At 43.8% G+C, this 66,296-nt stretch overlaps 1 protein-coding gene and 1 pseudogene across 1 annotated transcript; both read right to left on the reverse strand.

Moving 5' to 3' along the window:
- Positions 1-13,253: 13,253 nt before the first annotated feature.
- On the reverse strand, positions 13,254-40,277 carry LOC136488964 (uncharacterized; annotated as a pseudogene).
- A 13,151-nt stretch (positions 40,278-53,428) lies between these two features.
- LOC136486820 (uncharacterized) lies at positions 53,429-54,203 on the reverse strand. Its single transcript, XM_066483847.1, has 2 exons — positions 54,067-54,203; positions 53,429-53,932 (listed from the first exon to the last, which is right to left on the reverse strand). The coding sequence occupies exons 1-2, from the start codon at positions 54,178-54,180 to the stop codon at positions 53,654-53,656; spliced, it is 393 nt and encodes a 130-aa protein (XP_066339944.1). The 5' UTR covers positions 54,181-54,203; the 3' UTR covers positions 53,429-53,653.
- Positions 54,204-66,296: the final 12,093 nt, after the last annotated feature.

Raw genomic sequence — 66,296 nt, forward strand, 5'->3', positions numbered from 1 at the left:
GCAATCGCAATCAATGCCGGGAGTCACCATTAGCCCCGTTGGTCAGATGAAAAGCAGTTGTGCTTCCACGGGCTGCTAGTTATTCAAGGTGACGCTAGGTTGCGCTTCCCTATTGATGACATTACCGAGCCTATAACAACATGTGAGCTACACATTCCAGATGGTAATAATGCATCAATCATGGTGGCTGTCGGGGTTGTATCTCCAATAGACCGAACGAAGACACCAAGAATTCATATGTCAGTTATTCAACCTAGATATGCTAGTGTCTCGGTCGATAGAGTGCTCAAAGGTTACAGCAATGTTGCTCTTGACATTGAAGGTGGTGATAGGGAGAAGACACTAGGAGAAGCAGAGAAGACATTTATTCAATGGCGCAAACGCTTCATCATCATTTCTGGGGCGCCATCGCTTCCCCTACCTCACACTAGGTACGAATGAAAGTGAATGAAATATTATTTTCCATTAATTTTATATTGGCTTCAAAAATAATTGACCCACAACTTGTTTTTGTAGCAGGGTCTCCCCCCAGTCTAGCCCAATCATTCATTCCCCATCTCATCACAGCGTCGCGGGGGGCGAGACGACTTCATCCCCATGGCGATCTCCAACTCCTACACCGGCCCCATCGCCTCCACAACGATCTCCAACTCCTACACCGGCCCCACCGCCTCCACAACGATCTCCAACGCCTCCACGTCGGACTCCAACACCAGCCTCATCACCTCCACGCCAGTCTCCAACACCGCCCCACCCCCTCCACAGCGACACACTACAAAGACGTCTAAGGTCCCAGTGGCAAAGAAGTCCCCAAAAAAGAGTTATTTCTCAAGAAATACTTCTTGAAAAGACTGATGAGCAAATAGTAGCTGAAGAAGACAAAAAAGTGAAATATTTTTTTATAGATATCTAAAAGCAGAGACAAGTGAAGCTTAAGGAGAAGTCATACTTTTACATACCATGAGATCAGCTGAGGCAGAAGGTCGAAGCTCACAAGAAAAAAAGATGCTTGAAGTTCGTAAGCCTCTGCCACTATCAGACTATGACCGCTCCCTCGTGAAGTCACATGATGCACATAAGAAAAGGAAAAGAGCATCAGGGAAGGATGTCCCACAGCTCAGACAATAGAAGCAACCAATGCAAAATCTTATTGTTGCTAATGAATATGGTTCCAACATAGAAGTCTATCGACCAGACAACTCTGGAGAAGTGTCGGTTCAAGACCTTAATGCTTTTTTTTGAATAAACCGGTTTAACCTTGGATCAATTAACGGGCAAAGCTCCAATCCAGAACCTAGAAGTTGATACCTGAAAGACTTATATATTTGGCAAAAGTCTGTACAACCCTGCGGCTCTGAATGAATTGGGTACGCAAATGTACTTGCTCAACAAGTGGTACATGCAGGCGTGTGGCAGGGGTGAGCAGTGGATCTTTGTCAGATTTAGAGACCATCATTACTTTCGTGGCGATGACATCTTACATATTAGTTTTTAAGAATTGGATCAACTATACCACTTGGACGCTCTGGACAAATCAATTATTAGTTCCTTTTGTTTGTAAGTGATTCTTACTTTTATTTAATAAACTCACTTCCATGCGTACGTGTATATAATTATCCTCACATGTAACTTATATTTATATACAGATTCCAGATGTCAGAGCTCCAAAGAATACAAGACACCAGTGTTGGCTTCATTGATCCTTATATCATATTCAAAACCGATATTATTGTCAAGAAGCATTGGGTATCTGAAGCATAGACAAATATCATAAAGTTCTTCGTGAAGCAGCACGATAAGATAACAATACTTTTCCCGTACAACTTTGAGTAAGTGTTAATAATAATATAGTCTACACATTTTATGTAATATCAATACAACTTATATGCATGTACGTGTGTGTATAAACCAATGCAGGTTTCACTGGATACTCATTGTCATTGAGTTAAACTCAAGTCGGTTAGTAATCTTGGACTCATTGAGAAAAGAGCGGGCACTATACCAAGATATGATAGACATTATCTAGGGGTAATTTCGATCTCTCGCGCACAACTATTATTGAATAGACTTTGCCATAATTTATTAACGATCGTACATTATTGGTCGCACAGGGTTTGGAAAGAGTTTATTCGGCAACACCGCAAGGATTGCAAGACACCACTTAATGTAATTGAAATACCAGTAAGTTGTACTATATATACTTCCCTACGTGTTTAATTACTATATCATACTTCAATTTACGTGTGAGATGATGAGAATAATCTTCTTCTCGTACAGTGGTGTTTGTGGCAGCAACCAGGTAATAACTTGTGTGGATACTACATTTGTGAATTTATCACCACACACATAAGAAGAACTCCTGAAGATGTCCTCAGAGTATGTATATATTAATTTTTTATTTATTTTTAAATGAATATATATATATATGTATTAATACTTTTTCTTTTATTTCAAATGCAAGACTGAATGGTTGAAATGAAGGGTCATGCAAAAAGACCATCTGAAAGCAGTTCAAGAGTCAATAGCAGTATATCTTCTAGAAAAAGTGCTAAATTCCAACGGCGAGTTCTACTTTGATCCAAAGGAACTAATGATATAAATTAAATGTTTATTGATATCGTTATTTTCGAGAACAAGATTATGAAAGTGTTGTATATATACATATATATATCTATAATATATATAGTTTCATACTTTATTCGAATATAATAATGCTCGAGATGAGAATTAGATGTAATTATATGCGTGCATATATTTATATTAGCAGCGTAGAATACATACATAAAAACATATTATATATTAAACAAATAAGTGTAACTGAACTGAAAACAAATTCAACAAAAAAAAAGAAAAAGAAAAGGAACCTTTAGTCCCGGGTGGGGTTACCAACCGAGACTAAAGGGTACGGCCACGTATGCTCGGCTGGAGGGCCTTTAGTCCTGGTTGGTAATATACCAACCGGGACTAAAGGTCCCTCTTTAGTCCCGGCTCGATGACCCAGGACTGAAGGTTTCACTTTTAGTCCCGGGATCATTGTCCCGGCGCGGTAACCGGGACTAAAGGCTATTACCGCTCGGGACAACAAGTCGTCCCTTACCAACTCCACCAGCAAGACGCTGGTGTCTATTAGGGATATTCGTCGTCTTTATTTTTTATTCATCTGATTTTTTAAATGAGTATTTGGGATCCTAAACGAATTCAAATGAAAGGTATCAACTAAAGTTTTTTAACTTTTCAAGATCTAGAACTTTGGTTTTTGTCATTTCTCCATCCGAGGTCGTTTGAAGAATTAGAATTTCAAATATGAGAAAAATTCAATCATAATTTTACTTGGATAGATGATTTCAAATTAAAATATTATCAACTACAAAATTGCATAAATTTTTGAGATCTACAAGTTTTATTTTGGCTGTTTCTCCATCCGAGGTCATTTAAAAAATTAAATTTTAAATCTAAGAAATTCAAACGTAATTTTTTATATAGATTATTTCAAATAAAAAATTTTCAACTACAAAATTGCATAATTTTTCAAGATATACAATTTTTATATTAGTCATTTCTCCATCCGAGATCATTCCCTACCACTACACACTAACTTATACTCTAAAGCATATGGATTTCTTCGGTATGAACTATATAAAATCTTGTAAATCAAATATTTCGGCATCAAAACTATTTCAAATAAAAATATTGTGAATTACAAAGTTTCATATCTTCTCAAGACCTAAAACTTTTCTTTTGGTCGTTTCTCCATCCGAGATAATTCGCTACCACTACACACTCACTTGTGACTATATATCTATATAGCATATGGATTCCTTTGGTATTAACTCCAAAAAATCTTGTGGTAGATATTTATGCATAAAAATGATCTCAAATTAAAAAAATTAACTATAAAGTTGTAGATCTCATCGAATACTACAACTTTGGTGTAAAGTTCATTTTCATTGGACCTCAAATGAGAAAGTTATGAAGGTTTTTGTGCAGTCTATCACTGTCAGGCCATTTCCCGAACCGACAGTGAGCCAAGAACTGATAGTGATGACCCAATATCACTGCTGGTTCAAGCTAAAAAGCGACAGTGATAGAAATCGGCAGTTATGCACGGGCAGCCACGGTTTGTAAGAAACCGATGGTGATGAGTCGACAGTGAGTATCAGTTCTCTAGTAGTGGATGCACTTACACCGAGTGCTGGGTCAATGATGACAAACGAGGTGGGGTTGCATTTGTCCGGCCGGGTGTAGCCGATCAAGTCATAGATATTGGTTCGGAAGTTTGAGAAGTCGCACAATAGCTGCCGCTGATGGTCCGCTGAGTTTGCGCACGTTGTTGTGATATCCTATGGATGGAAAATTAATTAAATCACATGATATATGTTGGTAATGTGCAATCCTAATTTGAATTATTGTTTTGTTTGGAAAATTCCGTGCATGTCTCGACGATTAAAATACATGTTGGGGTTGATGAACCATTGTTTGTAGTTGCACGGCTGGTTGCGTGGTAATGCATGCTGTGGTCTGTAATAATAACGTCTTCAAAAGATTCTCTATATCCTTCCTAAATGGTAGGAATAGAGATTTTGGTAAAATACTACTCTCCAATAGCTTCTCCAAATGATCATCTAAATATAGTCATCTTGTATTTCGGATTTTTCATTAGCCAAAAATAGAAGACAAGAATAGGAGTGCGTATGAGATATAGAAAAAAAAATATTAGAGAGTGAAAAGATATAGAAAGTGATTTTTATGTAAATGACTCTCCAAATGATGATTTAAATAGTGAAATTTAGAAAGGCACTTGGAGATACTCTAGATGCTCTAAGGAGTTTTCCTTGCATCCACTATTTTATATTTAGACCTAGTTTTAGATTTAGGAGATCATATAAAATTTGAATAATTCTAAGCTAGGAAATTTAATAAAGTATGATTTTAGAAAAAAAAATATGAAGCTAATTTCATATTTTTTGGAGCTAAAGCACATTTTATATATATGAATTTTCAAGAGTAAATCATATTTATGTTTTAAATGCATATTTTTTCCAAAGGCTATTTTGATATATTTTTTTGAAAATTTATTTGTATAATTTTTCAATAAAGTCTAATTATTGACCCCTGAACTAGCAACATATAGTCCAATTTACCTCCCTTGTGACATAGCACCACGTAGGATGGTAGACATTTTTTTTCCCACAATGGTAGAGACTGAATTTCACAAGTCACATAACGAAGTTACAAATTCATAGGTTCAAAGACATCCCCTCCTGTAGACAGCATTTCAATTTTCAACCAAAGCTACAGAGCACCAAGGGGTTGGAGAGGTTGGTGATAACCAAGGTAAACCTACAGCAGCAAGACCCACTGTGTATACAAGTTCCCCATTGGGTAAATTTAATTTGATCCAAGTTCAGTATTGCTCAAAATTAGATGGTCTACAATGAACTCTTATAGCAAAAGCAATCATACTCCAAACATATATTTGGCTGCTGTGCATTAAAAATCGATGATCCATTGTTTCTTTTTTTCTTTTTCTTTTTTGCAAAAGCACTACTAGAGAACAGACTTTAGAACGATGTCTTAATTTGACATTAGCCTCGGCATTTTTTGCCCCCGGGACTAAAGGATCCTTTAGTCCTGGTTGGTAATACCAACCAGGACTAAAGGTTCCTGCCCAACGGTCGTCCGCGGGGCAGGGATCTTTAGTCCCGGCTGGTATTACCAACCGGGACTAAAGCTTTTAGTCCCGGTTTGGGTGATGCCCCGGGAATAAGGATTAATCTTTAGTCCCGGTTTGGCCCCATAACCGGGACTAATTATCCTGGCCTATAGACCAACTTATTTCTTCCTCCCCGAACATGATCGGAGGCCCCTGCCTCGCCAGCCTGTAGGATCAAAAGGCAAGGCAACGAAGCAGGTGACATCCAAGAAGCGCAAGTACCCCAACGTAGAGACATCGAGAGCAGCAGCTGTTGCAGAGGCTGTAGAGCGTGCCGAGAGAGGAGGCGCTCGTAGTGGTGTTGTCATAGCAGATCCACAGCTCACACCAGCACAGAGGGCAGCAGTTGAGGAGGCTGAGTGTCGTCATGGTGGTCCACCTAGGACTATCATGATGGCAGGACGTCGACTGGCTATTGAGGAGGCTTGACCTCAGGGGGAGTCCTAGCAGGAGGCACAGCAGCAGCCCCCACCAGCAGAGCCTCAGCCAGCTCAGGAGACTCAGGAGGGCCAGCAGGCAGAGGAGACCAAGCCGGCACCCCAGCTACGCCGCTCTGGTCGTACCAGTGCTGTAGTTCCAGCGAGGCTAGCTACACAGCGCAGGGGTTCACCCACCGCCCAGACCACAGGGTCCGCCTCCAGTGGTACACCTTGACTTGAGGGCCGCCACTGCCAGACAGGTTTGCCAGCTAAGGTTTGTTGAGTTCGATGCGTGATTCCCTCCGAGGAGGGATGAGAGAGCAGCTGAGGGTTTCTATACACCGCTCCAGGAAGACTTCTACAACGCATATCTAAACAGTGGGGCAGTATTTAGATCTCAGAGAGTCTACAGTTTAGAGTCTATTGTGGCAGCAGCCAGAGAGCACATCCGCCCCTACTTGTCATATTTGCCGAGGCTCGCAGATCTGATTGGCTGGACAGGAGTATATGTATCATCTTGGGTCTAGCAGTTTTATGCTTCACTCTACGTTGATCCGCATCACAACTTCATTCACTTTGTATTCAACGACAGAGATTACAGGGTGATGAGTTTCAAGGCCCGGGAGATACTGAGGCTACAGGATCAGCCTGTCAAATTGCGTGAGGTATGTTATGGACAGCAGGAGCCTCCCAGGCGTCCTCATGGAGGGTTGGTGCCCCCTATAGATCTGGTGCGACATTGCTTCAAGGAGCCCTTTAGTGAGGGGTCGAGCAGGAACCCTAGTGACCTGACTCCTACAGCTCGTGTGCTAGAGGCCATTATCAGGAGGACACTACTTCCTAGGTTGGGATATAGAGAGAGTCTGACTCGCCTACAGCTCTGGCTCCTTAATGCCCTGATGCAGCAGACCGTGTTCGACATTTGGGACCTCCTTCTATCAGAGATGGAGGATACTATTGCTGAGGGCTTCAAGGGTCGCAGACAGCTTCCTTATGCACATTGGGTCACATTCTTGATGCTCAAGTGTGTGCAGGTTAGGACCCCTGAGTTGGTTGTAGAGTACAAGGCTGCCACCACAGAGTTTCCCGCATATAACATGGCACAGAGGATCAGGCATAGCACTCCATAGGCACCCGCTCAGCCCAATCGTCATCCAGATATTCCAGAGTCAGCAGCTCAGCAGGCCAAGATCATTAAAGGTATAGCCGCTATAGAGGAGGAGCAGCTTGAGGCATAGCAGGGGATGCCCGAGTCCAGTGATAGTTCGAATGATGACTATCTGTCGATTCCTCAGATGCCTCCATGCAAACATGATGCAGAGGCCGGCAGTTCTAGCTTAGCTCCACCAGCACCGTAGATGGACCCCGCATTGATTGCCATTCTTGAGCGGATGCAGCAGGATCAGGCACGGCATGCACAGGAGACTGTTGCCAACTTCGCACAGTTTTAGGCTTGTTAGGACAAGTTCCAGCGGCAGCAGCAGCTCCTCCAGCAGCAGCAGCAGATGCATCAGCAGCAGTTACTCATGCAGCAACATCTTATGGGATTTATGCAGCATGTAGTGACAACACTTGGGGCCCCACTACCATAGCCTTTGCCCTAGCTTGCTCAGCCTACCACCACTTCGACGACTCCAGCTATACAGCCCAGTGGGCCTTAGAGTCAGGGACAACCTCCAGCTCAGTTTGCTTCACCTACAGTTCAGGTGTCCCAATGGTTGTCCTCACCAGTGGTTGCCCCGCAGTTCACTCCATATCACACGGCTTTCTCACCGGAGCAGTCACCCTCGCTTTTTGTGCCTGACATGTCAGTCTCCAAGAGTCTTGGAGCATCCTTTAGCGAGTTGACCAGCATGCCTACACCGCCTCATATGCATACCGCCGGTCTTTCTACAGCAGCCCTAATTGCAGTGACTACTCAGAGGCTCCCCTTGTCTATCGCCTCTTCAGATCCTACGACAGACGTACTAGCAGCTTCATAGGCAGCACCTGCCCCAGCTCAGACCCAGACCGCTTCAGCGACACTTCCTGCTATAGAGGGTCAGTCTATTCAGAGTTCAGGGTCAGATGATGATGGTGCCTAGTTCCAGCTTGCTCCACGTACTTCATCGCCCGACTCATCCGCTGCAGCCCCGTCGACCGACCCTTAGGTTTTGGTGTTTGACGCCAAAGGGGGAGAGGGTTCGAGTATGTAGACTCAGGGGGAGCGATTTTCAGGGGGAGCTAGTTATCTAGTATTAGCTTATATACATTTGGAGTTTTATTTGTGTGATACACTATTACTTATGCATTTGTGTGTTTACTTTCATGCATATTATTATATCTATGTGATAGTGCTATCTAACGTGATTGTGATATATGACATGTGTGCTCGCAACTTTACATTATGTATATGTCATATCACTTGTGTTATGCTCATTTGCCTTTGCTTCCGCATTTATACTCCGATGCAAATGAGCTTTGTTACTTGTACTTATGCTTAATTCATATCCTTTGAGTACATAGTGTTGGCTTAGGTCATATAAGCTTGCCTAACACTTTTGTTCTTATCGACAAAAGCTTATATGAACCAAGCCCGTCAAAAACCTCACTCTTTCACATACTCGAGGTGGTATTGTCATCAATCACCAAAAAGGGGGAGATTGAAAGCATCTAGGCCCCTAGTTGGGTTTCGGTGATTAATGACAATACAAGATTACTATGACTAACGTGTGTTTTGCAGATGCAATAAAGTTAGGTCATGGTAATGGAGATCGATTGGGCAATCAAGGTTGTCATGCCCCTACGATGGAAATCATTTTAGTTTTCAAAGAATGGACGACAAGGTTAAGGATGACTAGTTCTAAGTATCGATTGGAGTTGGAGTGACACTTAGAGTAGTTTAGGACTTTGTTTTTCCTTTAGCCGTACTATTAAGGGGGGTATAGATGGGTAGCTTGACCTAGTTGAGTCTAGTGAGTTAGGTGTGGTGCACACTTGTTAAAACTAGCTCTAGATAGCTCCTATGAATGCCTAAGATCCTTTGGAGCAAACTTCATTCACATATGATCGAGAGTTGGAAGTGAATGGAGGGTCAAATGCTGACCGGACGCTGGCCACAGGGTTCGGTCAGTTCATTTGATCAACAGTCTGCGTTCTGTGCGACCGGACGCTGGAGAGGTCAAGTGACCGGATGCTGAAAGGCAGCGTCTAGTCACTCCAGTAAGGTTCCAGAGAAGGGAATCTATGACCGGACGCATCCGGTCAGTACTGACCGGACCCTGAGGGTTCAGCATCTGGTCGAGTTCAGTAAGGTTCCAGTAAGGGTTTAATGCGACCGGACGCGTTCGGTCAGTAGTGACTGGACCCTGCTAGCGTCTGGTCAACACATTTTCACTGGTTCGCGAGTTGAACTGACCGGAGCGTCCGGTCAACATGACCGGAGCGTCCGGTCACCCTGCAGAAGCTCATAACGGTTCGTTTTTCAGGCTGCCTTATAAATAGAAGCTCCACTCGTGTGTGGAGTCACTTTTGCTCATTCCAACAGCTGAGAAACACGTTTGTGAGTGCCAAGAAGAGCAAGGTCCTAGTGAGGTGATTGAGATTTGAGAATCCAAGAGAGTAGCCTCATTAGTGAATCAAGAGTAGCAAAGTGTGCATCCATCTTCTTATTAGGCTTCGCGTGGTCAAGTGAGAGTTCGTGCTTGTTACTCTTGGTGATCGCCATCACCTAGACAGCTTGGTGGTGGTTGGGAGCTTGGTGATCACCCGGCGGAGCTTGTGGGTGACCCAACTCAAGTTGTGAGTGGCTTTGGGTGATTCGCCGTGATGGAGTGTCGAAGAATCAACCCGTAGAGAGCACTTGATCCTTGCGCGGATCAAGGGGGAGCTACACCCTTGCGTGGGTGCTCCAACGAGGACTAGTGGGGAGTGGCGACTCTCCGATATCTCGGCAAAACATCGCCGCGTTCCTCTCTCTCTCTTTACTTTGAGCATTTACTTTGAGCATTTACTTTGAGCAATTCAATACTTGTCTTTACATTCATAGAATTGCCATGCTAGAGTAAGTTTGGAACATAGGTTGCAAGTCCGTTGTGCGTTAGTTTGATAGAAACACTTTTCTAGGCACAAGGGGTTAATTGAGCTATCCGTAGGATTTGATTATTGCAAGAAAATTTAGAATTAGCCCAATTCACCCCCTCTCCTCTTGGGCATCTTGATCCTTTCACCTACCACTACACACTAACTTATACTCTAAAGCATATGAATTTCTTCGGTATGAACTATATAAAATCTTGTAAATCAAATATTTCAGCATCAAAACTATTTCAAATAAAAATATTGTGAATTACAAAGTTTCATATCTTCTCAAGACCTAAAACTTTTCTTTTGGTCGTTTCTCCATCCGAGATAATTCGCTACCACTACACACTCACTTGTGACTATATATCTATATAGCATATGGATTCCTTTGCTATTAACTCCAAAAAATCTTGTGTAGATATTTATGCATAAAAACGATCTCAAATTAAAAAAAAAATTAACTATAAAGTTGTAGATCTCATCGAATACTACAACTTTGGTGTAAAGTTCATTTTCATTGGACATCAAATGAGAAAGTTATGAATGTTTTTGTGCAGTCTATCACTGTCAGGCCATTTCCCGAACCGACAGTGAGCCAAGAACTGATAGTGATGACCCAATATCACTGCTGGTTCAAGCTAAAAAGCGACAGTGATAGGAATCGGCAGTTATGCGCGGGCAGCCACGGTTTGTAAGAAACCGATGGTGATGAGTCGACAATGAGTATCAGTTCTCTAGTAGTGGATGCACTTACACCGAGTGCTGGGTCAATGATGACAAACGAGGAGGGGTTGCATTTGTCCGGCCGGGTGTAGCCGATCAAGTCATAGATATTGGTTCGGAAATTTGAGAAGTCGCACAATAGCTACCACTGATGGTCCGCTGAGTTTGCGCACGTTGTTGTGATGTCCTATGGATGGAAAATTAATTAAATCACATGATATATGTTGGTAATGTGCAATCCTAATTTGAATTATTGTTTTGTTTGGAAAATTCCGTGCATGTCTCGACGATTAAAATACATGTTAGGGTTGATGAACCATTGTTTGTAGTTGCACGGCTGGTTGCGTGGTAATGCATGCTGCGGTCTGTAATAATAACGTCTTCAAAAAACTCTCTATATCCTTCCTAAATGGCAGGAATAGAGATTTTGGGAAAATACTACTCTCCAATAGCTTCTCCAAATGATCATCTAAATATAGTCATCTTGTATTTCGGATTTTTCATTAGCTAAAAATAGAAGACAAGAATTAGCCAAAAATAGAAGACAAGAATAGGAGTGCGTATGAGATATAGAAAAAAATGTTAGAGAGTGAAAAGATATAGAAAGTGAGTATGTAAATGACTCTCCAAATGATTATTTAGATAGTAAAATTTAGAAAGGCACTTGGAGATACTCTAGATGCTCTAAGGAGTTTTCCTTGCATCCACTATTTTATATTTAGACCTAGTTTTAGATTTAGGAGATCATATAAAATTTGAATAATTCTAAGCTAGGAAATTTAATAAAGTATGATTTTAGAAAAAAAAATATGAAGCTAATTTCATATTTTTTGGAGCTAAAGCACATTTTATATATATGAATTTTCAAGAGTAAATCATATTTATGTTTTAAATGCATATTTTTTCCAAAGGCTATTTTGATAATTTTTTTTGAAAATTTATTTGTATAATTTTTCAATAAAGCCTAATTATTGACCCCTGAACTAGCAACATATAGTCCAATTTACCTCCCTTGTGACATAGCACCACGTAGGATGGTAGACATTTTTTTCGCACAATGGTAGAGACTGAATTTCACAAGTCACATAATGAAGTTACAAATTCATAGGTTCAAAGACATCCCCTCCTGTAGACAGCATTTCAATTTTCAACCAAAGCTACAGAGCACCAAGGGGTTGGAGAGGTTGGTGATAACCAAGGTAAACCTACAGCAGCAAGACCCACTGTGTATACAAGTTCCCCATTGGGTAAATTTAATTTGATCCAAGTTCAGTATTGCTCAAAATTAGATGGTCTACAATGAACTCTTATAGCAAAAGCAATCATACTCCAAACATATATTTGGCTGCTGTGCATTAAAAATCGATGATCCATTGTTTCTTTTTTTCTTTTTCTTTTTTGCAAAAGGCACGGTTCTCGTTACCCTTCTAATTTACGTTTGAAAGGTTATCTTTCATGAGAATAGCATTATGGAAAAGTAGCCACATGTAGGATGATAGTTATGGTCATATCAGTTAAAGGAACCACTCGTGAAGGTAAATTGGATGGTTTCATAAGTTAGGAGTCTAAAAATCTAGTTTTCTATCTAAGAGAGACGACCTCTTTTGTTTTCTGTGGAAGTTGGCTGGGATCTAAAGGAGCCACATGTAGAAATGAGATGGTCTTTTTCCTTTGCAAATCCATGTGGGGAGACTCGCTTCCACAGTTCCATGCTTCAGTTTTCTGTGGAAGTTGGCTGGGACGTTGGGTCCATGACAAACTGACATGCCAACAACCTATTGGCCCGGTTCCAGTAGACTAATGACTCAGGCAAAAGCACTCTCACTCGGTTCTTGAGCCGTGGGACTAGGCTTCACTAAGGGCAGCTTCAACAATTGACGTTTAATAAGTATTTTTCTTATATTTTAATAGAAGAGAGAAAAAACTAGTTCTTATCAAGAGTTAAGCTCTTGCACACATTTTAAAGTTATATGAGAGTTTTTTTGTAGGGCTATCCATGTTAAAAGTTATGTGATAAAAGTTAGTATTATTGAAGAAGTTGGCTTAGGGGTAGTAACCAGCTCTAACCATTGCGGGTGTCCTAACCACTAGGTTTATATCCTCAGAAAAAAAAATTGGACTCTCGTGTGTATAGTACGTCACGATCGGATTTGCGACGTATCCACAATCTAGGGATCCATCCAAAACAAAAAAAGGTACATGTCGGTCCCATACCAAAAATGTCAAATAGTGTATTGAAAACCGAATCCTCCATGCATCCATAGCATTGCCCAAAGTCCAAAGGACGTGCGGTGGGTGCATTAAAAGTTTTTTTTGACAACAAACAACTTTATTAATTAGCAGCAACGCATTGCAAGGAGTGTTACAACATTCAAGTCTACATATTGTAGAGCTTGAGATAGAGGGCAATGCAATACATGGTGCTCATAAGAGCATGAGTGTTCTAAGATGTTGCTCCGAGTGGACAATTGTTGTAGAGCTTGGCGTGCTAGAGCATCTGTTGTTGTGTTTAGGCTTCTGATGATTTTGAAAATCTTGGATTCCCTAGATCTTGCATGGTTGGAGAATATTTGAGTGAAATGTTTGATTGTCCAATCCGGGGGGTTTGAGTGATCATCCTGATTGAAGAAGTGAACCAACTGTTCACAATCCGACAGGAAGGTGGTGGTGCCTAAATTCAGCTTGTCAATGAGAGTGGAAGCCAAAGCTAGGCTTGCTGCTTCGGCCATAAGGACTAAAGTGCATGCAGCCAGCAAGCTTTGATTTGACATAGATCCCTAGGGTGGTTGTACCTGCATGTTAAGTATGAATGCCCCGAGACCAGCTTGTCTAGGGGGCATTGAGTGTTGGTCCGACAAGGTAGATGCGTCCACATAGCACCTGTTGCCTTGGAGCTGAGCCGGCATAGTGACTGTGTACCTTTGGTTCGAAGGTTGTTGTTGCATTTGTGGTGGCTGACCTGTTTGTGGCAGTGTTGGCCGTGGTCGGCCTGTTGTTGGTGGTAGAAGGTCGGCTTCAGTACTAGGTGTTGGCTCATTGAGTGCAACAGTCCCTTGATGATTGGTGGCAATATGGGCCACCACCGCATGATGTACCTGCCAAGGATTCCAATTTTGCCTCTAGAAGCGAGCATCATTCCTTGCTTTCCATAGATACCATAAGGTGATAAGAATTTTGTGGAAAACTAGGTTTGGGGTGGAGCTAGAAATGATTGCCTGAAGGATGAGTTGAACACCATCTTCCTCCTGAGGAAGATTATCAGTTCAAAGAGGTGGATCGGAAGAAAACCATACCACACGAGGAAGATGACAATGGAAGAAGAGGTGTGCGTCATCTTCCACTGCTCTACAAGCTGCACAATGTTTGTCAATGTTAGTGGAGTACCTTGCTGCTCTTTTAGTTGTGGCAAGTGCCCTGTGTATTAGTCGCCAGGTGAAGGTTTTGATCAGCGGCGATAATTCGTTGCTTTTCCACACCCTCTGTAGTATCTGATTTGCGTGTGGTTGTATACTCCTGGAATCTTGTTGTGGAAGCTGGACGACCGACTAGGAGCTGAGATGCCTGTAAATAGATTTAGTAGAGCATTGTCCATTCTTTGATGGAATCCACCTTAGTGTGTCCTGCTGTTCATTGTTGATAGGGTTAATATTGGTGATGGCCTGGAGAGCCTGATCATCAAAAATATTTGCAATAAGATCAACATTTCAGGATCTAGACTCAAGATTCCAAAGTTGGGAGACAATTACAGGGAGAGGTAGATCAGTAACTAACAAGTGAATGTGGTCGTGAATAGATTCCCAAAGAGAGCACCAAGGGGTTTACCAAATGGAGGTATTACCTGCATGAAGTTGGTAAGTAGAATTGGTGCATAGTTCCTTTTTTGACCTGCAAAACAGAAGACCAGAAAACCAAGCGAGGTCCATTTGTTTTGGTAGTCCAAAAAGAAATGTCATGGTAATACTTGGCTTTAAGCACAGGAGAGAAAAGAGGATTCTTATTAGTGACAATATTCCAAGCGGCTTGGGTGAGAAGACTTTTATTAATAGTGTAAAGATCCCTAATGCCTAGGCCGCCGTTGTCCTTAGTTTGGCAAATATCTTCCCAAGATCGGAAATCAATAGGGGATGTAGGGTTGTCTTCCTGAACACCTATCCACCAAAATCTTCTGATGATAGCATTGATTCTATGGAGAAAAGTCTTGAAAAAAGAACAGTTGACATATAGTACATAGGGATAGAGGAAAGAACATACTGAATGTATGTGAGTCTACCATAATGATTAAGCTTATTAGCCTTGACAGTGGTAAGCTTAGCCTTGAACTTGTTAATAATAAATTCATAAGCTTTGTTTCTATCGTTGTGATTAAAAATGATTGGATGACCAAGGTGCATAGTATTAGGTAGAAGGTTAGGTACAAGAAAGATGTTCTTAATTGCAGCTATAGTAGTGTTGTTGACATTCCTGCTAAACATAATCTATGACTTCTGTAGGTTGGGTACCTGGTCAGACCGATGGCAGAATTCCTGAAGTATAGTATGAATGTTGGTAGCTTCCTGCTCCTTTGCGGCTCCATAGAGAATGAGATCATCTGCAAAAAGAAGAGAGTGGATAGGAGGGTAGCCGGGTCCAAGAGAGACTCCCATTAGGTTAGAAGTAGGCAATTCATGTTGTAAAGGAATGGAAAGCTCATTGATGGCAACCGCAAAGAGGTAAGGCGACAGGGGGCACCCCTGCCGAATACCACGCTAAGAGGGGAAAGCATTAGTGTGCTCACCATTGACGAGAATAGAGAAGGTGAGAGTAGAGATGCAGGCATGAATAAGGCAAATGAAGTGACTTTGAAGCCTGAGTCGTCGAAGGGTTGTAGCAATGAAGTTCCATTTAAGGCGGTCAAAAGCCTTAGCAAGGTCAAGTTTAAGCAGGAAAGCCTGCTGCTTCCAATTCTTAAGAGTGAAGGAGTGGATAATTTCCTGAGTGATGATGATGTTGGAAGAGATTGTCAATGTTTGACCACCGATAGCCTGCCACGGGGGTACCTGAGGCAGTATGTTCGGGCTTCAGCGTATGCGGAACTCGACGGTTAACGCAAGAGACAGTCGATTTATCCTGGTTCGGGCCCTTGACCGTGATCGAGTAATAGCTCTACGTCCAGTCGGCGTTAGCCTTTGCGTTGGATTGTTTGTAAAGTGTTGTGTTGTAAAGTCCCGTCTCTAGGAACCCTGCCCTCCTTTATATAGTAAGGAGGTCAGAATCCTAGTCGGTTTACAATGAGAGAACCCTAGTAGAATTACAGAATAATACTACTACTAAGATTACATAGGAGGAATCCTAGTTAGACTAGATCTTCTCCCTTCCTTGCGTGGTATCCCATAGGTCCCGCACCGACAAGCCCCCGAGCACTTCATGGTTGAACTCTGGAAGCCTCGTCTTATTCCTTCAGGTCTTGTCGAGTAGGAACAAGCGTCGTCCGAGTGCTTTCTTGAGCGAAACCGTGTAGCGCTTCGTGAGATCTTCGCGTGGTGTGTATCTTTTTAAAGAAAAAAGTACTCCCATTTGGGTGTAGCCCCCGAGCCTCTTGCTGTTTGGCACAAGGAGCTGGAGGGTCTTCTCTTTAATTTGCTCTGATTCTTCATCGAAGGGCTCCTGAGCATATACCCGGGTTCTTTATTAAAAAGAGCTTGGATATAGCTATGTCCGGGTTCTTTTTGTCGTGTGGCCTTGAAGTGGTCTGTATTGAAGAAGTCTTCTGAGTGATGTGCGTTTTTTGAAGGAAAAAGTGCACTCACTGAGTGTAGCCCCCGAGCCTCTTGCTATTTGGAACAAAAAGTTGGAGGGTCTTGAATCTTATGTTGTTTGAAAAACTACAGTCTTGAGGAAGTCTTCTGTGTGATGTGCTCTTTTTGAAGGAAAAAATGCACTCACTGAGTTTAGCCCTCGAGCCTCTTGCTGGGTTCTTTTGTCCAAAAAGAACTTGGATACAGATTCTTGGCATGTTCTCTGGTAGTCTGCTATTGTTAGATGTAGTTGTATGGTGGTTGGTGATAGTAAATGTTGTTTGTTCACAAGTTGTGCAGTGTTGGTATATTCTTCCGAATATGCTCATTCTTGAGTACTGCTCCTTCACGCCTGAGTCCGCTTTTATTGAATTCTATCTTTTCACTGTGACCTTTGTTAGGTTTGTTCCGTTGGTGCTCCTGGTCCATGTGCACCGCTTCTTTGGCCTATAAATATCCTCCTTGTGTGCTATTTTGATTCATCGAGCATTCTATTGCGTGGTGTGAAATCTCTGTAGTCATGAATATGGTAGTTTGTGAAGTTGAGCAGCATCCGGGCGTATTTTGCAGTTCTTTTGTATCTTACCATAGCTGGAGTGAGTCTTGTGATAGGGATTAGAGGTAGGCTAATTCCGTAGCAGCATTGTACTTGGAAGTACATGGCGGTAGTCGGAGGGAGTCTTGTGATGTGGGATGTGTTCCTCCATCTGGCAGTTCTAGGTTGATCGTCGTCGCCTGCCCTGAGACTGTCCGATGCAAATCAACACCATATCCAACATCACATTGGACTTGGGTAGATAGATGCCTGCCGGCCTTCTCTGCCCCATGTTGTCCCGCCGTGCTGCTGATTTCCGCCTTGGATGCATTGCGTCCGTCCTTTGAAGAAAACAGTGTAGCCGAGGGCGGTTTGTTCTACCGAGTAGCAATTTGGAACACGTAGTCGTTCTAGAGCCTAGCCGTGTCCGGGTTCCTCTTTGTTACCTTGTTTGTCGTAGTACCAAGTTCGTTGGGTCTTGTGAGATGTGTAATCTTCTATTTTTTGAAACCATTTAAAATGGAAAGAATCCTGTCTTCTGAGCTGTCATTCTTTATTCTGCTAATGTCCTAGTTGTTTTATGAGAGTCTCGAGTTCTTTCTATAAGGACTGGGTTGTTGCATTCCTTGGGAGGTAACCCTTTGTTGCTTTAGGTTGATGAGTTCTTTTTGTAGCAATATGATAACTCCGCCGTGGTGCTGGATGGATAAGTCTGAGATCTGCCCGTTGAACTGTACTGTTGTGTGGATTTGTGTCGTCCATCATTTTAGCTGCGTCGGTAAATGGACCGTTGCGTCCTCATGCCATGTTAGAACGGGCCTGGTGGGCCACATTTTTACTGGTGTAAAATCTATTTAAAGGTCTTTCTCCTCCTTTTCTTTGGTACCCTGCCTTTGCCTTGAAACCCTAGCCTTCAAAACTCCGTCGTCACCATTGCCGCCGTTATCTGAGCGCTACCATCTGAGCCTTCTCGATTCTTAGTGCCCCATTGCCTTTGCTAGTATATGGGTAGGAAGAAGTCGGCGAGTAAGTCCCAGGCGACCTTTGTCGACGAGGAAGCATCGCTCTCCGTTATTGAAAATGAAGAGTTCATGGCCATGAGGGCTGCTTAGAAGATCTGGCGGCTCCAATAATGACTGAAGATTAGCTTCGCGAGCTTGTTAGCGATGGTCTGATTCAGAGCAAGGATATTGCTGATTGGAGAGCTCCAGGCGAGCATCGGGTCCCTGCTCCAAGTTCTGGTGAGATTATTCTTTTCGTCTCCTTTATCCGTGCCAGTCTCTGCCTTCCTGCTTCTGATTTCTTCACTAATTTCTCAACTATTTTGGGATTAGCCTAAACCATCTTGCTCCAAATGTTGTCCTTCATCTTTCTGTTTTCGTTCATCTTTGTGAAACTTTCCTTGGAATTCCTCCTTCTCTTTCTCTCTTTCGTTACTTCTTTCACCTGAAGCCACAACCTCGCCGCGATGACACCAATGTTCTTGGTGGCTGCGGGATTCAGTTTTGCTAGGGTCTTAAGAGCAAATTGTTTGACTATGACCTAGTTGATTCTATGAGGGATTGGCGTACTGACTGGTTTTATGCCACCAACTTGATTCCTCCTCTTTCCGTTCATTCTAGATCTAATCCCTTGGTTAATGACCGATGGCAAAAGAACCCTGTGACGACGGCTAAGGTCCAGGCGATCAAGCCGTTTCTTGAGAGGATTTGTACTCTGAAACAGCAAGGCTTGACCGACTTCGGGATTATTTCTAGTTTTCTTCGCCGCTGAGTTCAACCTCTAAAGGAGCGAGAAAACTATGGTTTTGAGTACTCTGGGGCGGAGGTCCCTTCTTGTATGGTCCCTACCCTTGAGTTGACAGATAGATGAGGAGGTGCTCGAGCATCTTCAGAAGATGTTGAAAGGAGTGAGCATCGTCCCGCTTGTTGTCCTTGAGTACAGTGCTAACAACCTGCCCCCTGCTGTGAGTTGTTATTTTCTTATGCGGGCACTTTTGAATGTCTTTTGTTGTATCCACTTTTTGCTTAATCTTCCTTGTCTTGTTGTTTTACTCTTTTATAGGAATTGGGGCATAATTTCGCTGATCCAATTCCCCTTGATGAGTTCTCTGCAAATATGGAGGCCGGGGGTAGTCTTGCTGGGGCGTCCTTGACCAGTAAGTTTCAGACCACCACAATATTTCCTAGCGTTTCTTTCATGAATCTTGATGTATATGTAGAGTATGTTCCTCATCCAGTTCCTTGAGCTCCTCGTACTTTTGGAAAGAGGGGGCGAGTGGATAGTTCTTCTTCTGCTCCATCTGCTGCCAAGAAGTCTCGCCAGTCAAGTACTCGTCCAGGTACTCCAGTTGTTGCTAGCATACTCTTAGGTGAGCATATTAATACGCTTTGCCCTTTTGTTGTTTGTTTTTATCTTTAACTGAGTACTTTTGTCCTTTTTCAGCTGGTGCTATGGTGGCCTTGGTCGAGAGTGTGGAAGAAGAGGATGATGATGCCACCCTCGTTACTTGTCGGTGAGTTCTTTTCTTGTTTTCCTATTGTTGAACCCCTCTTTTTGTTTTGACTTTGGTCTTGTTCTCTTGTAGTAAGTGGTCATCGGGTTCAAGTTCTTCTAGGGCTCTAGTGCCGGCCGCACCGCTCCCATCGTAGGGTGGCGGTGATGTTTTTGCCACTGTGGTTCCCCCTACGAGGTCTTCTTTTGGTTTTATGAAGAAGAAGATAGATGCGTGAGTGAATTCTAGCTTTATTTCTTTTGCTTCTGTTCTCCTTTTTTTCTTATTCTTATTGGCGAGTTTCCTTGTCAACTTTTAGGCCTTCGTCTTCCCTGAACCCCTAGTCGACTTCTTGTCAGACCTCTGGTGCGCCCTTGTGTACTGAGTCTCAGGACTCGGAACCCATGGTCGTCGAGGCGGCTGTGAGGGGGACAGAGTATGCAGCCGCTGATTTGCTGACTCCTGAGGTGACTATGGCCATGGCGGCAGATTCATTAGAGGGGTTGGCCGTGGCTTCCCAGGAGATTGCCCTAGTCGTGCCTTCTTTGCATTAGCTGGCTTCTCCCTCTCCTCTTCTTGCTTCTGGTGGTCCGTCTTTGGCTGATGATGTGGTGCAGCAATTTGATGCCACTCATTGATTGTTAGAGTTAACCGTCGCCTGGGGAAGCTTGTCGACCCTTGCGACTTCTTTTGGGGAAAAGCTCTAGGTAAGTTTTTCTGAAGTTCTTTCTTTGAATATTCGTTTTTCTTCTATCCTTATGTCTTATTTTTCTCTCTCTTTTTGCTCAGTCTTTTTCTCATGATCATACCGGCTTCTTTTTCTCGTCTAAAACCGAGAAAAAGTTGTCTTCTGAGGTGAGTACCCTAAAGGCAGAGCTTGACCTCTATCGGGCCAAGTTGGAGACCAAGCGTCAGACGCATCAGAAGGAGGAGAAGGCTCTCCATGCCTAGGTAGTTGAGGTAGAAAAGCAGAGGGATGCAGCTGCCCAGGAGGCCTTGAAAAACGTGGAGGCCATGAAGAAAGAGTGCCATGGTATTGCAAGTTCTTTTCATTTCCTTTTGTATTTAAATTTGCCTTTCTGCTGACTTGTCTTTTGTTGCCTGGTCTAGCTCTCTAAGTTGAAAAGCAGAAGCTCTCGGAGGGTATCAAGAAGATGAAGACACTTGTTCGTACTAACCACAATAAGGCTAAGGAGGTAATTACTCGAGCTGAAGAAGAACTCGTGCTTGCTAAGTTGATTAGGCGTGGAGCTGATAGGGATCTTGTGTAGGCCCAAAAAACCATTGAAGACTTGTCTGGCAAGTGTGGATGTCATTAAAGATCCAAGGCCATGCCGATTTGTAGAATGCTACATTAAGTCCATCAGGTCCAGGGGAGGCATTGCTTCTCATATTTTTGACAATGCTGTGAAGTTCTTCTATCTGTGGCACTAAGTTGGTGTAGCGTAGTGCGTCTTCACCAGCATTTGCATGTTCTGCAATAGAATGATCATCGGTAGAACCTATGTCATTTGAAATCTGATGGTTAGGTTCAGAGCTAAAAATATTTCAGAAATAAGTTTGAAGGGTGTGAGCTAATTGATCAGGGGTGGTGGCATGAGTTCCATCGGTGTTCTGCAAATAAGAAATCATGTTTTTTCTATTTCTCTTGGTGATGGAGAGGTGAAAGAATGACGTGTTGCGGTCACCGAGAGTGGCCCAATTCTTCTTGGCTCTCTGTAGGTGGAATTCCTCGTTCTTGAGTAGTAGTTGGTGATGCTGCTGTGTGAGGTGATTTTGTAGATCAAAGTCTTGAAGTTCGGGGGGTATGGATTGTTGTTGTTGAAGTTGATCCTCAGCTGTAGCCAGCTGATCTAATATTTTAGGTTTCTTTTTTCTCCACTTATGAAGGTCAGCGGCCAGGTACATGGTCTTTTGTTGTAGGATATATGGTATGCCTAGAGGGAGGGGTGAATAGGCCTGTAAAAATTCAACTCAAACTAAAGTCATATTCACCCACGGTACTGCCGCTCCGTAAGCGCGACACTGCTGCACTTGCAGGAGAGATTAGTTCATAGTTCAAAATCTACCCAACGAAATTTAGATCGGATAAATTTCTTAGCTTACTGCAGGGTAGTAGAACACAGATCGATAGCTAAAAATGGTGGGAACACCACACACAAGTAGATCGGCCTCAATCCTAGAAATCACCTCAACTACAATATGTCATGTAAGTAATAAATCAAGCATAAGTGACACAATGATTTATCCCATGGTTCGGCTCGCCACCAAGGCTTGCCTACCTCCATGTTGTTGAGGTTAGCCACTAAGGCTTAGAGCTTTCTAGCCCTTCCTCGTTCTCAAGCCAAGAGACTTAACTCTCGAGATGAGGGGTGAGTTTACTAGCTTCAAGAGATGGTTACAAACCTCCCGGGGCTGCTATAAACTTGGTAAGCTCGTCGGGCGATGCTCTAGCCAGCTAGGAGCCAAGCTCCAAGAGTAACAAACACAACCACAGGCTAAAACATGAACCAAGTGCTCTTTAGAGTTTATGAATCAATGGAGTTGCTCTCTAATTGAGTTATGAACCATTTTTCCTCAAGAATTGATGGGGAAATCAATGAAATTTCTTAGGGGCTTGAGGTCAACAATGGAGTGAGAGAGAGAGAGCTCCTGCTCTATTTTGGGCATGCTAAAGAGAGAAGACAAGAGCAGGTTAGTTACCGTTGGGAAGGAAGTGGAAAGGTATACATACCCCCTAGCCCGTAACGGCCACTTAAATCATAGATAACCGTTTGGGACAAAAGGGAAAGGTATATATACCCCCAGCCCTCAATGGACACTGCACCCAAGAGGTCGAGCAAGATGAGGCCCGTGGCCTCGAGGTCAGGTGAGACGAGGATGTAGCCAAAGGGTCGAGAGAGCCAGAGCCCGCGACCTTGGGGTCAGGCGAGACGGAGCCCAGGACCTTGGGGCCGGGCAAACCGGAGCCCATGACCTTGGGGTCGGGCGAGACGGAGCCCGCAACCAATGGGTCAGGCAAATCGGAGCCTGCACCCAAGTGGTTAGGAGAGTCGGAGCCCACACCCAAGGGGTCGGGCAAGTCAGAGCTCGCACCCAAAGGGTCGGGGCGAGTCAGAGCTCGCACCCTGCAAGACAGCAAGCGTAATAGTGAAGTGTAGACTATCTTGGCTATGAATCTGAGGATGCTTGTAGTTGTTTGAGCACTTGGTAGCACATATTAGCTTAAGCATTATGCCACCCTTTATAGTATGGCTTTTCCTATACTCAAATTTAATATATAAAAGAATTTAACCTCCTTTGAGTTTGAAGTCATCTAAATTTGTAATTGGGGCTCCACCGATTCGTGTAGCATCATCGAATATAAATTTCCTGCTTGTCATCTCGATAAATCTCATTAGTTCTCTAATTACATGGTCATTATCACCAAAACCCACAATTATGACTTAATTGCGCTTTCATTTGTACAAAGGATCGTGAGGCTGAGCGAGTCTAGCTCTGTTGCGCCATCGTTTGATAGTCCTGTTCCATGAGCCACCAGTTTTTAAAATGGAAAGGTTTGTTAGTGCGGTGGTGAGTAGAGTTGAGAGGAGTAAGAATTGGTGCATGATCACTACAGAGTATAGGAAGGTGGTAGACAGTTGTTGCCGGGTAGGCCAAACACCATTCTGCATTAGCAACAGAGCAGTCGAGTCGTTGAAACATTGGCGTGGTACTGAATCTTTTGTTTGTCTAGGTGTATGCTGGGCCACTGTAACCCAAATCGATGAAGCCACACTACTTGACATGGTCATAGAAAGCATTAATACGCCTTAGATCAGGCCTACCGGGATCTGATTTTTCACTAACATGCATAATATTGTTCATGTCACCCATACATAGCATAGGCAAGTTGATGTTAGTTACAACAAAATCTAGCACTTGCGACCATATGGCATTGGTAGTACAGTCGTGAGGATCACCATAAATACAAACTAGGCTAAACTATTGGGAGCTAAGATTATTATTACATAAAGCAAATATATTGGTAGAGTGGTCTACAACCGTGATGCTGATGGAGGAGGGTAGGTCAGCAGCAAATGAATGGGAGGCAATAAGGCAAGGCAGGGGCACCCGCTAGGCGCTAGTGCTAGGCCTCACATAAATGGGTAGCCTAGCCAGCCTAGCAAAGGAGGGTAGCCTCGCTTGGATGGACGAAGATGGTCGACCCCCCTGCATCTAAAGGGTCGTGACCAAAGGGTTGGGCGAGCCAGAGCCCGTGACCTTGGGGTTGGGCGAGATGAAGTCTGTGACCATAGGGTTGGCCGAACCAGAGCCCGCACCCAAGGGGTCAGGCGAGTCGGTGCTCGCACCCAAGGTGTCGGGAGAGTCGAAGCTCGCACCCCGCAAGACAGCAAGGGTAATAGTGAAGTATAGACTATCTTGGCTATGAATCTGAGGATGCTTGTAGTTGTTTGAGCACTTGGTAGCATATATTAGCTTAAGCATTGTGCCCCCTTTATAGTATGGCTTTTCCTATACTCAAATTCAATATATAAAAGAATTAAACCACCTTTGAGTTTGAAGCCATCTACATTTGTAATTGGAGGCTCCTCTGATTCGTGTAGCATCCTCGAATATAAAATTCCCTGCTTGTCATCTCGATAAATCTCATTAGTTCTCTAATTGCATGGTCATTATCACCGAAACCCACAATTAAGGCTTCATTGTACTTTCAATCTCTCCCTTTTTGGTGATTGATGACAACCCAATTAGAGCTTACAAAAGATATGAAATAAATATTGAGACTTTTCTAGCCATGAGTTTAGAGCCTCCCCCTAAGTATGTGAATAGAGAATTGAATTCTCAAATTGGTATAAAAAGCCAAGATTCATATTTTAGTGAAAGTGATGGAGCTCCCCCTACATCCATGCTCCTGTGGGGTGCTGCATACTATGTCAGGTATGTAAAACATGATGCAAATGATAGTTTATGGACACATGTGCTTGCTACTGTGCGGCAGTGCCACACCTGACTATACGAGCAAGACAGAGTCAAGCACCACATAGCTAGCTCAAACAAAAAAGATATGCTACCTAGCACAATAAGATGACTTCTAATCCACACAACGATACATGTCCATACCGATACACAAAGAGTCAAATAGTAGCATTATTTCATAATTTAGAGTTTTGAGCGACTCTCAAACTTTCCACCTAGCGAAGACTAACACTCATCGAATAGGACATGAAGCGCAGCTGAAAAGTTGTTGACCCTTCTAATTTTCCTAATTTTCTCCCCCTTTGGCATAAAGTACCAAAAAGAGAAGAAAAGAAGAAAGATCAACACCTACTCATCATCTCTCAAGATGTCCGTCAAATAAATATCATCGCCACCTAGCACCTCCTGTAGCAGTCCTGGCACCACCATCACCATCATCATCATCGAAGTCAATACGTGCACGGCCCTAACGGTGAGTAGTGGTGGTGTAGCGAGTGGAACGAGTCGAACACCTCGACTCCTGTCTCTAATGGTATCCCTCTAGGGTCTCATCCCAATCTGCTGCATGTCCCTGCTGCTCATCATCATCATCATCCTCATCATCTAAAACTATGTCGGAGAGACTCAGAAGGTCATATTGTGGAGGAGGTGGAGTAGGAGGAAGTGGTGGAAGGTCCTGTCCACACTGCTGACTCTGCTCAAGCTATGTCTCACATGCTCTGTCAGCTGCATAGGTGCACTTGCCAAAGATTGCCTTCAACCACTTGCCAAACTTCTTCATCTTGCCTCCTCTATGAGACCTAGAGTGGGAAGACTCAGGGATATCTACATGAACATGAGAGCTCCCCACTCCCTAAGTAGCTATAGCTGGCTGGGTCTTCTCAATTTTGTAGATGGAGTGCATCCCATCCTTCAAAAAATAAAATCCAGTGACCCTCTCAATCATGAACATGAGGTAAGGGGCATAGGGCAGCCCTCTCCTCCCATCCTCCACTGCAAATCTCAACTTAGTCCATATGAATCTAGGGACATTGAACCTATCCCCACCTAGAGCAAATCTAGCCAACACATTTCTCACATAGCCATTGATATCTGAGGTTGCTTCATCCTTTGGGTTGATGGTGTTCCTGATGAGGTTGTTGAGGATGTAATAGAAGCTGTGTAGACCACTCCTCTTGCCACCTACAATCCTTCTATCTCTCTACATGTAACTAATGTCATGGATCTTAGTTCGAGGCTCATCATGAATGTAAGTGTAACCTCTGTGCTCCTCCCCAAAGGCAAGAATCTGACTAAAAGTACAAAGTCGACTTGGTAGTGCTGACCATCAGTCATCCAGTTAATCTCATCAAAGGTCTGGTCATAGAAGTATGTGGCATGAAACTATGCAAGGACCTCCTCATTCTAGTTATACTAGAAACCCATGTTGTCTGAAAGTTGGAACCTATCACAAATTTTGATTACCTTGTTAAACTCAGGCTCCTCCTTCTTCTGTATCTTATCCCAATCAATGTGCTACATCTTGATGATCTTTGTTTTCTTGGATGCAAGAATGGCAGTGGCATAAAAGTTGGAATGAAACTCATTCCAGAATCTATAATCAAGGCCCAAATCCTTGCGCACTGCATAGGGATTGATCCTCCTTGCCTCTTCCACCAGCTTCCAACTCTTGGAATAGTTGACAACTGCATGCTGGCGGGAGTCATCTAGAGGTCTCATGATGAACTCACCCTCAAAATCTCTCATGTATCTGCCATCAAACTCATAGAGATGTTGTGGGGTGTTAGGAATGGCATCAATGGTATGACCTATCATCTCTAGCCTCTCCTCATCTTTAATGTATTACTCGTGCCTCCCCCTATCACCAAGTCCTCCTAGAGCTACACTACTGTCTGCTGCTATTGACCTCCCTCCACCACGGCGAGGTGGATCCCTGTCTCTTTGCTCATTCATCTTCCTTTTCCCCTTCGGTCACTATCTCTGTGCTCCATCTTCTTAAACGAGGAATGGAGAGGAGATGGAAGAAACTGCTCGGGCCAGGGATAGTAGCAGCCATCAGTGACATTGAGGGAGGGCTAGCAGCTCTCATGGCACTGCCGGAGACCAGCAACGTACGGCTAGGTGACGACGACGGTGATGGCGTGGGTGCGAGAGGAGAGAGAGGCACGATGTTAGTGTAGGGGGAAGAGAGAGAGAGAAAGAAGTTACTATGGGCCTAAGGATAAGAGGAAGAATAACTGGGCCCTATAGTAAAACCGTTTGGACCAAATCTCAATTGAGATTCAAAGTGCGGCACTACCGCACACCCCAAAATAGTGAGAGTTAGCTATAATCTATATGACTCTCTCTGTATAAGATATGGACACACATCACCTATATACCATGACTAGAAACAAATAATCAATACAGACCATGATCATGATACATAAGTTGCCTTTTATAAATCATTTTCATGCACAATATGAATTTTTTAACTCTTTTGCCTAGATACTAGTTTATCAAATAGAGGCATGCTAAAATTCAAACAACGTTACGAGAATCAAGTATATCTAGCTCACTATGCAAAGGACGAAACCTTGACTCGTCGAGGGGCTTTGTGAAGATATCGGCTAGTTGCTTTTCGGTGTTCACATGGCAAATTTCGATATCTCCTTTGGTTTTGTGGTCTCTCAAGAAATGATGATGAATGTCTATGTGCTTGGTTGTAGAGTGGCTTATGGGATTATTTGCAAGCTTAATGGCACTCTCGTTGTCACATAATAATGGGATTTTGGTAAAATGACATCTAAAATCACAAAGAGTTTGCCTCATCCAAAGTAGTTAGGCACAACATGCACTGGCCGCAACGTACTCGGCCTCGGTAGTGGAAAGGGCTACACAATTTTGCTTTTTAGAACTCCAAGACATGAGGGATCATCCAAGGAATTGACATGTCCCCAAATTGCTTTTTCGATCTACTTTGCAACTGGTGTAATTGGAATTCGAATACCCAAGTAGATCAAACTTAGAGCCCTTAGGATACCACAAACCAAGGTTAGAAGTGTGTACTAAATATCTCAAGATTCTCTTAATGGCCACCAAGTGACACTCTTTCGGGTTAGCTTGAAATCTAGCACACATGCACACACTAAGCATAATATCGGGCCTAGATGCGCACAAATAAAGTAGAGAGCCGATCATGAAACGATATACCTTGGTATCCACTGCTTTCCCTTCAATGTTGAGATCAAGATGTCCATTGGTTGGCATGGAAGTTTTGATAGGCTTAGCATTCACCATGTCAAACTTCTTAAGCATATCATAGGTGTACTTTGTATAACTAATAAAAGTTCCATCCTTCACTTGCTTGATTTGAAATCCAAGGAAGAACTTCAACTCATCCATCATGGACATCTCAAATCTCTTCGTCATGATCTGACTAAATTCCTCACAAAAAGTATGATTAGTAATACCAAATATTATGTCATCGACATATATTTGGCACACAAATATATCTTTACCAACTTTGTAAGTGAAAAGTGTAGGGGCTTTGCCTATTTCAAAGCCTTGTTTAAGTAAGAATTCCTTAAGGCATTCATACCATGCTCTTGGTGCTTGCTTAAGCCCATAGGATGCCTTTTGGAGTTGTAGACATGGTTGGGGAACTTGGGTTCTTCAAAACCCAGTGGTTGCTCAACATATACAAGTTCTTGAATGGGACCATTGAGGAATGCACTCTTCATGTCCATTTGATATAGCTTGAAATTGTGATGAGTGGCATAGGCTAGAAACATTCGGATTGCTTCAAGTCTTGCCACCAGTGCATGTGTTTCCTCAAAGTCCAAGCCCTCTACTTGAGTGAAACCTTGAGCAACCAATCTTGCCTTGTTTCTTGTAACCACGCCATTCTCATCTTGCTTGTTACAGAAGACCCACTTGGAGCCAATGATATTGGTGTTGGGTCTCTTCACCAAGGTCCACACTTGATTTCTTTTGAAATTGTTGAGCTCATCTTGCATGGCCATCACCCAATCTGGATCACCAAGTGCTTGCACAACCTTAAGAGGTTCTAAAGAGGAAACAAATGAGTAATATTGGCAAAAGTTTATTAAATGTGAATGAGTTGTTACCCCCTTTCGAAGACTCCCAAGGATGTTGTCAATGGGGTGATCCTATTGTATAGTTTGCCTTAGCCTTGGATAATCAATGGCCTCTTATCCATCTTCTGGATCTTCATTATCTTCTTGCTTGAATATAGGTTATAGGTTCTATCCTTGAATCAAAGTTAGACTTGCTGCTGCTGTCAGAGGGAGTGCAGCACTACTGCTCTTATGTGTGGCACTGCCGCTCTGCTGATTTGTAGCAGGGGTCTGCTCCCCCTCAGCTATGGTAGAACTACCCGAAATAACGCACTTACGGAGGCGTTTATCTTCCACTGACACTAAGCACCTCGAGAGAGAGCTACATCGGGCGGGTTCCGTTGAGCACACCCTGAGGGAGAGCCCAAATAATCCATATTTTTTCCCAAGGATCCAATAATGAGAATGAGTTACCAAACTTAGTCCATTTCATACATCTAGAGTTCTTAAAAATGGTATTATTACATTACTAAATTCAGAGTGCGGAATATTAAACAGCGGAATGAAAATAAACATCAAATAAACATCTATCGATAATAAACAAGGATTCGTTTGTGCCCACCAGAAGAATCCTTCACACAACGGCTACTCCTCAAGCAGTACCTAGAACAGGGGTAAATAAACCCTGTAGCACACAATGTACTCACAAGACTTATCCGACTAGTGGGAATAATTTCTCGACTCTAAGGAAATATGATAAGCTTTATGGTATGCTGGTTTCCTTTTTGTAGAAAGCAATGCTAATAGTAAATCCTTATTTATGTTATTATTAGCAGTCATGATTAATTCATTACCTAGCAATTCTATGTAAGCACCTGTTCTACTTTCAAGCAAGGGTTAAGCAAACACTTCCATTTCAACACCTTTCATCATTTGGTTCTTACTACGGTGCTAGACTGTAAACAAGCCATACTGGATTGCCCGGGGATTCATGAATCAATGTGCCCAGCTGGGTACCCCAAAACACATGCCTTGCTTGTACCCTAGGCACAAGCAGGACCAACCCATCGCTCTCCTATCATGGGGTCTAGGTCCCCGTCTAAACTTGGACTCCAAGCTCCCGCTCCTGAGTTTCGGACTCAGTGCGGTGCTTAGACCTCCACCATCCCCGCCTCCAATCAGTCAGTCTGGAAAGAGCTAGAACCCATGACAAGCGAGCAACAAGCCTTCCCTACGCCCATACCCAAGTATGTGCTCGGGATAATAAGTCTATGACTTGCCTAGAACCCAATGCAACGGTCGGTCCTTAACCGACACAGACAGAGAAAAAGTGTAACCAAGCTATTCCCTGTTGGCCATAGGACACAACCTCTTACACCCACCAATACCCAAACCTATCCCTGCCCAGTCTCCATTTTTCTTTCCACCATTTTATCATGAGTGATCATAATTGTCACTTATTGTGAGTAACGGCATGTTACTCACGCTACCAAATTCCTGAGCATAGCAGCTACTTGACCTATACTAGTAGGACTCATAGGTAAGTATATCTATGCATATAGTTTCCATAAAATGCTTGTAACGTAAATGTACATCATATATATATTCAGTGATCATTCAAAATAAGGGTTATGCACTAGGGCTTGCCTTGGGCAGGCGGTGTGTCAACAAAGTCAGCAATAGATGGCTCTGGGGCTCCCTCCTGTACGAGAATCGCCTCCTTGTACTCCTCGATGAACTCCTCGTATTCTTGTTCGCCCATAGACATGAACTCTACCAACTCGTTATCTACATATATGAAATAATGATGCACACTTAGTAATACAGCAACAACAACTCTTAAAATACGAATACACCTACCAAGCTACTAAGCTAGTTCTACTGACTAAGGTGCTAGGTTACCTACTGTTACCACTAACAGGTGTGAAACATGGCATGTATTATCTTAGCAACTAAGGCATTCTTACTCTTAATACCAATTTACTATATATATACTAAAACAAGAAGTACTGGCTACTCTATTTATCAACCTACTCAAGGGCTACAAAAATTACAGTGAACACCTAATATTCTAATGAACCTAGTGTAAAAATTTCATGGCTAAATCTATCACCAATTTGCCATAAAAAATCCCACAAATATTAAGCTCAATAATACTAAGCTTTCCTAAATGAATTAATGAATCTATCATTATCACAAATAACTATAAAATAACTACACCAACAGATAGATATCATTTTTGTGAACTTAATAAATTTTGTTTCACTATTTTTTGACACCTACAACATTTACTATAATTTTCCAAAGATCAGCTCAAAACTAAATTGAATAAACCTTTACTAATTCTTTGGAAAAAGAAAAACTAAATTTAACCCACGCGGCCCGCTACGCGTGACGCAGCCCATGCACGCGCAGCGCGCGTGCACACACGACCCACCAAGGTGGCCCACACGGACGCGGCCCAACCGCGCGACGACGACCCACGATGGGGTGGCCCGCGTGCGTCGGTCACAATTACAAAAATGTCCTCAAACTACCGGTGATTCACCCCGAGGTCTGAAGTACTATTCCCACAGTCAACGTTTACGCAAACAAGCCCTTGAAGAAAACCGTCTTTACCACGGCCACGTCCTCGGACACCCGCACACGCACCGGCGCGACGACGCTGGCAACGGGAGGTCACGCTGGCTAGCCTAGCCCCTCCCTGCCACCGATAGCGAGCCGATGCTCACCTTGATGCGAACGTGAGGCGATGGGCGCTGAAGCGACGAACGGAGATGGGGTCCAGAGCTCCCTTCGGAGTGGCAGACCTCCTACAGCGGTGGTGGCCATGTTCCCGTGAGCTCAGGCACCACCGAGGCTAAAGGACTAGAGGATGGGCATCAGCAACTCACCCAAAACCTACTAGACATGATGTCTTGATCGGGGACGGGACAAGTGAGTCTGGCCACACGGGCATGGTAAACATGGCGACAGCTGTGGTGGCGCGACCATGTCAACAGCGCTGGGCAGGTAGTAGCAGTGCAACTAGGGGTGCGCATGGGGTGGAGGACTGCGAGGTGAGGCTAGAGGTACAACCAAATGGACTCAGAAGAACCAGGCGGGTAATGCCCACGGCTACAGCGTTTACGTCTTTAATGGCGCGATGGTGAGTGTCGGCTCCAAATTGGAGCTTACAAAGGTACGATATGACATGGTGTGGGGTTGGTTGGCCAGCAGACTTGAAGACAAAGTCGGACGCACGCTGAATTGAAAGGATAGGACCTCACCGTGTTAGATTGAAGGTGCAGCCTTGCCAAACCTCTAGTAGAGGAGGGAGGGAAAAAAGGAAGTAATGGGGACGGCAACTGGCCCGAGCCTTGGCGGGATGTGACGACCGCACCCGGGCTATCATTGCGAGCCAGCACAGCCAGGAGAGGGGGCACACCCACGTGCGGGCGGTGGCAATGCAGTGGCATGGTCATGGCGCCATTAATGGCGTACGACAAACTATGCCATAGCAAGACCACGTGCACTAATCGAAATGGCAGCGACGCAGAGGCACAGGCGGACGCGATGGCTGCGTGCAGTGGCACGACGGTGACAACGCAGGGCAACACAGTGATGGGACGGTGGCGTAGCGATGAAAGCAGCGGAGCAGAGCGGCCAGGCCCACCGGCCCTAGTGTCCCACCAAGCGTGGCGATGCGCGTGAGTGCGTGCATGCTAGAGTCACTTGCTTGGGAGCGGCAGCAGTGATGCGGGGCCTACGTGGTGGTGTGTGCGTGCGTCGAGCAAGCTAGCGCTGCAACGTCGAGCTGAGGCATGGTGACCGTGCCTAGACGCTGACGCCGAGCCATGCACGATTTTTAAAGCACCCCAAAAATGAAATTCGTCACTTCAAACGTCGAATCACCTATTCTATACTCAAGAAGGTATGTTAGGCTATCAAAACCAGCCATGAAACCCTACCACCAATTAATCCAATTCACCTACAAAAATTGCCAAACTTGGCCTTGTCAAACCGCTTCCCGACTTTAGAAATTTGACTAAGTCTCGATCAGATTCGCGTCGAATTTGATTTCCAAGCTATTCAGTACGCTAGCTAGTGCGTTCCTTTCGCGACCTCAAGTATTTCATCGTCACCTACACGGTTTGTACTTCTAACATTACTAAAATTCCGTATATACGTTCTACAACATTTTCGCTTAATAAAAATTGATTTAAAACCCTAAGTAATATAACTCGACTATGAAATGTAACTTTCGTTTCACATTTCCGTTAGTCATTTTGAGTTACAAAAATTGATTTACACACTATTTTACATACACTATCACATAAACATGATGCCCATACAGTGTTTTAGCAAAAGAATTATAGTGTAACACTGAGGGTGTTACAAATCTACCCTCCCTAAAACAAAATCTCATCCCGAGATTTCATGTGCCTAGTGTGGGAAAAGAGATAAGGAATATATTTCAATGTAGACAACTACCTCGGTGACCAGAGAGAAGATGGGGATAATGCTCTAGGATGTCACTTTCTTGCTCCCATGTTGCTTCTTCCTCCAAGTGGTTCTGCCACTGCACCTTGTAGAACTTCACCACATTGTTCCTCATCACCCTTTCCTTTTCGTCCAAGATCTTGACAGGGTGCTCAATATATGTCAAGTCAGGTAGAAGAGGAAGTCCTTTAATTTCCACAGCTTCATCAGGGACCCATAAACATTTCTTCAACTGAGATACATGAAACACATTATGTATCGTCGATAAGATATCTGGAAGCCAGAGACGATAAGCAATTGGGCCACACTGCTCTAAAACCTTGTAAGGACCCATATACCATGGGACTAACTTGCCACGGACACCAAACCGATGCTCCCCCCTCATAGGAGACACCTTGAGGTACACATAATCTCCAACTGCAAACTATAAAGGCCTTCTTTGCTTGTCCACATAAACTTTCTGTTGGCTCTGAGCTACCTTCAAATGACCCTAAATAATGCTGACTTGCTCTCAAGCTTCTTTGATGAAATCAGGTCCAAAATATCCATGGTCTCCCACTTCAACCCAGTTAAAGTAGTGTCCTACATTTTCTTCCATACAGAGCTTCAAATGGTGCCATACGAATGCTCTCTTGATAGCTATTATTGTAAGAAAACTCAGCTAACTTCAGGCATTCATCCCACTTCTTAGGAAAAGAAATGGCACAAGCTCTCAACATATCCTCGAGTACCTAGTTTACCCTTTTAGTTTGGCCATCAATTTGTGGATGATAAGCTGAGCCTTTGAGGAGATGAGTACCAAGACATTGCTGAAGTTGCTCCTAGCAACGAGAGACAAAAACTGATCCTCTATCAGAGATGATAGTAAGGGGAACTCCGTGTAGGGTCACAACCCAGTCAAAATATATCTAGGTATACTTCTTGGCTATATATCTAGTGTCCACCGAAAGAAAATGAGCAGACTTAGTGAGACGGTCCACAATGACCCAAATAGAGTTGTAGCCCTTGGATGTGCAGGGTAAACCCATAATGAAATCCATAGAAAAATCTTCCCATTTTCAAACAAGGATAGGCAAAGGCTGCAAATATCCCAGGGTATGCATATGATTGGCCTTAACTCTCCCATAATTGTCGCACTCCGCGACGTACTTGGTGATGTCCTGCTTCATATTGGGCCACCAATACAAGTGGTGCAGATCATGGTACATCTTGTTACTTCTAGGACGAATAGACAACTTGGAATGGTGAGCTTCATTCAAAATCTTCCTTCTAAGCCCATCATCTAATGGAACCACCAATCTATTCTTGTACTTTACTACCCCTTGCTCATCAATACTAAATTGAGGACCACGCCCTTCGGCAATTAATTTCTTGATGTGAGGAATTTCTAAAGTGTCTTGCCTTTGCTCCATGATAATCTGCTCAAGTAAATCTTAGACTAAGGCAATGTGAGCTAGCACCTCAGCATGGTTGAGAGATAAAGGTGCTTCTTCAACCTGATATGGCTTCCGGCTCAAAGCATTAGCTACCACATTGGCCTTTCCGAGGTGGTAATGTACCTCCAAGTTATAATCCTTGATCAATTCCAACCATCTCCTTTGCCTCATATTTAACTTGGACTGAGTGAAAATATATTTGAGGCTCTTATGGTCTGTAAAAATATGAACCTTGTTTCTCAACAAATAATGCCTTCATATTTTTAGAGCATGCACCACAGCAGCCAGCTCTAAATCATGGGTGGGATAATTCACCTCGTGCTTTTTCAGCTGGCGTGAAGCATAAGCTATCACACGCCCATCCTACATAAGCACACATCCCAACCCCATCTTTGAGGCATCACAATATACATCAAAAGGTCTGTCAATATCTGGTTGGGCCAAGACATGAGTAGTGGTAAGAAAGTTTTTTAAAGCTTGGAAGGCTTCTTCACAATCCGAGCTACAAACAAACTTGGCATCTTTCTAGAGCAGCTTGGTCATCGGCTGAGCTATCTTGGAGAAATCTAGAATGAAACGCCGATAGTATCTAGCAAGACTAAGGAACTGATGAATCTGGTGCACTGACTTGGAAAACTTCTAATTTAGAACATCTTGCACCTTGCTGGGGTCTATAGATATACCTTTTGGTGTCAGAACATGTCCCAAAAACTGCACTTGATCTAACCAAAATTCACACTTGCTGAATTTAGCATACAACTTGTGTTCTCTCAATCGAGTCAGTACTATCTGAAGGTGTTGGGCATGCTCTTCCTTGTTCTTGGAATATATCAAGATATCATCAATGAATACCACTACAAACTTGTCCAACGCTGGCATAAAGACTGAGTTCATGAGATACAAGAAGAATGCAGGAGCATTGGTGAGACCAAAAGACATGACTAGGTATTCATACAACTCATACCTAGTAGAAAAAGCTGTCTTTGGTATATCTTGTGGTCTAATCTTGATTTGATGATAGCCTAAACAGAGGTAAATCTTGGAGAACACCTTGACACCAACTAGTTGATCGAACAAAGTATCAATACGAGGTAAAGGATACTTGTTCTTAATTGTTACCGCATTAAGAGGGTGGTAATCCACACACATTCGAAGAGTGCCATCCTTCTTCTTCACAAAAATGGCTGGACAACCCCATGGTGAAGAGCTAGGATTTCCAACAACTCTTCTAACTATTTCTTCATTTCAGCCAATTCATTCGGGGCCATGCGGTACGAGCGTCGGGAGATAGGAGCAGTCCTAGGCTCTAACTCAATGGAGAACTCCACATCTCTATCCGGTGGCAATCCAAGTAGATCTTCAGGAAAGACATCCAAGAATTCACAGTCCATAGGAATAGAGGCAAGATCAGGGGAAGCTTCAGCATGAGCAGCAATAGGTAAGGCTAGATCTGAGGGCATAAGAAGAGACATCCTATCCTCAAAAGAAGGAAGCCATAACTGAACAACTCTCTGCTTCAGATCCAAAACTACCCCATATACACACAACCAGTTCATTCCCAAAATTGCATCAATGCCTTGCCCAGGTAGTACCATGAACTGGAGACGGTAAGTGTGAGTGGCTAATACTAAGCCCACTATATCCGTCCAAGTATTAACGCACAATTGCACACCCAGAGTACTAATTCTATAGGCAAAAGGTATAGCCATAAGAGCTATATTGTGCTGGTGTGCAAATCCCATGCTCATAAATGAAAATGATGCGACAGAATCAAACAACACATAAGCTAGATGGGAGTCAATGGTGAACATACCAGCCATCACCGGTTCATTTTGCAATATTTCCTTAGCCTCGGTGAAATTAACATGTCCAGATCGGCTCACTAGCACTTTCTTCTTTATAACTATTTGCTTGATTAGCCTGGAGTTAGCTAAAGGCTGAGCAGACTGGGCTGGCTGGTTTTGCAGACACTCCTGGGCATAGAGGCCTTCCTTGCCACACTTGAAACAAGCACCAGGCATGTTCCCTTATCCCAGATGAGGTGGGACCTACTGTCCCTAGGGCTACTGAGGTTGTACCTACTGAGTTGGTGCACGGTACTGAGTGGAAGGAGCCTGAAAGGTCTACTGAGGCTGCCAAAATGAATGCCCACCCGAAGACTGATAGGGCACCTGCCTGACAACCTATACTTTTTGAGCATTCTGCCTAGTAGCCACCTACTTGCGCTTCCATTCTGCCTGAGAGTCATGCTGCAAGCCCTCCATGGCAATAGCAGCATTCATCACCACCCCAAAGGTCTGATAGTTCCTAGTATATAACTCCTTCTGTAGGCTGCAAGAGAGGCCATGGTAGAAGTGGTCCCTCTTCTTCTCATCTGTATCAACATGAGTCCCAACATACTGTGACAAGTGGTTGAACTTGTTGACGTAGTCCATCACGGACATACTCCCTTGCCGAATGTCTAGAAACTCTGTCAACTTCCTGTTTAGAACACCAGCAGGAATATAATACTCTCTGAAAGCCACAGTGAACTCCTGCTAGGTCACCTGGTGATCTGTCGGCTGCATGGCATTGAATGTATCCCACCATGCACTAGCAGATCCCAACAATTGTTGCACTGCAAAGCGCACCTTCTGCTCCTCAGTTATGGTGAGAAGCAGAAACTTTTGCTCTAGGATATGAAGCCAATGCTCCACATCTAGAGGCTCAGCCATTGGCGTGAATGTGGGTGGGTGCGGCTTTAAGAAATCCTGATAAGAGCAGGGTCTCTTAGGACCATGGGCACCACCCCTATTCCCACCATTGCCCCCGTGGACTCCACGGGTGAAGCCACCGATAGCCTGTGCCAACAGCTCCATGGCACAGGCTAACTCACGATGAGTAGCCAATATCTCTGCCATCATCTCCGCATGAGTCATCAGAGGTGGCGGTGGTGGAGGAGGAGGAGCCAGAAGTGGAGCCTCATGACTCTCCCCGTTGTCAAGCTCATTGCCCCGGCCACTTTCACCTTGGCCTTCGCCAAGACCGTGGCTCGCTCCGGCACTAGTGCTCCCACGACCAGACCTCAGGTTCATCTGTAATTAGATACAAACCAACCATTAGGGACCACGCTCCAGATTAGGAGCAAGAGATTAGAGAAATCATAAGACATTTATTAAAGCATTCTTTTAGTTATCCTATCAATTTACTAATCCAAATTATACGTGTAGGGGAAATTTAGTTTAAGCAAGATTCTATTATCATGATGCATACATCGACCTAAATGTTCACTCCAGCTGGAATATAGCGGCATTCACAAGAATTTTCAGCACATCGCACACTCACTTTCCGTATGCTAAACGATTCTTACGCAGCATAAGTTAGTATACCTACAAAAAATTGATTAGATAAAACCAGTGCCGCTATCCTAGTTAGACCATATTGTTAGGGCTTATACTTATTTAGATAATTTTATTGCATCCCACTTTTTGCAAAACTTTTGTTGGTCAAATTTTAGGTTTTGGAAAAGAGTAATAAACTCGTAGACTCATTATTGGCTCGGGTACTAACTATGGTAGAATCGCCCAAAATAACACACTTATAGAGGCGCTTGTCTTCCACAGACACCAAGCACCCTGAGAGTGAGCTACATCGGGCAGGTTCCGTCGAGCACACCCCAAGGGAGAGCCCGAATAATCCACATTTTTTCCTAAGGATCCAATAATGAGAACGAGTTACAAAACTTAGTCTATTTCATACATCCAGAGTTCTTAAAAATGGTATTATTATATTACCAAATTTAGAGTATGGAATATTAAACAGCGGAATGAAAATAAACATCAACTAAACATCTATCAATAATAAATAAGGATCCGTCTGTGCCCACCAGAAGAATCCTTCACACAATGGCTACTCATCAAGCAGTACCTACAATAGGGGTAAATAAAACCTGAGTACACAATGTACTCGCAAGATTTATCCAACTAGTGGGAATAATTTCCCGACTCCAAGGGAATATGATAAGCTTTATGGCATGCTGGTTTCCTTTTTACGGAAAGCAATGCTACTAGTAAATCCTTATTTATGTTATTATTAGCAGTCATGATTAATTCATTACCTAGCCATTCTATGTAAGCACCTGTTCTACTTTCAAGCAAGGATTGAGCAAACAGTTCCATTTCATCACTTTTCATCTTTCGGTTCTTACTATGGTGCTAGACTGTAGACAAGCCATACCGGAATGCTCGGTGATTCGTGAATCAATGTGCCTAGCTGGGTACCTCGAAACACACGCCCCACTTGTACCCCAGGCACAAGCTGGACCAACCCATCGCTCTCTTGCCACGGGGTCCAAGTCCACGTCCAAACTTGGACTCCAAGCCCCCACTCCTGAGTCCTGGACTAAGTGCGGTGCTTAGACCTCCACCATCTACGCCTCCAATCAGTCGGTCCAAAAAGAGCTAGAACCCACGACAAGAGAGCAACAAGCCTTCCCTACGCCCATACCCATGTATGTGCTTAGGATAATAAGTCTATGACTTGCCTAGAACCCAATGCAACGGTCGGTCCTTAACCGACACAGACAGGGAAAAAGTATCTACCAACTAGTTATCTACATGCATGAAATGATGATGCACACGTAGTAATATGGCAACAACAACTCTTAAAATACGAATACACCTACCAAGCTACTAAGCTAGTTCTAACGACTAAGGTGCTAGGTCACCTACTATTACCACTAACAGGTGTGAAATATGGCATGTATTATCTTAGCAACTAAGGAATTCTTACTCTTAATACCAATTTACTATATATATACTAAAATAAGGAGTACTAGCTACTCTATTTATCAACCTACTCAAGAGCTACAAAAATTACAGTGAGCACCTAATAATCTAGTGAACCTACTGTAAAAATTTCATGGCTAAATCTCTCACCAATTTGCCACAAAAATTCCTACAAATATTAAGCTAAATAATACTAAGCATTCCTAAATAAATTAATGAATCTATCATTATCATAGATAACTATAAAATAACTACACCAACAGATAGATATCATTTTTGTGAACCTAATAAATTTTGTTTCACTATTTTTGGACACCTACAACATTTACTATAATTTTCCAAAGATCAGCTCAAAACTAAATTGAATAAACCTTTACTAATTCTCTGGAAAAAGAAAAACCAAATCTAACCCACGCGGCCCGCTACGCGCGACGCGGCCCATGCACGCGCAGCGTGCACACACGACCCACCGCCGTGGCCCACGCGGACGTGGCACAACCATGCGACGACGGCCCACGATGGGGAGGCCCACGTGCATCGGTCACAATTACAAAAACGTCCTCGAGCTACCGATGATTCACCCCGACGTCTGAAGTACTATTCCCACAGTCAGCGTTTACGCAAACAAGCCCTTGGAGAAAACCATCTTTACCACGGCCACGTCCTCGGACACCCACGCGCGCACCGGCACGGCGGCGCTGGCACCGGCCAGCCTAGCCCCTCCCTGCCCCTGATAGTGAACTGACGCTCACCTTGATGCGAATGCGAGGCGATGGGCGGTGAAGCGACGAACAGAGATGGGGCCCACAGCTCCCTCCACAGCAGCGGTGGCCATGTTCCCGTGAGCTTAGGCACCATCGAGGCTAAAGGACTAGAGGATGGGCATCAGCAACTCACCCAGAACCTACTAGACATGATGTCTTGACCGGGGATGGGCCGAGTGAGTCCGGCCACGCGCGCATGGTAAACACAGCGACGGCGCTGGGCAGGCACTAGCAGTGCAACTAGGGGTGCACATCAGGTGGAGGACTGCAAGGTGAGGCTGGGGGTATAACCAATTGGACTCAAAAGAACTAGGCGCGTATTGCCCACGGCAACGGCGTTTACGCCTTTAATGGCGCAACTGCGGGCGCCGGCTCCAAATTGGAGCTTGCCAAGGTACGATACAACACGGTGCAAGGTCCATTGGCTAGTAGACTTGAAGATGAAGTTAGGTGCACGCTGAATTGAAAGGATGGGACCTCACCGTGCCGGATTGAAGGCGTGGCCTGGCCGGACCGGCAGCAGAGGAGGGAGGGGAAAAGAAAGGAATGGGGCTGGTTGCTAGCCCAAGCCTTGGCGGGATGTGACAACCGCACCTGGGCTATCATTGCGAGCCAGCATAGCCAGCAGAGGGGGCACACCCACGTGCGGGTGGCGGCAATGTAGTGGCACGGTCATGGCGCCATTAATGGTGTACGACAATCTATGCCACAGCAAGACCACATGCACTAATCAAAACAGCAGCGACGTAGAGGCACAAGTGGACACAACGGCTACGTGCAGTGGCGCGACGGCGATAATGCAGGGCAGCACGGTGATGGGACGGCGACGCAGCGATGATAGCGGTGGAGCAGAGCGGCCAGGCCCGTCGGCCCCAGTGTCCCACCGAGCGTGGCGATGCGCGTAAGTGCGTGCATGCTAGAGTCACTTGCTTGGGCGCGGCAGCAGCGATGCGAGGCCGACGTGGTGGTGTGCACGCACGTCGAGCAAGCCAGCGCTGCAACATCAAGCTGAGGCATGGTGACCGTGCCCAGACGCTGACACTAGCTGGAAACGTGCCATCCACAATTTTTAAAGCGCCCCAAAAATCAAATTCATTACTTCAGACGCCGAATCACCTATTATATACTCAAGAAGGTATGTTAGGCTATCAAAACCAGCCATGAAACCCTACCACCAATTAATCCAATTCACCTACAAAAATTTCCAAACTTGGCCTTGTCAAACCGCTTCCCGGCTTAGGAAATTCGACTAAGTCTCAATCGGATTTGCATCAAATTTGATTTTCAAGCTATTAGGTACGCTAGCTAGTGCATTCCTTTCGCGACCTCAAGTATTTCATCGTCACCTACACGGTTTGTACTTCTAACTTTACTAAAATTCCGTATATACGTTCTACAGCATTTTTGCTTAATAAAAATTTATTTAAAACCCTAAGTAATATAACTCGACTATGAAATGTAACTTTCGTTTCGCGTTTCCGTTAGTCGTTTTGAGTTACAAAAATTGATTTACACACTAGTTTACATACACTATCACATAAACATGATGCCCATACAGTGTTTTAGCAAAAGATTTATAGTGTAACACCGAGGGTGTTACATCAACATCAGGTAAACATGATGCCCATACAGTGTTTTAGCAAAAGATTTATAGTATAACACCGAGGGTGTTACATCAACATCAGGTACGTTAGCGGAACATTGTTTGTCAACAGCTTGAGGAACCTCCACTTCAGTGACTTCATCTTCTTGTGGTCTTATATCACCAATAGCCAATTGCTTGATTACTTCACATGGTGGGTCCTCCTTTCCTACAACACTTGAATCAACTTGCTCCACTTGAGAGCCATTAGATTCATCAAATGTCACGTCTACCGCTATTTCAACTCTTCCGGAGGTTTTGTTGAAAACATGATAGGCATGTTCATTTGATCCATAACCAAGAAGAAAACCTTCATCAACTTTAGGTGCAAACTTAGAAAATTTGGGTTTCTTGTTAAGTATGAAACACTTGCACCCAAACACTCTAAAGTAAGACACCTTAGGCCTGTTACCGGTTAGAAGCTCATATGAAGTTTTCTTCAACTTCTTGTGTAGGTAGAGGCGGTTGATGGCATGGCAAGCGATGTTGACGGCGTCACACCAAAAGATGTCCGATGTCTTGTACTCATCTAGCATTGTCCTTACCATGTCAATGAGTGTATGGTTCTTCCTCTCTACTACAACATTTTGTTGAGGGGTGTATGGAGTTGAGAACTCATGCTTGTGCCTTCTTCATCAAGAAACTCCTCAACTTGGGTGTTCTTGAATTCAGTCCCATTATCGCTTCTCATTTTCTTGATGGGGAGACCGAACTCCTTTTGAGCTCTTTTAACAAAAGTCTTCACTTTGTCTCTAACTTGACACTTATCAAACAAGAAAAATACCCAAGTGAAACGGGAATAATCATCAACAATAACAAGACCATATTTGTTACCCCGATACTCAAGTAGGCGACCGGTCTAAAGAGATCCATGTGTATGAGCTCCAATGGTTGCGTCGTGGTCATGATGTTCTTTGGTGGGTGAGGTACGTCAACTTGCTTTCCGGCTTGACAAGCGCTACATATCCTATCTTTCTCAAAGTGAACATTTGTTAGCCCAAAGATGCGTTCGTCCTTTTAAAGTTTGGCCAAGTTCCTTATCCCAACATGGGCTAGTCACCGATGCCAAAGCCACCCCATGCTAGATTTTGCCACTAAACAAGTCTCAAGATTAGCTTTACTTTTATTGAAATCAACTAGGTAAAGCTTGTTTTTTAAATGACCCATAAAAACAATAGAGGAATCCTCCCTTCTAAAGACTTCCACACCCTTATCCGTAAAGAGACAATTGTAGTCCATCTCACACAATTGAGAAACGGACAATAAATTGTAACTCAATGAATCAACATGTAATACATTTGTAATTGAATGCTCAAGGGTTATAGCAACTTTACCGAGACCAATCACATCCCCTTTGAATTGTCTCCAAAGACAATATTTTCATTTGAGTGCGTCATCGGGGAATATGATGAGAACATTATCCTTTCTCCGGTCATATGATTTGTACATCCAATATCAAGCACCCAACTTGACCCACCGGAGGAGTATACCTACAAAACAAGTTTAGTTGCTAGATTTAGGTCCCCAATTTCACTTGGGGCCTTGCATGTTAGTCACAAGAATCTTAGGAACCCAAATATAAGTATTCCTATATATGTTGGTTTCCTTTCCAATATATTTAGCAACCAATTTCCCACTGCTGTTGTTCCTCAAAACAAAGCATGAAGTCAAGCTTTGTTGAGATGGTTGAAACTTTGGTTGGTAGGAATACTTATTCATAGTGCCCCACACTGATTCCTTTGGCTTCTTCTAAACCTGTTTCTGCTGGTACACCTTCTTCTTGGACTTAGTTTTATCAGAAGCAGAATTAGTAGCCTTCCCATTTTTTGGGGGAGCGGCACAGTCGGCCTTCACTATGGCACTGTCGCTCAGGACTGCGGCACTATCGCTGTCTGTGTAGGCTGATCTGTACCAACTCTTTTCTTCCTCTCAAACTTGACACACTCATAGCCATTTATGATCTTTCTTCCATTTGTCTTGGCTCCTGTAGTGTGCCCAAGCCCATGCTTGATTGAGGGGTGTCTCCCTTGCTTGAATTGAGGCACTTTTGAATTATTTGCCTTCTTGTCACTTACTTGAGCCTTATCACTCAAGCAGCCCTTGCCAATGATCTCATTGAGTCTAGCAATTTCTTTTCTCATTGCCTCCATGTTTGCAAGGTTAGTGGAATAAGCATTCAAATCAATATTATAACATTTTCCATAACCTTGGCTAGTGGAGGGAGTTGAGGATTCCTTTGCCTTAGAGGGATATGAGTTGCTATCCTAAAGAATGCCTTATTGTAGCTCAAGTTCTTTGTGCTTTTCATCCAAGTCACAATACTTTTTCTTGAGTGCATTATGTGCTTTCTTTGTGATAGCTTGGCCCTCTTGCTCTTTGGCCAAAGTCTTGTGCAAGGATTCCATCTGACTTCTCTCTAATGCAAGAGCTTCCTAGCTAGTAATGTAGAGATCCTCTTGTTGGATAAGAGTTTCCTCTCTATATTCTAGCTCGGCTTGGACACTCTAAATCCTCCATTAGCTTAGTGATGAATAATTTGGTTTTTTCATCTAAGTTTTTAGTTATTTGATCAATTTCTTTATCACTAGATTCATCATCACTAGAGCTATCACTAATATCACTACTAGAGATATCACTAGGAGGTGGGGGTGGAGGAGCTTTGGCCTTGGATTTAGATTTTACCTTCTCACCCTTTGCCATAAGACAAATGTGAGGGGAGTAGTAGTCATCATCGGACATGTTGGTGAAGAGTCTTGGTGAAGAAGATGACTCATGGATAGCAATGGTTGCAACTTTCTCATCTTCTTCACTTGAGCTTCCTTTAGTTGAGTCCCATTCATGCCCAATGTGAGCCTCTCCCATGTACTTCTTGCTCCTTCTACGATCGGACTTCTCCTCTTTCTTATCCTTCTTGTATTTGTTGTCCTTGATCTCATATGGACACTTGGCAATGAAGTGATCGGTGCTTCCATAATTGTAGCATGTCCTCTTTTTCTTGTTTGGGAGTCTTCTCTTCACTACCTTGTAGCCTTGCTTCTTTAGCCCCTTGTGATACCTCCTCATAAAGAGAGCAACATCATCCACTTTCTCATATTGGTCATCATCATGTTCACTCTCACTAGAGGATGAGGTGGTCTTTACTCTTTCTTGAACTTGCTTGCTTGCTTTGGGCTCGCTAGTTGAAGCTTGCTTGTTGGTCTTGGACTTGCTAGTAGAGTCTTGCTTGCTTGATTTGTTGGCCTTGAGAGCTACATCCTTGTTGATCTTGATGCCTTCTAGCTTTGCTTGCAATTCTCCAAGCTTCTTCCACTCATTTGCTTCTTCTCTTTGCATATCAAAGGTTAAGATCCTTCCAAGTACATCATTTGGTGTGAAGTACTCAAACTTCTTGTCTCTAATTAGAGTGACTATGGTCTCATTTCTAGGTGAATAAGCTTCCAACATAATCTTGACAACTTTATGATCATCTAGCTCATCACAACCATAGCCTCTAATCTTACCCACCATTGTCATCAACTTATCAAACATCTCTTGTGGCCCTTCTTCATCCAAGATTACAAATCGGTTGAGCTTGAACATCAACAAATCAATTCTTGCCTTTCTCACTTTGTCACCTCCTTCATGTGCAAGATGCAAAGTATCCTAAATTTACTTGGCAACACCCACACCAATCACTCTATTGTACTCATCACCATCCAAGGCACTAAGTAGCACACTAGTAGCTTGACCATTGAGGTGAATGATTCTCACTTCTTCCATGGTTAGATTCTTGGGATCAACCAGTGGCTCAAATCCATTACAAACAACCTCCCAAATGCTGGGATGAAGACCTATAAGATAGGCTCTCATCAAGTGCTTCCACTTGGTAAAGTTAGTCCCATCGAAATGAGGTAACTTGCCCGCGGGCACATTGATGAAAGACTTGTGATCATGGTTAGTCATAGACATAGAAGAATAGTTAAAGGATACGGCGACATATTTGTTGTCGTCATTCTTCTTGCCCTTTCCTTTCTTGTCCTTCTTGCTGTGCACTTGGTAGGACTCATCATCATCACCATCTTCGGAGCTGCTAGATAGCTCACTAGAAGATGCTTTGGAGGCTTTTGCTTCTTGTTCCTTCTTCTTTCTTGCTTCTCTTCTTTTTCTTCTAGCTTCTCTCTTGAGTCTTCTTTCTTCTTTTCTTGCTTTCTTCTTTTCTAACCACTGTTGCTCCTTCCTCTTTTCTCTTGTTTCTCTTTTCTCTTTTCTAGATGCCCTTCTTCTTCTTCTTTCTTCTTCATTTTGAGCTTTTTTGGCATCGGTTGCCTCTAGCTGTGGGAGCGTAGAGTTGCTCGCTATAGAGGTGCTAAGTTCACTGCTGTCGGTGTCATGCAGCCCAACGTCCTTCGGATCGACATTAATGGGCTTCACAACACCGGATCCTCCCCTAGGGCTCCATACCTCACGTAGTGAAGTGCACACGAGGTAACCTGCTCCGATACCACTTGTAGGATCTCTGGTACGCCTAGAGGGGGTGAATAGGCCTGTAAAAATTCAACTCAAACTGAAGTCAAATTCACCCGTGGCACTGCCGCTCCATAAGCGCGGCACTGCCACACCTGCAGGAGAGATTATTTCACAGTTCAAAATCTATCCAACGAAATTTAGATCGGATAAATTTCTTAGCTTCCTGCAGGGTAGTAGAACACAGATCGATAGCTAAAATGGTGGAAACGCCACACACAAGTAGATTGGCCTCAATCCTAGAAATCACCTCAACCACAATATGTCATTCAAGTAATAAATCAAGCACAAGTGACACAATGATTTATCCCATGGTTCGGGTCACCACCAAGGCTTGCCTACCTCCACGTTGTTGAGGTTAGCCACTAAGGCTTAGAGCTTTCCAGCCCTTCCTCGTTCTCAAGTCAAGAGACTTAACTTTTGAGATGAGGGGTGAGTTTACTAGCTTCAAGAGATGGTTATAAACCTCCCAGGGCTGCCACAAACTTGATAAGCTCGCCGAGCGATGCTCTAGCCGGCTAGGAGCCAAGCTCCAAGAGTAACAAACACAACCGTCAGCTAAAACGTGAACCAAGTGCTCTTTAGAGTTTATGAATCAATGGAGTTACTCTCTAATCGAGTTATGGACCTTTTTTCCTCAAGGATTGATGGGGAAATCAATGAATTTGCTTGGGGGCTTGAGGTCAACAATGGAGTGAGAGAGAGAGAGAGCTCCTGCTCTATTTTTGGCGTGCTGAAGTAAGAAGACGAGAGCAGGTTAGTTAATGTTGGGAAGGAAGTGGAAAGGTATATATACCCCTAGCCCGTAACGGTCACTTAAATCGTAGATAGCCGTTGGGGAGAAAAGATAAAGGTATATATACCCCCAGCCCTCAACAGACACTGCACCCAAGAGGTCGGGCAAGACGAGACCTGCGGCCTCGAGGTCGGGCGAGACAAGGCCGCGACCAAAGGATCGGGCAAGCCGGAGCCCGTGACCAAAGGGTCGGATGAACCGGAGCCCGCACACAAGTGGTCGGGTGAATCGGAGCCCACACCCAAGGGGTCGGGGCGAGTCGGAGCTCGCATCCCGCAAGATAGCAAGGGTAATAGTGAAGTGTAGACTGTCTTGGCTGTGAATCTAAGGATGCTTGTAGTTGTCTGAGCACTTGATAGCACATATTAGCTTAAGCATTGTGCCCCCTTTGTAGTACGACTTTTCCTATACTCAAATTCAATATATAAAAGAATTTAACCTTCTTTGAGTTTGAAGCCATCTAAATTTGTAATTGGGGGATCCTCTGATTCGTGTAGCATCCTCGAATATAAATTCACTGCTTGTCATTTCGATAAATCTCATTAGTTCTCTAATTGTATGATCATTACCACCAAAACCCGTAATTAAGACTTATTGTGCTTTCATTTGTACAAAGGAGCGTGAGGCTGAGCGAGTCCAGCTCTGTTGCGCCGCCGTTTGATAGTCCTGTTCCATGAGCCACCAGTTTTTAAAACGGAAAGGTTTGTTAGTGCGCTGGCGAGTAGAGTTGAGAGGAGTAAGAATTGGTGCATGATCACTGCGGAGAATAGGAAGGTGGTAGACAGTTGTTGCCAGGTAGGCCAAACACCATTCCGCATTAGCAAGGGAGCGGTCGAGTCGTTGTACTGAATCTTTTGTTTGTCTAGGTGTATGCCGGGCCACTGTAACCCAAATCGATGAAGCCACACTGCTTGACATGGTCACAGAAAGCATTAATACGCCTTAGATCAGGCCTACCAGGATCTGATTTTTCACTAACATGCATAATATCGTTCATGTCACCCATACATAGCATAAGCAAGTTGCTGTTAGTTAATAAAATCTAGCACTTGTGACCGTATGGCATTGGTAGTACGGTGGTGAGGATCACCATAAATACAAATTAGGCTAAACTGTTGGGAGCTAAGATTATTATTACGTAAAGCAAATATATTGGTAAAGTGGTCTACAACCGAGATGCTGACGGAGGAGGGCAGGTTAGCAGCAAATGAATGGGATGCAATAAGCCCTCGTTTAGTTCGCGAAAAGTTTTTCCAAAAAGTGCTACAGTATCCATCACATCGAATCTTACGATACGTGCATGGAGCATTAAATGTAGACGAAAAAAACTAATTGTATAGTTTGGTTGAAAATTGCGAAACGAACGTTTTAAGCCTAATTAATTCATAGTTAAACACTAATTATCAAATAAAAATGAAAGTGCTACCATAACTAAAGTTCTAACTTTTCACCAACTAAACACGGCCAGGCAAGGCAGGGGCGCCCGCTAGGCGCTAGCGCTAGGCCTCACATAAATGGGCAGCCCAGCAAAGGAGGGAGCCTCGCTCGGACGGACGGAGATGGTCGGTCCCCCCTGCATCTATGGATGGATGGATGATTGATGCCCTGCGCAAGCCAGCAAGCAAAGCAAGCAAGCGGGCAGCATCAATGGCGTGTGTTCAATGCAGCGCGCAACGCAGGCCACTACCAGTGTCCGCAACCCGGCAACCCCCAACCACCCTCCAAATTTCTGGTTGGCTAGACAACGACGACGGGCGGGCGCGGCGGCAGCCCCAAACTGCATGCATTCCCACTCCCACGTACAGTACGTACTAGAGCAGCAACAACAATTCCTATTGCTCATCGGCGCCTGAAATCGCGGGGCATCAACTGTAGGAGGCCGTGACATGAGAAGAGAGAAAAAGGATCGAACGCTGCTGCCTCAAGTCCATCGACAGATCAGGCATTTGAAAAACAGCATCTGTTTGTCCGTGGAGAATTGGAGAAAATGAGACATGACGGACATGAATTGGAGGCATCTCAAGCAAGCCATGAGGTGAGCCAGGGCCTTGTTTAGATCACCTTTAAATTACAAGTTTTTTCACTTTCTCTCCATCACATCAATTTTTAGCCGTTTGCATGGAGTATTAAATGTAGGTAAAAAAAATAACTAATTGCACAGTTTAGTTGGAAATCACGAGATGAATCTTTTGAGCTTAGTTGGTCCACGATTGGACAATATTTACCAAATAAGATGAAAGTGCTACTATTCATCGGATTGAAATTTTTTACAATCTAAACATGGCCTAGGTACCGAGGTTTGTGCATGTGACGGATCTTGGCGTCTGGTCTGGACAAAAGACCAAACGCAAATGGCCATGGTCTCCACCGAGGAGTCCTACGCCTGCGAGAGCCATGTGGGTGAGCTAGCGCCTTCTGCATGCATGTCGTCGACCTGGACTGGCTGTGAGTGTGACGACCATGCCGGTGCTGGCTGCATGCGCTGCGCCGAAACACAGTGAGTGTCTGGAGACCAGCGCGGAGCGCGGCATGGCGTTGCTGTTGACCTGCATGGTGCCATTGGCTGATTGGCATTGGTCGATGACGGATCAGGCTGCAGTCAATTACAATCCAGCCAATTCTTTTGCAGTTCATCATTATTTGTGTTTCCATACTCCTCATTTCCTTGGTCTCTCTCCGGTGATGAACTTTGATCAGTCTAAAATGGTTGTGGTCCTTACCTCAAGTAAAGTTCAACTTGAATCTTTGACCAGTGGTTCACGTGAGCTTGACATAATTCGTAACATGAATGGTGTCACTGATTTATCACCAGAGTGACAAAAAAAACACTAAAGGTATCAATCATCTATCACTGGCTGGTCCACAACCAGAAGCCAAGGTTTGCACCACCATCACTGGGGCTCTTTGGTGCACTGTAGCTATATCATAGTCATGTTTGGAACCGTTTATCCGCGAGATTGTCATCCATCCGTCGAGCAGAGGAGGGTCGCTGAGGGCAGCAGGGCACCACCACCATGGCCACCGCCCATGTTGTCCTCGGTAGAGGAGAAGGTGCACGCGTCCCGCATCGTGATCAAGCACGAGGGATCTCGACTCAAGGCCTCATGGTGGGATCCCAGAGGCATTGCCAACTCCGCCATGACCCGCGACAGTGCAACTGTTCGCTTGGTTGTAAACGATCGTAAATTTCTAGCCAGAACAGTATTTTTCTCTCACACCAAACCAGCCAGCAGTAATAATCCACGATCGTATACGATCGTATCAGCACCAGGCGAACAGGCTATATATTGTATCCATTGACAGCTAACTTCGACTATAGCTGGGCCAAGCGCGGCGGTGACCTAAGTCTTGATCCTGCTTGTGCAGCCGCCTCCCGTGTGAACGACTTGCGGTGTAGAACCACGTGGCCCTAGCGGCATGGATGGGCGACTGAGCTAGGGAGGCGACAATAGGATGTAGATGTGAGAGTTAGGCAGACAAGGGAGAGGAGGAAAGGGGCAAATGGTGAAAAAAAGGCTCACAGTGGAGAAAATACGAGTGGGAGGCCGCGGTACCGAAAGCGCAGGATGTAGTGCAAGTTTGATCCTTTTTCCCACCCGATTCCCATATAATCGAGAAAAACCCAGGGCATTTGAGTGGGATTTTCAATTATTTTCATGTAGAATCTAATGTTAACCGGAAATAAACAAACGCATCTTATCGCCCAGTTTAAATCTCATGGTCTAAAGTTTACATCGATAATGAACTAATGACCACTTTAGCACACTTGTGAGATCTAATGAACTAATGACTTTTCTATGAGGTTGGCTAAACTTTAGACAACACTTTACTCCACCTATTTGGAGCATCAAGAGCTAAATTTAGTGACTAAACTTTATACCATAGGATCCATATAGGACCATAGCATGGAGATGTTATCTCTTTTCTAGAAATTAGTGAAGTCAATATTTTTTACTTAACTAGCTCCGACTCCTTATGAAGAAGCCAGAGCTAGAACCGGGGAAGCTGTATGAAACATGCCCTATATTGTAGCCATAAAATTGTTATATACATATAGAGGAGATGTAGGCCGAAAAGGACAACATGGTTATACAACATAACTCCATCCTAAACATTGTTTGACCTAAGCAAAAATTTATAACTGTTAATAAGTTGTAAAAAATCAGGGTAAGCTCTTTCAATTTAAATATTGCATTGGCGTCGTTCGGCTTACCCCATATTCGGCTTGTTCGGCTTAATTTTTCAGCCAGAACAGTGTTTTTCTCTCACAACAATTCAGCCAGAACAGTATTTTTCAGCCAGTTTCAGCCAAGATTCAGCAAGCCGAACGGTGCCTAGAATTTAGGGCCTCTTTGGCACGGCTTATGCCGGCTTCGGCTTCGTCTATTTTGCGCAAATCGAGGCACGATAGCGTGAAGCCGTTTTGTAAGCCAGGGTTAAAATGAACTAGAAGCCGGAAAAAGCCAGTTTTTCTGACTTCACCGGTGAAGCCGTTTTGAATGAGCCGTGCCAAAGAGGGCTTTAATGCATTATTGCATCGTCAAAATTTTAAGATCAGTTCAATGTTTTGAATGAACTCATGCAGCAAAGTGTGTGAGCATGTGTTCATATGAGTATGCATATATGCAAATGCATATATCTATGATTTGCAAAAAAAAAAAGGGGAAACACATAGTAAAGATTTTATTCGTGTCCTAATATACAATTTCGGTATCAAAGGGAGTCGACATATGCAACATGCCAACAGGAAAAAGGAGTCGTGTGTGTGCCAGGTGCGATGCACACACATGCAATCTGGCAGCAAGAGATGAATAGTATAGAAACCGAGTCCAGGACGCGGTGTGTCAGCGACAGTGCCTTGAAAGCACGAACGTATCGTCAACGGAGATCAGGCTGGTAGGTAGAACAAAAAGAGAGAGGGTGGGTCCTGTTCACTTCGCTAAAAAAATAAGTTAAAAAATTATTTCGGCTGATTTGCTTAGAGAAAAAAATACTGTTTTAACTAAAAATACAAACAAAAAAAAAAGACAGATTATAAAAGGGCCGGCAAACATTACAGATAGGCGAACCTTTTCTCGGATTTCATTTATTTTTAATGATTTAGTGCTAGCTTTTCATATTTTTTTTCATTAAAGAAGCATTACTGATGAGTGCTCTTCATAACAACTTGAATAGGTTGCTAGCTGCTAGTGGACCATTTTCATTCGTGTTGATTGATCTGACAAGTTTTTCCTTGGATAAAAATCTTAACAATAATGCTAATTAAAATACCTGAATAATTTTATTAAACCGCTCTGTCAAATTGAGGAAATCCACATTAATTGCGATGACATGTGAAAAAAAAAGAATCATAAAACAAAAGACTATAGAACTGCCCACCAACTTCAGGCTACATTCAAAGCAAGGCCAGAGAAAGCGCGTAGGATTCAAAGATTTTCTAAAAGTATTATAATAGCTATCACATTAAATCTTACGATACATGTATAGAGTATTAAATATAGACGAAAAAACTAATTGCATAGTTTAATTAAAAATCACGAGACGAACGTTTTGAGCCTAATTAGTCCATGATTAAATACTAATTATCAAATAAAAACGAAAGTGCTACCACAGCCAAATTCCTAAATTTCGTGCCTTAAAATGGTAATCCACGGTGCACATACCACATCGATGCCCGTAGAAATGATATTTATGAATTCTAATTCAGGGGCCTTGTTTAGATGGTAAGTTTTTTCACTCTTTCTCCATCACATTAAATCTTTAGACATATGCAAAGAGTATTAAATGTAGATACTAATTACATAGTTTGATTTTAAATTACGAAATGAATCTTTTGAACCTAGTTAAGTCATGATTGGACAATAATTATCAAATACAAACGAAAGTGCTACAGCGCCAAATACTGATTCCTGACCTCAATCTAAACAAGGCCTCAGAAATGTCTAAAAAAATTTGTGGCTGATCGTTTTCAATTCACTAGAAATTGGCACACCACTGACAAAATCCAAGAACAGAGGTCATGACTACTACCATGACGAAAAAAAAAAAAAAAAAAACAAGTAACATACTGCAAGCAAAGAAAGATACTAGGACTTGATTATATCAACAATTGAAGTTGAAGAGCACCAAGCAAGAGCAGAAAAGCTGAATGAATCCAACCATCATCACCATACTGCTCGGCCTGTTCGCTTGACAGGCTTATCAGCCAGTCAATCGTGTTTTTCTTAAACAACAAACAAACACCAGGCAGCGATCAGGCCAATTGAGTCATGGCTACAATGTAGGACAGGAGTGTATATATACTACTAACAGTACTAGTATTATGCGGCGATGAACTCTTCCAACCGGTCCCCAAATTAACGAATCTGTCACCACGAATCCCTTCCCTTCCATCGGCAACCAACTCAATCAAAAAGAGAAACAATCAGAACCATGGATCCAGCAGCAGCAGTTCGCCACACCTTGGTTCCTTTGCTGCAGCATGCATCCTTGGCGGCGAGGCTAGGCTAGAGGTGGCAGTTGAAGCAGTTGCAGGTGCGCGGGGTGAATGAGCAGACGCCGAAGGGGCGGTTGGGGATGTTGCAGTTGATGGCGTAGCAGCAGGGCGCTGGGATGCACATCCCGTGCGGGCCCCCGCAGCAGGTGCACACCGCGCACACCTGGAACCGCCCCACCAGCCGCCGCCCGCGCCAGTGCTCGACGCCGCCGCCGTCCAAGAACGTCTTCCTCAGCCGCGGCGTCCACGCCGCCGGCTCCGTCACATTGCCGCCGCCGCCGGTACCAGCCTACATACAGTTCATCACACAATGGAAGGGAAAAACGTTGGTACGACGTGTTGCCAACCAACCAACCCCCAGTCCCCACACAGGCGCGAGGGAGAGAGAGAGAGGGAGGGAGGGAGGGAGGGAGGGAGCCGTACCTGTTGCGATGAGGCTGGAGGAGCTGATGCGGCGAGGACGGAGGAGAAGTGGAGGAAGAGGAGCAGGAGGAGGAGAGGGATGGGTGGCCGTGGCGATGAGGAACAGGAAGCCATCTTTGTGGCAGGGTGTGCAGACTGCAAAGGTAGAGGAAGGAAGGGGGGGGGTTTGTGGTGAGGCGTCGCATTTATTCGCGCCGGGCGGACCGCAGAGCACTGCAGTCCAGAGCAGCCAGCAGCCAGCAGAGGATGCGAGCCGGTTGGCTTGATTGGAAACGATAGTAAATTTCCAACCATTTTTTTCTCGTATCAAATCAATCATCAACGATCATTTACCATCGTTTCAGCCCCAGCCGAACCGACGATGCGATGATGCAATGCACCGCTGCAGTGGAGGTACAGGTAGGGATGAAAACAGATTGGATACGGACGGATATCACTAATATTACATTTGCTTTCATATTTCTGTCCGGATTCGGATTCGAATACGGATAATGTTAACTATGTCGGATATGATACGTCTGGATATCGACATCATAAATATGCGATTTGAGTATTCGGATACAGATACGGTATCGGATATTGGATATCCGGACTCGGATATGGACAGATCTCAACCCCTCTAAACAGATTCGGTTTCGAATACGGTCGAAAAATATCCATACCGTTTTCATCCCTAGGTACAGGTGTGCTGTGAGAGCATCTCCAAGTAACCGATATACAGCCTGTTCGGCTGGTGCTGATACGATCGTATACGATCGTGAATTATTACTGCTGGCTGGTTTGGTGTGAGAGAAAAATACTATTCTGGCGATCGTTTACGACAAGTGAACAGACTTATACAACCTCATCCACAAGGTGGCAATGGAGTGATTAAGTACCATATTTACATTTATATTTTTGAGGCCAACCTCTCCGAAGTCTGAATACAAAGACCCACACGTCAGGTATCAATTTATTTGTTATATTTTTTTCTTTCCTTTTTCTCCCTCGGTGACTCGGCGTGTCATAGCCTCCGTCCCGTTCCTGGTTCCACGTCAAAGGCTCTCAGGCTATGTGATGCATGAAAACGGTATGGATATTTTCCGATCATATTTGAGATCGAATCCGTTTGGAGGGGTTCAGATCTGTTCGTATCCGAGTCCGGATATTTAACATCCGATATCGTATCTGTATCTGTATACTCAAATCGTATATTTAAGATGTCGATATCCAATGGTGGCCCCGTTTACGTGCCCTTAAACCTGGCTTAATCCGTTTCTTTTTTTTATCCGGAACAATGTTTTTCTCCCATAAATTTCTCCAGATTCCTCCAAAATTCTTCCAAGCGAACGGGGCCATCCTATCTGGCATGGTTGACACTATCCGTATTCGAATCCGAATCCGGACAGAAATATGAAAACAAATGTAATATCAGTAATATCCGTCCATATCTGATCCATTTTTATCCCTAGATCCAGAGCCTCGCCCACGCTCGACTTCTCTAGCTGCCGACTTGTCCAAACGATGGAGGGACATGGTGAGAGGCTTGGACGGAGGTGATGGCCATGTCTCATAGTGTGCAAGGAAAAAAGTCATAGTTAATGTGGGGCTCATGTTATTAAAAGAGATAATCTTTGTATCAGGGGAGATGAAAGAGATATCGGTAGTCACTAAAAAGAAACCATTAGGGGTTTTTTATAGGGAAACCATTAAGAGTTTGATAGACTAAGCAAACAAACATATCTCCTCATCTATGATATTTTTATGGGGACGAGATCATATTAGAAGACCGCTATCTAGAGATGAAAGGATCTAAACAATACCTAGAGGGGGGTGAATAGGTGTATCTAAAAAAATTCTACACAAACTCAAAGTAGCTGGTCAGCAACTGTTGGAAGTCCCAACAGTTTGGGACAGAATTTTCGGCAGCCAGAAATTCTAACACAAACAGCCGGGAGTTCCGACTCCTACGGGAACTACCCGATCCAAGCTAAAATGAACTTTGTGAAAGCGATAACTTACAACCCCACTTCCTAGTGGTAAGATGAAACGTTATGGTTGCTCCTTTGACGCCGAAAAGTCTCCACTTCGTAGATCGAGGCCAAACCCTAAGAGATGCTTTGAGGGAGAAGAGAAATAACCAAGAACAAATATGATAGCACAAATCACAACAACAACAAACACGCGGGCCACAAGGATTTATCCCGAGGTTCGACAATCCCACAAAGGAGCTCCTACGTTCTCATTATTGAGATGACCACAAAGGTCAGAGTCTCTTCCACCTCCTTGCCTCTCTCAAGGAAACCATAAAGGTCATTTGAGCTTTTTACTAAGAAATCAAGGGTAATACAAACTTCTCAAGGCTCTTCCACAAGATAGAAACTCTTGGGCGACGCCTAGCCGGCTAGGGGCAAAGCCCCAAGAGTAATAGACGTAAATTCAACTGGCCTGATGAAGAAATCAAGTGCTCAAGCTTGCCAAAGTGATTCTCTAACTCAATCCACTGTCCTTTCACTCAAATCCTTAGAGGAATCAATGTTTGGAGCAAAAGGGAGAGGAGAGGAGAGCCTTAAATGTTTGAGAGTTGTTTTGACCGTGAGTAGGTCGTAATGAATGAGTGGGTAATGGTTAGAAGAGAGGAGAGAGCTATTTATACTCATAGCCAAATCTAACTGTTTAGATCTGCGTCGGAAGTTCCGACACAAATCGCTAAAACTTTGAACGCCTATAGAAACTACTGTTCAAACGCGTAGTCAACTGGGCTAGCTCGGCTAGAGTCGAAACTCCCAGCGACTGTCGGGACTTCCGGCAGCTGGGACTTCCGACTCCCGTCGGGACTTCCGACGGGCAGCCAAGCCAAGCGACTAAGTTCCAAGGCCCGGGACTTCCGACAGCCGGAACTCTCGGCAAACGTCGGCACTTTCAATGGCCAAAATCTCAAAAACTATACCTAAGTGTTCGTGAGGTGCTTGAGTGTCTCTTTTGATTTTATTTTTATGCTTGAGCACTCTATCTCCCTCAGACCACCTAAATTTGTGTCCCTCTTTATAGTATGGCAAACCTAAACCCAAAACAAGAAATAAAAACTTTGGAGAGCGCTTTGAGTTCGTCCGCCTTTTATACTTGAAGAATTGAGGGACACTATTTCATCTAAATCAACTCTTTAAATCTTTCATTGAACTAAAGCTGTAATATATCTCAATAATATTTCATTAGTCCCTAATTTGAATATCATCAATACACCAAAACCCACAACGGAGGCAAATGCACTTTCAAAAGATGCTCTAAGATGCCTAGCCAGATGTGGTACTAGGTTATGAAATTTAACGCAAGACCTACTTAGACTTTGTAAAGCTTTTATTCAGTTTATTACACGTTTATGCTCGTAGGGACACTGCCTTGCAGTAGTTGTCATTGTCAATCAATGAAATAGGCACTTTATGCTCGCTTGTTAAAGACAAGGTTTTTTCATTTTAGTGGGAGTTAATAATTTGGAATAAATATGGTTTTGACATATAACTCTAAAATCAGAAATCTTTGATCATCAAGCTATCAATATCAGATAAATTTGGCCATTTAGCTAGTTCCAAATATGACCATTTACTTTTGAAAAATAAATCTAGTTAAGTTTCTAGAAATTCATAAATAATTCATTTTCAATCATAAAAATATGAAATCATAATAAAAGTATTTCTAAAAATGTGATCCACATGTTGGTGCTCTATTTGGAATTATTGTGATTTTTTTGCTCGTAGTCATGTTTGCTACTTATTTGCGAACCGAGCATATCTTAGATGGTTATGTTTCTTGTGATGAAATCTTCTCATTAGGTTCAAGTCCTCAACTTAATGTAGGTTAGTACTTACTTACTTACCGTATCGCCTTCAGTATGAGAAAGTTTGTTTATCGATCTGCATTGTCAAAAGCTGCATTCACATGTACTTCATTCCTCTCAGCAAATTGCACGGTGCTAACAAGCTTGTGAAACAAAGCCGCATTGCTATACCCATCCAAAACTATATACAGGAGGTTCTATGTTTAGTTTAGCCCTTAGTTAGGCCCTTCTCCATGACATCAAGCCGCCCTCCATCCAAACCAACAAGAATAGATCGTGGACCCACAACTACCACCTAGAAGTAGCTGATTATGTAGCGGCACTTTGCTTGCTTTTCTGAATTGACATGCAAACTATTAATGAAAAAAAAGAATTCAATAGAATTGAAGTGAAAGAAATAAGTAGCGGCGCTTTGCTTGCTTAGAAACGAAGTAGTAGATTTTTTAGTAGTCTTTTCTTGGCTGGTAACTATTCAAACAGAGCCATTAATTCTATAAGTAGATTAGGTGGATGTGGAGTATGCAATTGCATTATTATGTGGCGGCCGGCCGTGGAATGGGATGGGCGGATGTATGGCTGCTGTGCCCTGCATGGACACGGATGGCGAGTTGGGTGTACGCAGGTCGGTTTGGTTGGGAGGGACAGGGTAGAGCTATAGCAAATCAAAAGAGCGTGTTTGTTTTATAGGCACAAATTTTATAAGATGGGTAAATATATGGTAATCTTTGCCATAATTATTGTTTTTTATTTCTGCCCGAGTGCACCAAAAACCTCATCAATATTAAATAGGAGTTATACTAAAAACCTACTTGACTGCTCAGTCAACTCTACTCCACAAATAACCGCTCAAGAAAAACCTAGAGCTTCGAGAGCATATATTTTTTCTGAGGTATCGGAGAGTCGCCACTCCCCACTAATCCTCGTTAGAGCACCCGCGCAAGAGTGTAGCCCCCTTGATCCGCGCAAGGACCAAGTGCTCTCTACGGGCTGATTCTTTGACACTCTGTCACGGTGAATCACCCACAACCGCTCACAAGACGACTTGGGTCATCCACAAGCTCCGTCGGATGATCACCAAGCTCCGAATCACCACCAAGCCGTCTAGGTGATGGCGATCACCAAGAGTAACAAGCACAAACTCTCACTTGACCAAGACAAGCCTAATAAGAAAGGTGGATGCACACTTATTACTTCCTATGCACTAATGAGGTCCTTAGTCTTGGATTCTCAAATCTCAATCACCCCACTAGGCTCTTGCTCTCCCTTTACACCCCAAAGTGTTTTCTCAGCTAAACAAATGGGCAAGAGAGCTAAATTGGGCGAGTTAGAGAAGTATATATACCCCCAACCACTCAAGTAGCGTTTGAACCAAATACCTACTGTCTGCGAGGCGTCGGGCTGACAGACGCCAGGCGTCGGACCGAGGAGTCAGGGTCCAATCCTCACAGATGACAAAGTGCGCAGACTATGTCAGAGTTAGCCGTTGCAGTTAGAGTGCTACAGTAGCGTCCGACGCCCTACCGTCGGCCCAGTCCGATGCTCGAAATCCCTCTTGGTGTAGATTCTAGACACCGTCAGACCATGATCACCGTGGGTCCGACGCCTTCCTGTTCCCGAGTTCGATGCTGCGCTGAACAACTCCCTCACGTGAACAGTGTCCACGTCCAGTCCGATGGCTCCCCTTCCAGGGTCCAACGGTTCAGCCTGCACGGGGTGTGTCCAGAGCGCGCCACGTAGGCGTAGGACCTAGGTGGGTTGGTCCGACGACCATGCTGTTGCACGGTCTGACGCCCACTGAACCCCTTCTTTCACTTCCGATTCAAAAACTCTATGAGCAGGGATTGTTCCACTTGATCTTTGGGCTGTCCCTGAGCTACCTAGTGCTAAGTTTGACAAGTGTACACCATACCTAACACATTAGACTCACCTAGGTCAAGCTACTAGTTCATACCCCTTTATAATACTGTCAAAGGAAAAATAAAGTCCTAAACTACTCTAAGTGTCTCTCCAATGCCAACCGACACTTAGAACTAGCCCGTCCTTAACCTTGTCGTCCATCCTTTGAAAACCGAAACGATTTCCATCGATAGGGACATGAAAACCATAATTTCCCAAACAATTGCCATTATCGTGACCTAACTCAAATTGACTTTGCAAAACACACGTTAGTCATAATAATCTTATGTCGTCATTAATCACCGAAACCCACTAGGGGACTAGATGCTTTCACCTGCCACACCAAAGGTTCGCCGTGCCATAGTTTCTTTGGCAGTTGTTTGGTTCACTGCCACACTTATGGCATGCCACACTTTTTTAGCACTCTGCCCCACATGTCATAGACTCATTTTCGCGCTAAACTTTGCCACAAGTGTGGCTTTGATTTTGGTCGCCACACTTTCTTTGACAGCCACAGTTTACCGAATGTTAAACGCGGCAAGTTTTGGTCATCAACCAGACATGCCCTAATCAAGTTGCAATCAATCATATTCCTTGTGGAAGAAAAATAGGTACAGAATATATTTGTGCAAAGACAAACAAACTTGCTCTGCTTCTCTTTTCTTGTGGGTGGTGAAGAGTGGTGTCTATTGTTTATTTGTTCAATACTCAAGTTGAACAATTTTACAGTTCAAAAGAAAGGTGAACAATTTTTGTTGCCCTAAAACCATTTAGTTTGGTATTGAAGAGGGCTAGTATAGCAAGCATACTGCTGATCCACCAATCAATGGGAACCTGGTCGCCTTACTTTTTATCAATTTGAACCAGATCATGTTCTTTGTGAGTCAATACAAAATACAAAGGCACTATATGGAAAATTATAGTTACTCATAAAGAAGAAAGTACTTGTGAGGTAACAAGAACTGTTACATAAATGCAGCATACACTTGTCTTTTTTTAAAGAACCGAACAGGAGAGCTGCCATTATATTATTAATAAAGAAAAAAATCCTAAACTAGACAAACAACATAATCTGAAAAGATAACAACGGAACGAAAACACTATCTACCACGACTAAGATAACTCTAGTAACAACAACACGCTCGCAACATGCGCGAACAGGTTCATAACATGGGCCAACAAACATCAGACATAATACTTGTCAGTAGTCAGGTCAGTGTATCAACTGGCAACCGGCAACAAGGTGAAGACAATGGCCTCGTTCGGCTAGTCAAGTAGTTGGTTGAAGCCGGCTGGAGCTGAATCTCGGCACAGTACTTTCACCAGCCAACAGCAGCACCATCAGCGGACTGAACCAGCAAGCCAGCGAATTCAAAAAAATGGCACCACAACAGCATTAGATGCATTTCGATTTCAAATTCAAACACCTCCAGTTGAAGGCTGAGTCTGCTTCATACAAATGAAACAGCTAAGTCCAACACAATTCAGATACATGCCGAAACAAAAAAAAAATCCTAACCATGGATCAAGGTGATGGTGGGCATAATTTCACCCAAACCCATCACATACAAAAGCACAAGTGAGCAGTCTAGCTTATGAGCCTCCCAGGCAGGCTATTCCTTGTTGTTATAGGGCAGACTGTGCTTTCCCTTGTTGAATCGAAGTAGCAAGCAATGAGACCACCACCTTTCCTCTAGCAAAACATGAAGCGAAGCAAATAAGCAACATAAGTACAAATAAGTACACTGCTTGCAGCTAGTGACTAGTCATGTTCATGTTCATGTGATTACTGCTAAAACCAGAATTCTCATGTTATTACTGCTAAAAATAGAATTCTCATGTTGTTACTGCTAAAACATGTTCATCTCAGCTGCATCCTGAAGTCTCATGCAAAAACACACAAGGTGAGCAGGTGATTGATCATCTCAGCTTGATCGCAAAGAGCACAGCAGCCAGAGTGCAGAAGACTCATCGTGCAAGCTGATTGGCAGTCCATTACCTATTAGGCTACTATGAGTAAGTACCCACACAAACAATGACACTTTCCTTGAGCCTAAGATTTGGGATTCTTTCCCAAGGCCCAAGAGTACAGCACCCTGAAACAAACCCTTATAAACTGACTTGCCTCAATCATCTACATCTATCACTAACAAAACTAACAAGAAAAAAAAAGAAACCATTTGAACTCTCTTTGATAGTGCAAACGCCTATGAACAATATGTGCATGTGACACTCAACCTCTAAAATATAGCCTTGTATAGTTATTGACCTATCTTATGTGTTGGCAACCGAGCAGACATGATCATGTTGGAACTTAAACAAAAAATAGTAGATGGTTCCAGTTTGTCAATGTGCATCATGACTTATCCATCCAGTTTTCAAATTTAACAAAAAAAGCTAAGGAAGCATAGATATTGAACACATAATTTGTTAGTAATACCTCAAACAAATTTTTAAAAGTGGACCAGTTGCACCTTGTAGACAAGTACTTCACCTGCATGTGTACACATCCTCATTAGAGACAAACTAGGAAGCCAGGATGAAAAAATCATGACTTAACTGATAACATCCACTAACTAAAATTGTTTCATTTACATTGTCTTCCCAATGAGTCTAAGTCCATAGGTTATCCACTCGTGGACCTATTCGATATCATTAGGATTTCCCAACGCCATAGCTGCCACTTGACTCAAAGGGCTAAGGTCTATCGCCTGCCTGAACCGCCGTTGTTGCTGCTAACCCTCCAGCTCATGCACGTAGTTATGCAGTCCACAAAGAGCAATAATTATTTGGGTTTGCTTGATCCCCGGATAGTGAGGTATGCCTTTCAACATGTGCCACTTCGCTTTCGCTATGCCAAATGTTCTTTCTATGACATTACGTAGCTTGGAATGGTGCCGGTTGAACAACTCCTACGCATCTGCAGGGCCTCTGGTCTGGAACTCCTTCACCAAGTACCTCTTATTTGGATACGACGTCAGATACCCGGGGCGAAGTGCGTAACCGGAGTCCACCAAGTAATATCGGCCTGCATAAATTCATAGGACAGCATCAGTTTCCATCCAATTAGCTCCAGCATGACACAATAAAGCATACTAAGTTCCAACTAACCTGACGGTGGATGTGGGAAAGACGGCATCGGCTTCTGCCTTTCTTTTCACCCTCATATCATGAGCTGAACCCTCTGTCCTTGCCCCCACATATGTGAACCTCATGTTGAAGTCACAGACCGCAACCACATTTTGGGTTGGCTTTCCTTTCCTATTAATGTGGTTATTACGGACTCCTTTATCAACTATAACTTCTATGTGCGTGCCATCCATGGCGCCTATGCAGCCATCAAAAAATGGTGTGTACTCCACCAATGCAGGCGGCACTACTGAATAACTAGTGTCCTTAGGCCTAATCACGTCATTTGCAAACCTAGTCATGGCATCCAGAACATGGGCAAATATCTTGCTACATGTCCCCAACCCCTCCCAAATCTCTCATGCATTTGTCTCTGACATTGATTTGTACCACATGCCCATAAGAACATGGCTAAAGCTTCTATTGACTCAAGCTCCCTACTACCTATTAGCCCATAGCTATCACGCAGTATGCTATGCAACGTAACCAAATTTTCGGGCCGCATTCGACAGTTATCAAAGCATCTGCCAGCATCTAACAACAGCTTGTCTACCCACTGTCTTCCAGTAAGCTCAGGTACTTGGATAACATGGTTACCTTGTGGTGGTACATGCAGCATGTGCACAAATGCAAAACCAGCACCAATAGCTGCATTCACCATCTCGTTGAAGCTGTTTTCACTTGAATTCTGGCTTTCCTCGTCGTTGTTGTCCATGTTCCAATAGGCTGCCAAGGAAATACAATCATGAGGCCCCCAAACATTGTAGCTCGTACACAGCAAACAAGGAAATGTACATAAATGGAACAATTGCCTACTTGAAATAAGTTGTACAAAGGCATACACACCTGCAAGCTCACCGATCAGTGAGTACCTCTACAAGCAGTCCCACACTTACCTGCAACACAAGTAACCCGTTATGATTTGTTCAAAAATAGAACAATTAAAGCATATGGTAACAATGAAATATTTGTTAGCTTGAAGAAACCAAATAATCTCAGACAACTCAAACAAATACATTACATCAAACAACTTATAACAAGTTCGAGAAAAAAATATGACACATGGTTTTTGCCCACAGGCCCCATTACAAGACATAAACCTCAACACAAGTATGACAACAACGAATCTAACGAATAAATGCCGACACTGAAATGCCACCATTGCTTCACACCAAATTCAACATCCCAGCTGCTAAACTACTTGTTGTTCTTGTTCATTTGATGTGTCAGCCAAGCCATACGTTCTTCGGTTGTCAGCAGGTTCTTGAACACCCGTCGGGGCACTGAGTTATTGAACAAATCTGTTGCCAAGAAGAACATGTTTGAAGTGGCTGGCACACCATCTTCTCATAAAAGTTGCATAGCTTCGTCCACCTCCACCTGTTCACGGGTCCGCTCCCTATCCCTTGATGTGCTCCTTGCAACAATGCTATCAGACAATCGGGCAATGTACTCCCCCACATTGCAATTCTTCTTCTTCTCTAGGCTGTTGACAACATGGTCCCTGTTGTCCCTCTTCGAACCTGAATGGTTGCTGGAAGGGCCGCCTAAGTCTAGCCGACGGAAAGCAGCAGGGGGCGTTGACTCCCGAATACCACCAGCAGACATGAAGCAGCCTGTGTTCAGGTTGCGGTCCCTAAACAGTGCCTCCAATTGGTCTAGGAAGTGAGGTTGCCTACCACGTTGTACCTCTGCCTGACTATCATCCTACAAAAATTAAACAAAAAATAGGATGACATAATGTTAAATAGTATAGCCGATGTAATCGAAACTGTTAACAAGATAATGTACCGAGTTCATGGGTTGAGAACCTTCTTGAGTTTCCCAGTACTCACTCTCAGCTTCAATGGCGCCCGTATGTGGGTTCCTCCCAAGCCCAGTGGCTATCAGGCCATCTTTCCATGTCTGGTAGGCCTTTTAAGGTATCCTAGCTTGTTGTTGTACTGTTTCTTATCAAAATTGGGGAAGTTAGTGTAAACGTTGCTCCAGCCAACTGTGGTGAGACCCTGCTGAGTGAAGTTACACTTTTCCTTCTCTTGAAGACAGAGGTCCAGCAACAGCTTGGTTTTATCCTCGGTCCAAGTTGCACGCTTTGGAGGCATCTGCTGGAACGTGGAAGGGCTATTGTTGTTTGGGGCTGGACGTAGTAACGGTACCACAAAAAAACTAAAGGAATGAACGAAATAACTGAAACAAGATTTAATGGACAAAATTGTGTACTTGCCTTGATTTCTCACTTCAAGCGCTTAGAACGCAAGTTGTACCGGGGGGATTCCAGCGGGGAGCATGAAGCTGTTGACGACGGTGCCAGTATATAGACTTGGAAACAGCAAACCTACATGACAAACATGTGAATCTGTCGGAGCTTTATGTGAACAAAAGTAATCCTGTCTCATTGTCTACATTAGGAGCACAAACAGTGTGTGAACTGGCCTGACAACAGAGTGTACCCAGGATAAAAGAAGTAGACTAATGACTGAAATTAAAATACATTTGTTGAACGCAATGAACCAACTAGAGTTACATCACAAGCAGAACCGCATGACCCTAAAAGTTAGTAATGTGACAAACAATAAATAATTTGAAGCAACCCGAGGAAGACCATTGTGAATCATTCATTGATGCATTATTCATAAGCCATAAGCTGAACTGGCAGATTTACAGGCATACAACGCATACAACAGTAGACTACATGAGAAACTACGGGAGGAAAGTGCAAAGGGAAACAGTAAAAAGTAAAGGCGTTTATACTAACCCTCAAAGCAGCGGATGTGCAAGGACTAGGTGACCCTAACAATGTGGCTCTACATAGGCATCCACACTTGGGAGCAGGAACTTCAACCCTAACGAAGCGAATCTACAAGTTTGTAGCAAAAATGGGATAGGAAACGACGGATCTAATGTACATGCAGCGACTCCAAGTCAGATCTGGGAACAACACCAAACAGAGGAGTCGGCAGAACGTTGAAGCAAGTCGGGTACTTACCAGAGTGGTCGGAGGTGAGGCCGTAGCCGACAAAGGGGGTGGATTTGTCCAGCAACAAGGTGAGGACGACGCGAATCCGGCAACACGGGCTAGGTGGATGGCGGCTTCCGTCTCGGGCAGGGGTAAGGGGGGTGGGGGTGACGGGAGAAGAACAGCGGGCGGGCGAGCGACGCGGCGGATCTGGTAGGGCAAGGACGCACCGAATCCGGCGACACGAGCTAGGTGGATGGCGGCTTCCGTCTCCGGCAGGGGTGAGGGGGGTGGGGGTGACGGGAGAAGAACAACGGGCGGGCGGGCGACGCGGCGGATCTGGTAGGGCAAGGCCGCACAGAATCCGACGACACAGGCTAGGTGGATGGCGGCTTCCGTCTCTGGTAGGGGTGACGGGGGAGGGCGACGGGAGAA

This window comes from Miscanthus floridulus, chromosome 10 (assembly GCF_019320115.1).
Source record: "Miscanthus floridulus cultivar M001 chromosome 10, ASM1932011v1, whole genome shotgun sequence".
NCBI classification, from domain to species: domain Eukaryota; kingdom Viridiplantae; phylum Streptophyta; class Magnoliopsida; order Poales; family Poaceae; genus Miscanthus; species Miscanthus floridulus.

What these genes read in the sequence shown, in the direction of transcription:
- LOC136486820 (XM_066483847.1), bottom strand. Translation starts at nt 54,180, where the DNA reads ATGGCTTCCTGTTCCTCATCGCCACGGCCACCCATCCCTCTCCTCCTC. An exon ending in CTCCAGCCTCATCGCAACAG is followed by an intron (nt 53,933 to 54,066) that starts GTACGGCTCCCT and finishes AACTGTATGTAG; the next exon opens with GCTGGTACCGGCGGCGGCGG.